This window comes from Silene latifolia, chromosome 7, assembly GCF_048544455.1.
Source record: "Silene latifolia isolate original U9 population chromosome 7, ASM4854445v1, whole genome shotgun sequence".
NCBI lineage: Eukaryota > Viridiplantae > Streptophyta > Magnoliopsida > Caryophyllales > Caryophyllaceae > Silene > Silene latifolia.
In genome coordinates, this window is record NC_133532.1 from 30,541,397 (window position 1) to 30,613,485 (window position 72,089).

A 72,089-nucleotide genomic window follows, 5' to 3' on the forward strand; every position below is an offset into this window, starting at 1 on the left:
ACATATTAGAGTGATATTAGGATTAATAGTTGATTAAGACGTAAACTAATGAATTAAGTCAAGGCAAGAACGGAAGTTCAGAGACAGAGCTCAACCCGGAACAGGCGCAGCAATGCTGTGTCTCTTGGAAGATGCGTAGTGGTCACTGCGTCTGCGTCTGTTCCTGAGGTGAGTTCTGGCTGTGAAGTCAGAACTGCAACTTGTTAACGTTCATTGGTAATTTTTAATGATTGATTATGGTTATTTGACTCAGATGAAGGTGATTTAGCAGGTTATTCACATATGAATTGGTCATAAAAGCGGTAAAAACGAATGAAACGAATTAGAACGAATTATAAGCGAATTGAAGATTAATTACAAATTAAATAGGGTTATTTAGGTTATTAAGACGGAAGAAATGCGGAAGCCGTGATAAACAGATGAAAACATATACAAAAATCGAATTCCAAAGATTTGATATGAACGAATCGAATCTCCAAAATTCGGATTTGATTTGATGACGAAAACCCGCAAATAATGACTATAAGGGATTTAAGTCGGGATTTAAAGGTGATAAATTATTATGAATACGTGTTATAATTATTATATGCGAATGAATAAGAAGAAAAGGACGAAAAAATAAACAAAAGAAGACGAATTAACAGAGAGGCGAGGAAGAAGAAGAAAAGCAGGAACTGCGGCAACCTCTGGAAGAGGCGCAGCAGTTGCTGCGACTCTTCGAAGAGGCGCAGCAGTTGCTGCGTTTCTTCTCGACGTCTGCCTGTAGTTAATCCGTGAAAACAATTTGATAAAAGGGTTTTAGAAATCGTTCTTAAGCATATTTTTGACGTAAACCTTACATTAATTGGTACAATAATAAAATACAATAATAAAAGATGGGATTTACACCCTCAGACTTACATGTTTGACGAAAATAGATTAACTAAGTTAACGTTTAGTGACTGCTCGACTCGAATGTATGATGAAAGTGCCCTCGCAAGAGGATTTAGATTAAATTGATTGATTAATTTAGTGTAGTTGGTCAAATTGGTCGGTCATGCAACGTGACTGGTACTCAGAAGGATCTGAGCTTACGTGGTCGATTGATCAAGCACGTAGACGTCAATAAGCTTAGAGCACGGTCTTAGAATGCAAAGGAGAAGAGAAGGGCGGACACTCGCGTGAGAAATATGAGGAACGAAGGTCCCTATTTATATAATCACACGGAGGAATTATGAAATGACTAAAACTTTGGAAACAAATCTCGAAAAGATCTGAAAATACGCAGAAAAGAGCTGGGGAAGAGGCGCAGCAGCAACTGCGACTCTTGGAAGAGGCGCAGCAGGTGCTGCGTCCTTTCCCCAGAGGTTTCCTCCTGCGGAAGAAAGATTTCCGCGTTTCTGTTATGAAATTGCGGTAGATCTCAACTTCTTTATTCCTTAAAGTAAGATTTTCGGGAAATATTATGCCAAAAGATCATAAAATTAAATTATGGAATAGAAATATCTGGAATATTCTAGAACATTCCGACTCGGCATTTTAAACAGTTTATTAGAAAACGAAGCGGTTTTTTACCCGGGCTCCAAATGAACTCTAATTACTGTCAAAACGACCGTAATGGTGCGTAGATGACAACCAAGGGATAGACACAAGTATTTGAGCTATCACTTGATGATAAACTTACGAACGGTCGTACATCGTTCCATGTACCAAACATGCGGCCCAATCATCACCGGGTGGTTTGCGGGAGGTGCAGAAATGAGGTATCTACAATTTGCTAAGATCCTATGGGTATAGATGCACTGATTAATGAGGCTACTTTATTAATAAAAAATAGATAGGTTAGATAGCAATAAATGCAAACTTTATCCACTTGTTAGTTGGGCGGATTTTTTTGCAAAAATGAGTTTATTTGACCCGTCTTAACATTTCAGACGGATATCTCCGTCTGAAATAGGAATTTGTGGTAGAACATGGATTACAAAATATTCTATTCATACCCATAACATGCTTTACTTATTGTCACAAGACGAGTTCTTCCATGCCTCGTTTAAGCTAACCATATAAAAGATGGAGTACTCTCTAATTTTCATGGCTGACACTATAAGACATCCCCACAGCGTCAAAGACCTTACATCGTCGTCATCAAGTATCGGACTGCCGAAAGCGATTAAGTGCGCAGTATGGCTTTAACCATCTGTCCACGCAGGGTTACTCCTGCGAAAGTGATTCAAAAAAAAAAGAAAAGGGGAACGCCTCGCAGACCTTGGATGAGGGCGAATCTTCGTTTAACATTATGTTAAAGAGGATAACCGCTCGCTGCAAACGATGAAAGCCATGCCGCCTAATCGTTGTTTTTTAATCAACCAGTCAAGATAGGATAAATATGAATAGTAGACATTAACAAGTTAAGCCTGGTCGGCTTACAAGCAAGAGAGTAAAATCGTTATGGCATGATATCGAGAATTGAAGAAAACATGGGAAAATTTCTTACCTCAAATTTCGATTTTAAGCTGGCCGCATAATTCGAGACTATCCCGTACTAAAAAAAAAAAAAAAAGTTGAAGATAGTTTATGACCATTGTGAGGCACTCGTAATGGAGTACACGAGTTTAAACAATCGAACACATAATGAATCAGTGATGCAATAATGAGAGAATAAAGCGAAATCAAACTTTGCTTCTTATTTGAGAATTACTTCTGAACTGTCGATCATCCACAACGCAATAGATGAAAATCATATCGGTGAGTCATATAGAATAATAAGCAAAATAATTATAATTAGTTTAGATTTCGTGTAATATGCACGGTATTTATAAAATTTTATATTTTAGTGTACTTCGTATTATTTATGGACTTTAAATTGATAATTCACTTATTTTTTAGGTTTCTCATCACTTTATTTTAACTTGAGCAATAAAAATTAAAATTGTAAAAAGTCATGAAATGAATATTTTAATGAAAGTTTTCTTTTTACCGAGAAATTAATGATGTTATTTTTAAAATATTTTTACTATTAACGTTTTTTGTGCAACTTCTTATCATTAAAAGGCAATGAATTTTTATGTACAATTATTTTAAAAAAAGTATACAGTTTTTTTTATCATAGAATAATCGAGATAAAGTTATGTATAATGTGAAATAATATAGAATGTTTTAAACATTAAATTTATTAAAAGATTGTGCCATTAAAATATTGTGATATAATATATGCTAAAATACTACACTTTATTTTAGGAAATATTATTTAGGCGGGAAAAATAAGAGTTTTGCCTATTCATTTAGTAAATAGGGAATGTTTTAAATATTAAATTTATTAAAAGATTGTACCATTAAAAGACTGTGACATAATATATGCTAAAATACTACACTTTATTTTAGTAAATATTATTTAGGCTGGAAAAATAAGGTTTCACCTATTCATTTAGTAAATAGGGGATGATATGGCCCCGTTGATTTGTGGATATGAGATATGCAACATAGAGTGAATCAATCTCACCTCCTTGCACAAATTATTCACATTACTATTGTTTAGCTTCGCCCGGGCTACCTCTACTTATTATTAATTTTTTTTTTTCATTAAATAAAATTACTTAAAGTTGCATAACGCATAAATTTATCATTAATATATTTTTTATAACATATCCTAAAATTACGATGAAATAAATTTTGAGACAAATTCACTACTCCCGCTATTAATATTTTACTCCTATTAATGAAACAATAGTAATAACATTTCCAATTAGTCTTGCTTATAACCGTTGTAAATTATAACGAAGGGGTGTATCACCCTATCACCCCGAAAAAAGGTGTTGGTTGGGTTGGATTTATACCTCCGTTGTAAATAATAACGGATGTAAACAAGAATTTGTGTAACATTTCACTACTTGCCCGTAATCATTGTTACTTTCACTACTCCCGCCGTAATTATTGTTACTGTCACTACTGCCGCATTAATATTGATAATTTCACTACTCCTGCCGTAATTATTGTTACTTTCACTATTGTCGCATTAATATTGATTATTTCACTACTCCCGTTGTTGATTACTATCATATAACTATATCCAATGTTACTACAATTATTTTTTCTATTGACGAAATTACTTTAACTACTTAGGCATGCAATTTTAAGAGGATTATATATTTATATAAATATATTACATATACACATTAAATCAAATCGAAAGAATTATGCAATATTATATATTATGGAATCTAACTTGAATTATTTATAACCTGCTTATTATATTTTTGTATGTTAAATAATTAATATCCATATACATCTAATAAACTATAAAGTTTAATAAAATTGCATAGATTTTAAATTTAATATTAATTATTTTATTTTAATGAAATTGACCATCTTCTAGTCTTATATAAATATGTAGGCTTTCTTTTGTCACCTTGAAATTGACTATCTCAATTAATTATTTTATTTTAAGGAAATTAACCATCTTAATTAGTTATTTTATTTTAAGGAAATTGACCATGTTTAGGAAAATTATCAAGTTTCTATAATATTTGCATTGAGATCCTTTAATCGGGTCCATCACACGGTGCTATTGATTTAAAACTATATAGTATAATTAATTTGTATAACTTTCTTTAATTATGTTGGGGTAGCAACCCAAGTCCCACATTGGAAAAGAAGAGAAGTCTTACTTAGTTTATAAGAGACCCACCGCTCCATTAGTATGAGGCCTTTTGGGAAGGAGCTCAAAGACAAATCCGTGCGGGCTTGGTTCAAAGCGGACAATATCATACTAATGTGACAGAGTGGTGGAGGCGGCAGCCTCAACAAGTGCTATCAGAGATGATGGTTCGGCTGGGTCTAGTGTGTGGTGGAGCCTGAGGCAAGTGGACTGCCTTTGCGCAATGTGGATGAGCGCCCTCAGTGTGATCGCTGGAGGGGAGGACAATTATGTGGTCCTTGGTTTGAGGGGAGGTTTGTTGGGTAGCAATCCAAGTCCCACATTGGAAAAGAAGAGGAGTCTTACTTAGTTTATAGGAGACCCACCACTCCATTAGTATGAGCCTTTTGGAAAGAAGCTCAAAGACAAATCCATACGGGCTTGGCCCAAAGCGGATAATATCATACTAGTGACGGAGTGGTGGAGGCGGCAGCCCCAACAAATTACATTGAATCCCTTTGGTTTCTGAATTTAATATAATATAAAGTATTGATAGGGGATGATAGGGCCCCGTTGATTTGTGGATATGAAATATGCAACATAGAGTGAATCAATCTCATCTGCTTGTTGTAATAAGAGATTCAGTCTGACAGCCATCGTTTCAGAACTTTGCTGTTGTTGCACCAACTTGATTAATTGTTGCTTCTTGGCAATAGATGAAAATCATATTGAGAATAAAAGGGAAGCCTTATTTCTCTATGCGAGACAGCAGACGAAAAAGGATGAAAGGATGGCGATATAAGTTCTTATGTCGAAGTGCTCCGGTTGAGAAGATGAGATTCATCATCAAGCTAGCTAGCTGTAAGGGTATATATATATATATATAGCCTAATATGTTGGAAGTAATGGCTCATAATTTGGAGGAAGGGGCTACTGCTGATGCTGCTGCTGGTCTTGATGATGGGAAAGCTGTGGTGCTTACTGCTGTACCTAATGCTATTATTCGTAAGGAAAGAGAATTAGAGGCTGGGTCAGCTTCTGTTAAGCCTTTGCAGGTGCTGTGGTGTGAGCTGACAGGGGAGAAGTTGACTAATTCAGTTGCAGATGTGGGTCAGTGTTCAAGGGGGGCGGCTGTTGAGAAGACCATGATGTTTGAGCTCCCATCTTATGGGAAACCTTCTGCAAGAATTATTGGTAATATTGATACTGGGAAAGGTTCTGGGATTATTTCATACGGCTTTATGGGACTTGCTGATTGCTATCATCGCTTTGATCTGGAGTTGGAACATAGGGAAACTGTTGCTAATGCTAGGAAACGTAAGTGTTGCACTCTTATTGAAGATGGGTTGGTTCCAGAATCTGTTATGGAGTCCATTTCTACTGCTAAGGATTACCTCTGTCAGTTGGCCAAGAGGAGATGTGTTGATGAGGGACTGCCAAGTTCTCAGACTGTGGGTGGTGGGGGTTTCAGGGTTGTTGTGACGGACATGGAAGTTGAGGTCTTTACTGATTCCTCGTCTGTGAGTAATGATGCTGGTTTTGCGGAGGTTGGACCTAGGCAACCTCTTACGCTCCCATGAATGGTCTCACATGGAATTGTAGGGGTCTAAATAATACGCTCGCCCCTACAATTCCAAAAATTAGGGCGTTATTAAGTAATAAGTACTATGATTTTGTTTTTTTAATTGAAACTAAATGTAATGTATGTAGTATTAGTCCCTTTTTTAGGCCTTTTGGGTTTTCTAATAATGTTGGCATAGATGCCAATGGTAGTTCCGGGGGTTTATGGATTGGATGGAGGACGGAGGCTAAGATGGGCCATATTTTGTCATGTACCAACTTTATCGTTTTATTAGTAGAGAAATGTAATGGGTGTTTATGGTACTTGGTTCTTTTTTATGGTGCCCCTTCCGTTCTTTTACGAAGTACGGTGCTTGATAAGTTGGAAGAATGCATCTCAATGTTTCAACATCCCTTTCTAATTATGGGAGACTTTAATCAAGTTGAGTTTGGAAGTGATAAGATAAGTATGAGTACAAGACCTATTTGTGGGGCTATTGATTTCAATATATGGAGAATCCAAAATCAATTGGTAGACATTCCTTTTAATGGTCCACGGTATACATGGTGTAATAATCGTAAAGGTTTGAAGCGTGTATATGAACGAATTGATAGGGCACTAGGTTCAAAGGAATGGCTTAAGATGTTCCCGGATACGGGAATTAAACACTATCCTATTCAAATCTCGGATCATGCTCCTATTGAACTTGACTTGAACCTCACAAAGAACATAAGTAAGAAGCCTTATAAGCTTGATGCATGGGTTTTCTCCTATGAGGAGTGTTTGTGTATCATCAAAGATGCTTGGCAGCTACGGGTATTGGGTTCTCCCGCCTTTCGAGTTGCTCGAAAATTGTCGGGTGTAAGACAATGTGTACGTCGATGGGCGTTAGATAAACGGGTTGAATGGCGAGCTAAATGGGACGATTTTGACGTGCAATTGGAGAAGAGTATTGAGGATACGATATGTGAGGGGGATGATACGCTATATACGAATGTGAATGACAGAGTATGTGAGTTCTCGAAGGCTGCGGCGGTTTTTTGGAGACAGAGGGCCAAAATGAGATGGGCGGTTGATGGGGTTACATGTACTAAATATTTCTTCAATTGGGTAAAGGGGAGAGCGGGACGTAATTTCATTTTAGGCGTCAAAAATGGTAGTGGGGAGTGGATTTATGAGCCGGAATGTGTTGGAAAACAGTTTTATGATTCGTTCTTTACTTTATATAATCCGAGTACTAATGATGAAGATGACGATAGGGTTCAGTTAATGGATGAGGTTTTAAAAGGCTTTTCTAAGACAGTTACTAATGATGATTGTGATGCACTTAATAGGCCTTTTACTGCTCAAGAAGTGCGAACTGCTGTCTTTCAAATGGGTGCACTTAAATCTCCGGGTCCGGACGGAATTCCAGCTATTTTCTATCAAAAGTGTTGGCATTTTATTAAAAAGGATGTGACTACTGCGATTCTATCGATCCTAAACTTGGGGATGGTCCTCAAGGAACATAATAGGACTTTTATCACTTTGGTTCCAAAATGTGATAATCCAGAAAAAGTTGGGGACTATCGTCCGATAAGCCTATGTAATGTCTTCATGCGCATTGTTACTAAGTGTATCACTAATAGGCTGGCGAAAGTTATGGGTTATTTGGTAGGGGACTTCCAAAACGCTTTCATCCCGGGAAGGCATATTTCTGATAATATTCTATTGGCAAATGAAGCTATTCATAAAATTAACTCACACAAGAAAGGGAAATTTGGACGCTTTGCGTTTAAGGCAGATATGAGTAAGGCTTATGATCGTGTGCGTTGGGACTTCTTGAGAGCAGTTCTTTATAAAGTTGGATTTCCTGAACGTCTTATTACTCTTATCATGAACTGTGTTATTACCGTTTCTTATCAAGTGCTGTTTAATGGTGCTCCATTAAAATTATTCCAACCACAATGTGGTTTAAGGCAAGGTGATCCGTTGTCACCTTTTCTTTTCATCTTGTGTATGGAGGCTCTTTCGTGTAACATTTTGCAAGCTCAAGGTGATGGCTCTTTAAAAGGAATTACCTTATGCCGTGGGGAGGATGCATTGTCTCATTTGTTCTTTGTGGATGATGCAATCTTCTTTTTACATGATCGAAATAACTCAGTAAGAACTTTACGTGTCATCTTGAAGAAATATTGTACGGTTTCGGGTCAAGTGATGAATGTTGACAAGTCTGGCATTCTTTTTAGTCCAAGTACCACTCTTGCAAAGGCTCGTGGTGGAATGCGTACCCTTAAAATAAAAGGTACAAAAGGTTTGGGGAAATATCTCAGATTACCAACAGAAGTGCAAGGTTCCAAACGAGAGCTTTTTAAAGGGATCATTGATATTGTCATGAAGCGAACCTCCCCATGGAATGGGGTTTTTTTATCACAAGCGGGAAGGCTCACACTAATTTTATCCGTCTTATCCAACATTTCGAATTTCTTTCTATCGGTATTCAAAATACCGGTAAGTGTGACTAATAAGGTGAATTCCTTGTTGTCACATTTTTGGTGGGCGGGAGGTAAATTAGGGCGACCTATCCATTGGTGTAGCAAAAAATTCCTGAGTTTACCAAAAAGTGATGGAGGGTTTGGTATACGAAATATTGAGTGTCTCAACCAAGCTATGTTGGAAAAGCAGGCGTGGAGGATTGTCTCTGGGGAACGCTCTTACTTTGCACGAGTTTTTCGTAAGAAACTTTTGCCTTATGATGAGTTGGTTGATGCTATGGTGTTCCAGCAGGGAGGCAACCTATCATGGGGGGCACGAAGTGTGCTACATGGTTTACAATTTGTTCGTGAACATATTGGGTGGAAGCCCGGTTGGGAGTCTGAGTTAAACATATGGACTAATAAATGGGTTAATGGGAGGTGTCCGGAGCCAAGTGAGAGGTTGTTAGGTATTGATCATGTTGCTCTTAGAAATCTGAAGGTCAAGGATTTACGGTTACTAGGCCGCCAAAATACTGATTTGAGGTGGGATGAAGATTTCATCAATTATGTGCTCGAGGAGGAAAGTGCTAACGCTGTCTTAGCACAACCAATATGTCGGTCTCAGGTGAATGATGATGTTTATTGGTTGCATAGTAGTGATGGTATTTATAGTGTGAAGAGCGCTTATGGGACTCTCTTAAGTAAGTTTATGGACCGGCAAGGGACACGTAAAGATACGGAAAGGATAAATGATGTAGGACGACGGTTTTGTAAACGCACTCTATGGAGGTTACCGGGGCCGCAATCATGGAAAATTCTCATTTGGCGGATCATTACTGATTCTCTCTCCGTGGGAAGTAGCTTTGCACGACGGAATATTGGGGTGGATACACAATGTAAATTTTGTAGGTGGGGTACGACGGCTATGGAAGCAATGGAACATTTATTTCGTGACTGTCCTGCGTCATGAAAATTGTGGGCTTCATGTGATCTTGGAATTCGAACTGAAAATGATTCTTTTATTAACATTGGAGCATGGGTCATTGATTGGGTGTCTTATTTCGAAAGCTTGGATGGCACGAAGGACCATCTGATTCGGTTTTTATCTATGTTTTGGTGTATTTGGGGTGTTCGTAACCGGATCCTGTTTCATGGCCTTGATTTTCATCCTAGCATGTTCTTCAATCTATGGACACAAGTAGTGAGTATAGCGATAAGCGCTTTTGAGGTGCGAAAAGAAGGGGGGAGACCTTGTACCACATCAGGGAATACAGGCAGGTTTAAGGGTGAGCGAAGTGAATGGGTTCGTGAAAGTAACTCGGTGTGTATTGTAGGAATGATCAGATTTTGTGATGTTGTACGAGTAATGGTTGATGCGGGATGGAAGGGAGTTAATAATGCGGGGATTGCTTGGACTGCTATGTCTGGAAGTGGGGAGAGGTTGTTTTGGATGAGCAAGAGGATAAGAGCTGAGTCGGCTATTGGTGATTAAATGGGCTAGGGAAAGGGGAATTCGGCATTTGGAAGTTTCATCGGATTGCCTTTCGTTGGTTCGCCAAGTGACAAGGATGGAGACACCAAATCATCTACTCAAGGCCATTTTGGACGACATTAATGCTTCTTTTGCTTGTTTCTATTGTTTAGCTTTCAGTTTTATCCCACGAACTTTTAATGCTGTCGCACATAGCCTTGCTTGTAAGGCTATGGTTAGGTAGGTTGAATCTTCTTTACAGCTGCCAAAAAAAAAAAAAAAAAAAAAAAAAAAAGCCAAAAACCTTTTTGCCTCTTCTCCCACATCGGTGGGGAGAAGTAGGTGTATTGTGTTTATATTTCTACTCTCTCCCTAAGTGGATAAGAGTTGGACCAAGGAGGCTTTTGTTGAGAGTGTTGGGCTTGTGAGTCTAATCCAAACACATGCGCGCGCATCGATCCGACCAGGCTCGAGCTCGGGTTTGGGGTTTGGGTAGAGTCCAGGGGCAGGCCAAAGGCCCTCTTTTATTCTTTTTGGCCTATGTCCAGGTTCAGTGTATCTGTGATATTCTGTTACAGTCAGAATGATTTTATGACTGTTAATTGCAGAGATTAAGGGAGCGTAATTAATCCCTTAATTACGTTTGACCGTCCCTTAATTGCTATGATTTTGTCTCTCTAACAGCTCTATTTTTCCTTATAAATAGAGCTGTTCACTTCACAGAATATACACAACAAACACACTTCACGTTCTCTCTTCTCAAATATGCTCTCCTTCTATTGCTTCTGAGTTTTTCCGGGTACAGTATCTGTTCATTCCAAAGTTTTCTTGCTTGAGTGGTCGAGTACGAAAGCAGCAGTGTTAACCTTGGGAAACATACGGCGTATAGGCGATAACCACCGAAGTCGTGCCGATATTGTTTTCAAGTCAGTGGCTTCATTACCACGGCACTGCTATTCTGTTTCGATAAGTCTTCTCCCTGTTTTCTGTTTCAGTTTTACACTGTCTTTCTTCCATTGTTACGATTTTATTCCAACATAATATAGGTATGGCCATAAGGGTAGTCTCCGTCCAAACCCTGTGTTATAAAAGAAAAACTTGCAATTGAAGAAATAATTTAAATAAAAAAAAAGGGAGAAACATGGAAACCCGCAATTGATAAGATTCGAGTTTCCTAAATATAGCTCACATGGATTTTTCTATTCTACGTGTGTTTGGCTTCTAAGAAAGTTTTGGGTATATGATTGCTATCTTGGCCAAATATAATTGTGGTAGTATACACGTCATGCTCCTATATTATTGCAAGAGTAAGACGACAAGCATAAAATAATGGATAAACGTGTTATCGGTCAAGTCAGGTAATAATAGGATGACATTGCAAGAAAAATGAATTTCCTCTATGACAAGTTGAGGTGTCATCGACTTCCAAATCAAGAAAAAAATTCAAATGAGCTCTCTCACAACTGGTCATCCGACAAGTCAGATAATGATAGGATAACGTCAAAAAAAAAATATTACCTTTACGGCAAGTTTAGGTATAATATGACTCGACTTCCAAGTTAAACAAAAATTTACCCGCCAAGTTAAATAATGACAGGGTGACGTTACAAGAAAGATGGGTCATCCTTACGACAAGTTAGGGTGCTCATTATCGACTTCCAAGTCAATCCAAGTGGAGCTACCCTCACGACAAGTTAGGGTGCTCATTATCTACTTCTAAGTCAATTCAAGTGGAGCTACCCTCGGGACAAGTTAGGGCGCTCAACATTGACTTCTAAGTTAAGGCAAAAATGGATCGAGACCCCGCCACGTCAAGACACCAAAAAGTGCACGTGACAAGGTCCCGAGGGGGGCAATTTGTAGGCACGGAAAATTTATTAATGTGCCAAATAAATAAAATAAAATAATTATTTCAAGTTAATACTAAATTTTAACTTAATTTAATTATTTTGTCCCTTTTAAATGAAATGTGGGTCGATTCAGATTACAAAAGGAGCTATTCGGATGACTAAACCCAGAAAGAAAGAAACTTGGGCCAAGTTCACAAATAAACCCACAAATGAGCATGTAACTATCAAAGCCCAAAAGGAGAATCAAAACTCTATAAATAGAGCTCTCTTCCTCATTTGAGGGGTTGAAAATTCATAATTGCAAAGGAGTTAGAGAGAACAAGGTACAAAATTCCTACAAATCCTCTCTATCAAAATCATTGCAAGCAGTCAACAAGCACATCAAATCGTGCCGCCTGCGTTGAAGATTCAATCACAAATTCAAACCTTCAAGAAAGATTCAAGTCATCGTGACCCTCTCAAGAAATCAAATTAACATCGCTCGTAGAGTAATTAAAATTGTCTACAGCACATCCCTCACGTGTACCCCGTACACGTACCCCTTACGGCATATTAGAATCAGAGAATACATTAGAGATTGTACACGTACTTTTTTCATATTTATTAATAAAATTTATTTGTTTCCTGTTTTGTATTTCAGTTATCCCGATACAAAATTTGTTTTTACAAATTTTAATTTGTAAACCATAAAATTTACGAACCTGCAATAGTAATTAAAGAGGCAAGAAACTAATACGGAAAAGATTGAGGGTTACAATTTTCGTATATTTTTTGATTCCATTTTAAGGGCTAGGTTTTGAAAGTTTCTACGAGGGTCTTATCGACTTAATCTCGTAGGGAGATGAGGGAGATGATGAGGTCGTTTTGTGACTTATTCCATCCTACCTACAATTTGGTAGCAGGCAGACGGGGTCATTTGACTTAATCCATCTATGCTCTCCCCTAACTCTAAGCAGGAGATCTATAATTTATAGTAAAGTAGCTTGGAGGGCAAGGCAACATCTTCTAGAATATTCTAAGATATTATCACAATATTTTTGATAATTATCCCTAAATTCAAAAGATATCAAATAAAGAATAGATACCAAAATATAAAATTTTGGTGTCTACAGATGCCCCCTCGAAACTAGTTGTAGAGATTTGATGTCGGTTGCAACTTGATCTCGAACTTCTTTTGCTGAATTTGATCCTTGAGAATGGAGATGAAGAGCAAAAATTGTCCCACCGAGCGTGCCAATTTGTAAACCATAAAAAATTTGAAACCTGCGATAAACAATAAAGAGGAAAGAAAATAATATGGAAATCAAGAACTTATTTTATTATCGAAAGATTGAAGGTTACAATTTTCGTAATTCTCTTGATTCCATCTCTAGGTGATTTAGGGTTTTGATAGTGCGACGAGGGTCTTATCGACTTAATCTCGTAGGGAGAAAAGATGGGATCTTTTTGTGACTTATTCAATCCTACCTATAATTTGGTATTAGGAAGACGGGGTCGTTTGAGACTTAATCCATATGCTCTCCTCAAACCCTAAACTTAAGAGCTGTATTTATAGTCTAATTAGCTTAAAAGACAAGGTAAAAATATCTTTTAGTATCCTAAGATATTATCACAATATTTATTGATAATTATCTCTAAATATTAATTATATTGCATCAAAGAAGTAAATACCAAAAATATAAAATTTTGGTGTCTACAAATGCCCCCTCTTGACTCATTGTAGAGACTTTGATGTCGCCTGCAACTTTGTCTCGAAACTTGAAGTAGAACGACTTGAGACGAAATAATTGCCCCCATGACTTCTACTAAACCTGACCCTTAGAGAATGGAGATGAAGAGCGAAAATCGTCCCACCGGGCGTGCCAATTTGTAAACCATAAAATTTACGAACCTGCAGTAGTAATTAAAGAGGCAAGAAACTAATACGGAAGAGATTGAGGGTTACAATTTTCGTAGATCTCTTGATTCCATTCTAAGGGCTAGGTTTTGATTGTTTCTACGAGGGTTTATCGACTTAATCTCATAGGGAGATGAGGGAGATTATGAGGTCATTTTGTGACTTATTTCATCCTACCTACAATTTGGTAGTAAGCAGACGGGGTCATTTGACTTAATCCATCTATGCTCTCCCATAACTCTAAGTAGGAGATCTATAATTTATAGTAAAGTAGCTTGGAGGGCAAGACAACATCTTCTAGAATATTCTAAGATATTATCACAATATTTTTGATAATTATCCCTAAATACAAAAGATGTCAAATAAAGAATAGATACCAAAATATAAAATTTTGGTGTCTACAATTTCTTTTATAGATTGTATAATTGAGGGGAAAGAACTTACTCCCTCTAGAAAATCTTACTTGATCTTAAAATAAATTTTATTTTATTATCTTTAATGACAGGTTTTGAAGGCTAATTAAACAACAAAGAACTAGCTACAAGGAATAGCAAGTCCTTTAGTGACAATTGCATGAAATGGCTACAAGGAATGAATAGGTGAATAATTATGACAATTGTCTGACATCATTGTTGCTTATTACCTTACACCTACAATTTGAAGAATAAGATTTTTTAATACAAGTATTAGTTTTGGATATATCATAGTTCATGAAGTTACCAAAAATTACTTTGCGCACACAAATATTACCTTTTATATTGTGGAGACACGCTTCATTTCACTTTTATCAATATGTACTATTAAATCAGTTTTTCCCAATACATCGTTTTTTAACTATTCTATCGGGTCATTCGGGTTGATTACGGGTCGGGTCATTTCGGGTTCGGGTTACGTCGGGTCAGTGGCGGGTTCGGGTCAGATCAGTTCAAGTCGGTCGACTTCGAGTCGGTCAACGAGTGGCAAGTCGGGTCGGGTCAGTGTCGGGTCAGGTTATCAGCATATATTTTATCTTATATATTTCGTTTTAGATGGTAATTTTATGTTTAAATAATAGGTAGGTGTATTAATTGTAGTTTTTAAGTGAAAATAATTAAGATGAATGTCAATTTAGTGTTATTTAAATTATTATTAAGCTAGTTCATTATCGGGTTAAGAAAATATCGGGTAACGGATTGGGTCGGTTCAGGTCGGGTTCGGGTTGGAGAAAATAAGGCTATTATCGATTATCGGGTCGGGTCAGGTCGATTTCGGTTCACCCAATTTTAGGGTTGTATCGGGTCGGGTTCCTCAGGTCGGGTCAACTTTTGCCAGCTCTAAATTACACTATGAAAATATCAAATAAAATTATATATGCCCGTGGAATTTGCACCGGTATTAAGCTAGTCACAAATTCTCATTGTAGACGGCCTATATCCGTCACAAGGAAAAGACGAATCTAGTGCATGCATAACAAAATAAGAGATTTATAAGAAAAATAATGTCCCTTATATTATTATTTTCGGATTTATGGGCACAAGTAAGGTCTCCTACCTTCACTTGTTCTTGAGCTATAATGAATATTAGGATGATCCTCCAAAATCCCAATGTAGAGATTTTCCTCTTGATTGCACCCAAGATTTAACTCTTATCACTACTAAATAATATTTCCTAGATATTTGTTTAGTAGTTTACCTTAAAATTGATTACTAATACTCATATATTACACTAATAATATTAATAATCTCATTGAACAATTTAAATCAAAATTTCTCAAGTTTTGATAGAAAAAGATGAACTAAGTGAGAGAGATTGCATGTGATGTTGATGAATGAATGTGTAAGTCAAAATAAGAGAACAATTCTCTTATAATAAGAGGAGGCAACCGGTGGGAGCATTGGCAAATAGGCCAAAAATTGGCATCTTGCTTTTTGCTTTTGGCCTTCTCAAAATTGTAGGTATAAGGCTATGTTTCAATAGGCGTGATTATTATAATTTTAACCATTAAAATAAATCACCCATTATTCTCTACAACCTAAAATATTTCGGTCCATATGTATAAAATGGACTACCATTTTATTTTGTCAATTTGTCATTTGTCACACAATATGTCACATGTAGTATGTTACATGTTATTAATTAATTTAATGTATATTTATCACATAAATATCATTTTATAAATTAATTAAATTACATACAACAAATTGTCTAGTGATACTTGATCACATAAATAAAATGGGTCATATAATTATAATTCACAACATCTTATAATTATAATCAACAATTCATTCTCATCTCTATTGTTTCACAAACAATGATCAATTTTAGTAATAAAGTATTCAATTACTAAAATAAATCTTATTTAATCCCACTACAATAAGATATAAATATTCTCTCTCGCAATAGAATTGTTCGATTTTAAGGAATTGATTAACTTGTATCTTCATATAATTAATCAACTTTACATATAAGAGCATCATCCTTTAGGTGTGACCTTAAGGGATCAACTGACCACCACTGTCCTACGACAGTAACGTCAAACTCTAGCAAGCCAATCGTTACCGATTAATGTTGATCAGTTGACTATAAAATGAATAATCTCTTTTGTATTCTTATTATGAGATTTAATTATGATATTAAATCATGTGATCGCACTATTGTTGAGGACACATAATCCAACAATCTCCCACTTGTCCGAGACAAGTGTGCGTCACCAATTCTCTTGTCCTGTTACAATCTCCCACTCAATGCAAGGTGTCTCTCAGGTCGTACTTGCATTTGATCATATCTTGAGTGGTTTCCTCGATCTGGAGTGTAACTGTCTGACAGGAATTAACTACCATAGATACCTTCCGAGCGTGGCCACGCATTTCTAGTTAACTACTCCTCGAATGGCCTTAAGATTTCAAACAACCCTGACAAGGGGTGGACAATTCCTATCGCACTATTCCCTTCATTCAGCCACAGTTCATCATAACCCAAAATATACCCATTTGACCTCATTTACGACAGTCGTAGAGCATAAATCAAAGCTCATCAGAAATTTGTGCCAACTTGGGGAACAGTCTCTAGTCAAAAGAATTGACTCACAAGAATACTATAGTAGCTCTTGTCACGACCAGGCTTTATGAATTACCAGAACTCTATAAGCGGTCACTGCCCGACAGAGTGTCTCATACAGTCTGCCTATGTGATCGACTAGTCATCCCATATGACTCTATGGCACTTGAACTTGCCATCAATCGCATCACACTCTAGTCACTTCGAGACGTCACCTCATATAAGTAACTAGGGGCGAATACCATGTCAATCTAGTTCACTTTAATGGGGTTCAATTTGTCTCTACAATCCATTTGGATATAACAAGGTAACGGGTGAGTTTAATAAAACTCAAACGATAAATGCGATTATCATTAATGAATAGTCAATACACTATTACTACTTCATATCTTATAATCTTTAGTGTACCTTTTACACTTAGTGAAGACGCAATAAAAGCTTCGCAAGTGGATATACCCTATATCCATATATTCCAACTTTATCAATTGCTATTTCCTTCTATTCAATGTTATTTCTAATAACTTGAATTTATCTCTAAGTATTTGTCTAGTCTTCTTACTAGAATTGGGCTCTTTAACTTAAAAGATGCTCCCACTGTTATCGCTTAACCTGTGATAAAGTCATTTTTAGAGGGATTCACCCTTAATCCCTACATTGACCATTTTATCACAATTTACTTAGATTCCTTTTGTAGAATTTGCAATGCGCGAAACTAAAACACTTTTCTAGTCTCTTACTCCTGAGTCAATAAGACATCCTAGGATTTCAACAAATCCCTTTTGGTTTGGAAAATAAAGTTTGTGCAACCCTTCAACACATAACCTAGTTTATCATCCAAACATATGAACGAATCCTTAATTCTTCTCAAGAACCTCAAGGATGTTCTTTAAGGCTTTCACAAGCCATATCATGGGAATTATCTTGTTATTGACTTATCATGTCCTAGGCATATATCACATCATGGCATGTGCGTCTGTTGGCATACATGATCATTCTAATGGCGGAAACATTAGCAATCAATTTCATGTGATCAACAACTTAATAGGTTCAGTGAACGACTATGACTCCATCATAGTAATTCCACTTCCATCAACATGAATAACCTATTCGACCTTGTTGATGTTAAACAGATACGAAAGATTTTATCCTCATAAGACTCTCAACTCTATGCCAATATTCTCTCTCATAGATTCAAAAATCTAGAATACTTTTCACCCTTTTCCAAGTCTCCAATCACTCTTTCACAGAAGAGAGCATTGGTACATTATTCTCAATAAGTAATATGTTACCAACATATAAGACATGGAGAAATAATTCTAGCTCCCACTTAACTTCATGTATAATCATGATTCTTCAATCATGTGAATGAAACCATTCACTATTATCACATAAACGAAAAGTATAATCCTTTGATACTTGCTTAAGACCATTCTAGGATCACTTAAGAAAGCTACGCAAAATATGTTAGGATTCTTAGATCTTTATCTAATGTTTTGTGTTCCAAACACATCCTTCTCTAAATTCCCATTTTAGAAAAGCGAATTTTTATAATATCATTTGCCATTCTTCATTAAAATGAAATGCGGCAATTCCTAACATAATTTATCTTGATTAACATATTCATGTCAATCTATGCACTTAAGTACTCTAAAGCTCTATTTACTTTTTAGGAGACCCTAGCCTTAAAGTAAATCTACTCTTGAGTAACAATTTTCGGATTGTAATGCTACGGCTCGTATGTAACAAGGCCGTAATACTATCACTTTCTCAAAGCAATATTGTAACAACAAGACATGTGTGCAAAACTCCCACTGAGCTATACTCCCACTCTATCTTTATAGATTATAGTTCCATTACTTTCACAAAGTAACACATTAACTATATATATAGTTCCATTACTTTCACAAAGTAACACATTAACTATAAGACATGTTTGTAACAATCTAATCTACTCTCATTCTATCTCTTAGAAATACATCTATCTTCTTAAGAGATAGCTTTGTGAGTTACAAACATATGTGGTGAAGTAATTGGAAGTTTATCTAGACTGACGTGTTAGAACATAAAAGACCATCCCTATCATGGCAGTTTGATTCATGTAATATGTCAGTCTGATCCATGTCATATGTTAAATAGACTCTCTATTTCAGGTATCACCTGGTTGACCATCCGTTTAGAATTACTTGCACGTTTTGGATTGCAAATTCCCAAAATTGAGTTCAATAACTCAAACTGACTCATTTTAGTTTGAACTTATAGGTAGTGACACTTGGTCATAATCCATATTTTAATAAATCAAATTCATTACTTAGATCTTTGCCACTACGATCGGATCGTAATGCTTTAGTACTTTGTTCAATTGGTTTTCTACATCATTTAGAAATTCCTTAAATTTCTCAAATGCTTCACTTTATATTTGTTTAAGTAAATATGCCCATATCTACTTAAATCATCGGTAAAAGTGACGAAGTAGTCATAAATTCTCCTTGCAGTGATGCTCATTAGAAAACATACATCGGCATGTATTAGCCCCAACAAATCACTTGCTCGTGTCCCTTTACCATTAAAGGAAGTACAAATCATTTTGCAAAGGAGACAAGATTCGCATATTCCATATGACTGAAAATCAAATGGTCCAAAAATTCTAGTCGACACTAGCCTTTAATGCGTTTCTCATTTATGTGACCTAATCGAAAAAGCCAAATGTACAAATCATTTGGATTGTTAGTTATGAGTCTTTTAGATTGTATTATGAAGATATCTTTGCTTGAGTTGGAAGTGTCTAAAACTTGTATATCATAAAGATAAGTGACATGGCTCACAGCCATGTCTATTTTTAACAAAATACAACAATTGTCTTTGATGGCAAATTATAAATCCTTTCATGTCTCACATAGAAATGGAAATAATATTTTAGACAAAATGGGTATATAATCACCATTATGTAGAGCTATTAGCAAAAAAAACAAGTACATAAGTCCCTCTTGAAGTGGTGGCTACCCTAGCTCCATTTCCTTGTCGGAGATATATATCACTCTTGTTTAGCTTTTCCACATTTCCAAGTCCCACTTGGAATAATAAGTCCAACTTTGATATCTCCCAAATACTTGGGGCAATTTCGCTTCCAATGGCCCATGACATTACAATAATGACATTCCTCATATGATTGGGCACGCTTCTTGGTCTTGGTTTTGGTAGTCCCACTATCCATTTCCAATTCATTATCGGGTTTGGGTTTCTCACCCATCTTTGCCTTCCCTTTAATAATACTAATACTCCTTTCATTTGCAAGGACACTCTTGCTAGAACTCCCATTGAATTTAATACTTCTCCTTGTTTCTTCAAACAAGGATGCCTTTGGTTTAGTGAGATTTTCTTCACAAGATTTTCTTACCAAAGTGGTGGGCATTAAAATTGGAGTGGGTGGTGTGGAGGTGGTAAAGAAGCAAAAATTTCCATCCTGACCAATGTCAACGCGTAATTCTCTAATCGTATCATTGTCTGTCATACTCGGAGCATTTTTCATCGAATGATTGGAGCCATGAATCAATGGGGATTGGTGTAGGAGTATTAGATGAATTCATTGCATATAATTAACTACAAAAACGGAAATGAAGGAAATAATTAACATCTATCGTTTTAAAATTACTTGTAAACAAGTATTGCATTTATATAGTGACCTCTACCCAACTATTATAAATGATTCTGAGATTCAAATTCATATTAATACGGGTACGGTGAGCCGAGTCATCCCTTATTAATATAACTCGGTGGATTAACCTCTTAATCGATTCTACTTTTAGAACTCTCGGTCGATAAAAATTACTCTAATTTTCATCTTTAGCCCGAAACACATGCGACTACGGTCACGAATACTTCCGTTGAGCTCAATCCAAATTTCAACGTAATAACATTTTACTACCCACTTACCTAACGTAACAAGTTTAGTACCCCGGCGAGCCGAATCTACTTCCTTATGAAATTGGGATTCATGGTTTCTACTATTTGGTAAGGCTAATTCTCAATTATTAAAAGTGAGAGGTCTTGTCAATTTATTATCTATCACGTTTTAAGTGAACTAAAGCGGTGAACTACGATAATTGTAATTGACACGGTCGATGACTCGATATGATATGCATGTTGTTGTTTATGGCGATTTGGCAATGCATGTAACATATTAAAAGAAATGCAAAGCAATAATAAAAATTCCTAGTATGGCCTTCCTAAAAATAGAAAATCAAATCATCTATTACATATTCGAAAACCAACTCCTTTGGTCCCTTGAATCTTCAAGTGGCACGCCTCCCAAGAACTCCGTCTTTGTCGGAACACCTTTCCGATTGGCACCGTCATGAAGCAATTCCATAATTACAGATAATAATAAAAATACAAAGCTATTCCTATTATACATTTGTAAAATGGAAAAACTAGTAAAAAATAAAAGTGATACGAGATCACATTAAATTACAACCGAATCAATATTCCCTTTCATTACGGGTAATATAGATTAAAACTAAGGCCATACTAAGATAAAATTACATAATTCAAAATTATATAAATAAAAGACATTCAACAATTGAAATATGCAGCATTATAATATGTATCTATCATGCCAAATTATGTGTCAAATCGCCCTATTTAACTTATATCGTATATATAACCCAGTTTTATGGAAATGCGTGATAATAACTTCTTAAAATCACAAATTAACACTTAAATCACATCTAAGCTCAAGTTAATCATCCAAACACTCTTAGGACTCAAAAATTAGTCATCACTATATTTTTGTCAATAATTCAACTTGATTTAATTTTTATGCTCATATTTGACCTTAAAAACATAACATTTATGAAATAAATCAAAATTAAATTACAATAATTTCAAAATTTGAATTTTAAATTTTTGAATATTCTGGAATAATTCCATGACACTCATAATGTCAAAAATCATGGTTAAAATTTTTGAATTAATTTCGAGAAAATATAGTTGTAATTTATCGGTTTTATCTCATAAAACATCTAAAGTATCCAAAAATCAATAAAATCAATTTTACAACTTTAGATCTGATAAGTGGGATATTTATGCAACCTAAAATAATTTTCTCATACCATGCAATTCGTTTTAGCTATTTATGCTAAAATAGTCACTATTTATACCATTTTTACTCTAAAAATTCATAAATCATGCTAAATGAGATCATTTCATCTCAAAATTTACATAAACTCTGTAAATCATGCATGTGACAACATATAAAAATCTTATGGCCTAATTCGAAATTTAACTATTTTTAACCATTTTACCTCTTTTAATCCATTTTTATCTCCTAAAAATCATAAATCATGCAATATTAATCCAATTAATACGAGATTTTACACACAACTTGTAAAGTATTCATGTGAGGTCATATAAAATTTTCAAGGTCAGAGAGTAAGTTTAACCATTTTTAGTCTTTTTAACCTCCATTTATGCCATTTTTACACTAAAAATTCATAAATCATGAAATATTAATCACATTAATATGATATTTTACATGCAATACATAAAATATTCATGTGATGTCATAATAAAATATCACGGCCAGTAGTGAAGGTTAACTTATTTTAATGAATAAAAGTTCATTTTACTCATAAAAATGTAATAAAATCATTAAAATGAGCAATAAATTTCAATAGATCATAAAAATGACCTAAAAATATTTTAGGACCAGAATATATAACATGCAAAAATTTTCGTGGCTTTATCTCCATAAAAATCAAATTTTTAGTTTTATATGTTAACATTTTAACTCGGAAAAACAATAACCGATTATGCATGCAATATCCTATGCTCTGATACCACTTGTTAGGTTTATTTACATCTTATTAGACTCCTCTAATAGTGAACTAATTAACTTCTTAATTATTTGTTCTTTAGATCTAGTGCATGCATAACAAAATAAGAGATTTATAAGAAAAATAATGTCCCTTACATTATTATTTTCGGATTTATGGGTACAAGTAAGGTCTCTTACCTTCACTTGTTCTTGAGCTATAATGAATATTAGGATGATCCTCCAAAATCCCAATGTAGAGATTCTCCTCTTGATTGCACCCAAGATTTAACCCTTATCACTACTAAATAATATTTCCTAGATATTTATTTAGTAGTTTACCTTAAAATTGATTACTAATACTCATATATTACGCTAATAATATTAGTAATCTCATTGAACAATTTGAATCAAAGTTTCTCAAGTTTTGATAGAAAAAGATGAACTAAGTGAAAGAGATTGCATGTGATGTTGATGAATGAATGTGTAAGTCAAAATAAGAGAACAATTCTCTTATAATAAGAGGAGGCTACCGGTGGGAGCATTGGCAAATAGGCCAAAAATTGACATCTTGCTTTTTGCTTTTGGCCTTCTCAAAAATGTAGGTGTAAGGCTATGTTTCAATAAGCATGATTATTATAATTTTAACCATTAAAATAAATCACCCATTATTCTCTACAACCTACAATATTTCGGTCCATATGTATAAAATGGACTACCATTTTATTTTGTCAATTTGTCATTTGTCACACAATATGTCACATGTAGTATGTTACATATTATTAATTAATTTAATGCATATTTATAACATAAATATCATTTTATAAATTAATTAAATTACATACAACAAATTGTCTAGTGATACTTGATCACATAAATAAAATGGGTCATATAATTATAATTCACAACATCTTATAATTATAATCAACCATCCATTCTCATCTCTATTGTTTCACAAACAATGATCAATTTTAGTAATAAATTATTCAATTACTAAAATAAATCTTATTTAATCACATCACAATATGATATAAATATTCTCTCTCACAATAGAATTGTTCAATTTTAAGGAATTGATTAACTTGTATCTTCATACAATTAATCAACTTTACAGATAAGAGCATCATCCTTTAGGTGTGACCTTAAGGGATCAACTGACCACCACCGTCCTACGACAGTAACGTCAAACTCTAGCAAGCCAATCGTTACCGATTAATGTTGATCAGTTGACTATAAAATGAATCATCCCTTCTGTATTCTTATTATGAGATTTAATTATGATATTAAATCATGTGATCGCACTATTGTTGAGGACACATATTCCAACAATATTATTCACTAAAAAAAATGGTCGAGGAAGAACTTTGCTTGGCCTTAGAGACGGTTTTAGAAGATAATATGTGTGTTGTTGATAACGATGATAGTGTGGTTCCAGTCGTTACTGACGATGAATTTGTGACGATGATGATAAATAAAGGTTCGTTTTTCTCCCTTTTTATGATGGTAAATATTTTTGTTGTGTTTGTTGATGATATTTAGAGCATTATAGATCAATTTAGGGCAAGATTTTTTGTGTTTTTCATTATTTTGTGTTCTATTTTTGTTTGTCTTCTACATAATATTCTAAGCTCGTAATTTTTTATGGGGCTGATAAAGTGTTGTTGTTAATGGATATCGAAGGATGATGAATATGGGACGATAATTATAATACTCTTAAAATTGATATTTACTGTATCTTAGTTCAAAATATTTGCATTCCTTCGAAATTAACATGAACTTCGAAATCTTACAAACAAGAACAACTATTTATATATTCTTCTTGTCGTCGTTAATTTACTATTATTTTTCTGTCAATTTTGTTTCCCAATTTTTAATACATTGTATGTTGTTTTGTTGTTTTGAGCAGAGTAGGGTTTTCGACTACTGTTCCAAAAGGCCGTTTTTAATTTGTTATTTCCTGTCACAGGTACTGACCTTTCTGGGTCTCTTCTTGGAATCAAAGCTGCGAAATAGGAGCACATTTACGCTCTCTATATCAAACACTCTAAACAGATTGGATTTAGTGTCAAGAAATCCACATCTCGTAGGGCTGACATTAAAGATCGACCGCTCATTGAGCGATACTTTCGATGCTCTTGCGAACGGAATCACGGGAACAAGAGTAAAGGTGGTTTAAATGGTGGCGTTGAAATTTTCAACAACAACTTGAGGAATGTCTCAATTACTCGCTGTGAGTGCAAGGCTTGTGTCAGGATGCAAGTAAATGAGGAAGGATTATGGGAGGTACTGCAGCATAAGATTGAACACAATCACCCGTTAACCCCCCCTGAGTGGCAGCATCACCATAGGTCTGAGCGTAAAATTTCAGAAGCGGAGGGCGAGTTAATAAAGGCAATGACTGAAGCGCACGTGCCCCCTTCTGTGCAATTCAGAGTTGGTGCGGCTGCTGCTGGTGGTCATGAGTTTCTTGGGCACACAAAGCGAGATCATATTAACTATGTTAATAGACTACGGATGAAAAAAATTGAAGGAGGTGATGCAGCAACATTGGTCAACCTGTTAACAAGTAGGCATGTGGAAGAGCCGAGTTTCTTTTTCCGTGTCCAATTTAATGAAGAATGAAGATTAAGTAACATATTTTGGCGGGACGCGATGATGAGAGAGGACTATTTGTTGTACCGAGACGTTATCATATTTGATACTACCTATCGTACGAATAGGTACAATCTTATTTGTGGCGCCTTTGTTGGTATCAACAATCATTGGTCGAATGTTATGTTTGGTTGTGCCTTCCTGTCCAACGAGAATCAAGAATCATTTGAATGGTTATTCAAAGTCTTCAATGAATCCATGGGCGATGAAATCCGACCAGTCTCTATCTTCATTAACCTAGACCAAGCAATTGCAAACGCCATCAAAGAGGTTTGACATTATCTCAGTAGAGCTGACAACATTAAAATGTTAAAAAGACCATGTCGCCATTTTTGCATATATATGTTATCAAGTTCACCTTACAGTACTGTCTAAGCTATCAACATTTTTACGCTCTAATTACAGTGTCACCACCTGAGCTGGTATATGTTCCTCCTGCTACCAACCTTTAAAGTGGTAACATCTTAACCACTGTGACAGTAACATTTTAACACATTTATCAGATGACACCATTGTCCGACTAAATGTTCTAAGTATAAGATTTTGCCACTTCATATAAATTATTTTTTTTGCTGCTTACATCACTGTCTAAGCAACCAATATTTCTCATTGTATTTACTATGTCACCACCTGAGAGATATATGTCCCTCCTTTTATCAAATTACACCATCTTGCTTTATAAATGTTACCTGTATAAGTTTTTTACACGTTTTATAAATAATCTTTTATACTGCTTACATTACTGTCTAAGCTACCAACATTTGTATTTCTTATTTACATGTTGCTTTTATGAACCGATATATGTTCCTCGTTCAATCAATATGAAAAGTGGTGACATTTAAACCATGTGAAGTAACATTGTAACACATTTATCAGATGACACCATTTTCATATAGAAATGTTACCAACATAAAAAAATTGATACTGCTTACATTGTTGTCTAAGCAACCAACATTTCTTATTGTAATTACCATGTCACCATCTGAGCTCATATATGTGCCTCCTTTTAACAAACTTCACCATTTTCATTTATAAATGTTACCAGTATAAGTTATTGACACTTCATAAAAATATTTGTTTTTACTCCTTACAATACTGACTAAACTACCAACATTTTCTATTTCTCTTAATATGTTGCCATATGACCTGATTTATGTCCCTCATGATATCAATCTAAAGAGTGGTTATATTTTAACGACTTTGACACTAAAATTGTACCAGGTTTATCAAATGTCACCTTCTTCATATATAAATGTTGGCGGTATAAGATCTTGACACATCATATAAATAACTTTGTATACTCTTTACAATTTTGTCTAACCTATCAACATTTATATTTATAATTAACATGTTACCATTTTTTCAATTGTTATATTCTACACACTCGAAAGTGGACACATTACTGACCATTAAAATAGTTACATTTATGCACTAAACCATGAACACGGCAGATGTAACCATCTGAATTGATATTTTGGTGATCACATATAACAACGGTGACATGTCCACAGGTGTATCCCACATCAAGACATAGATTATGCCAATGCCATATTCAACAAAACGCCATATCTCACTTTGGAAAATTAAAGGGTGATCGGCCGTTCCAGAACTTATTCAACAAATGTCTTAACGGTTGTTACAATGTGCCTGAATTTGAAGAAACTTGGCGGAAAATGTTGAAAGACTATGGATTAGAGGGCCATTCATGGTTTAAGAGATTATATAAACATCGAGTGAAATGGAGCACTGCATTGAACAATGAATACTTTTCAGCTGGGATATTATCGTCTCAGAGGAGCGAGAGCACAAACCATCCTATGGGTTTCCAAGCTTCAAAGACCACTTCAGTCACCGCTTTCTTTGGGATATTTGAAACCACGGTGAAAAGATGGAGAAGTGAGGAGGAGCGGAAAGAATTCAACGGTATAAGATCTACCCCAACCTCCGTGTACCCTCTTGCTGATTTGTTGCTGCATGCATCTCAAATTTATACTGTCGATCTCTTTGGCATCTTTGAGAGAGAATTCGCTCTTGCCATGGGGACTCGGGCCACTATCTTACCAGTCGATGATCCTCTATTGGTGTACCGCGTCCAACCTGTTGTTTATGAAGAAGGGCCATATCATGTTACTTATAATTGCTCTGATCAGTTAATTGAATGTACTTGCCGAAAGTTCCAAGTTATGGGAATGTTCTGCAGTCACATCATCCGCGTCCTCCACATGCATTCTGTGGGAGAGATACCGTCTAGGTATATATTGCGCAGATGGACAAAATTTTCAAAAACAGCTGTGTGGGAGAGGCTCCTCCCAAGCGACATTCGAAGAAGCGCTGCTAATGACGCCATCAACTAGCGTCGTTCAATGTTGATAGCTACCAACCACCTTATCACTAAATGCCACAATGTGGTTGAGGCAAGAACTATTTTTGAGAAACTGTGTGTGAAGGCTAATGAAGAAGTGCAGTCGTTACTGTCCAAACTTAGTATGGAAGAAGAACTACGTAACGAACATCCACCCAATGTTCAGCCGACTGGTCCCTCAATTCTAGATCCAGTACGTTGTACGACAAAGGGTCGTAGTGCACGTAAAAAAAGGAATTTCGAACCAAATAAGAAGGCTAAGAAAGCATGTGGAGAAGACAATACCATGTACACCGCTGTTCCGCGCCTCATTTGAATTCCACGGTTTCACATGAAATAGGTGAAACATTTTGGGAAGTTTTTTTGGCTGAAGATGAATTGTTTGTTAGACCAGTTAATTTTGTGTGAACACTGTACTCATATAAGCTGTAACATATATGAAATCAGATTGATATATCTGCGTTCATACATGTTACCATTTTATGACGATACAAACTGGTCACATTTGTATAACAAGGTGGTGACATTATTACTTATACTCCCATGTCACCATTTTTAGTGTAAAGTATGTATTTTGACTTGAAGTTTAGTGTATGGCTGTTTATTTTGGATAATTTACGACCTTCAACATTTGTGTTTCTGTTGAAAACATGGGTTACCCTTATCACATTTGTAAAAGAAGGAGATGACATTATTAGTTATACTCAAATGTCACCATTTTTTTTATAAACTAATTTTATTCAAGTTCCTTTGCCACCTTTCACAAGTGGCTTTCTGTTGATAAATATGAGGGGAATTTAGCTGTGGATGATACCATTGTATAACAAACATTTATTAACATTTCGTTTCATACTAAAGTTAACATTGTGACTTAACTGTTAAGATGGTAACATCAGTGACTAATTATGGTGACATGTATGGAATGGTAAAAAATTTGACCACCCTAGCAGAGAAATGCTTCTATGTAGTTACATGTTAAAAGGCGAGCTTTATAACTTGCTGACATTTATGGTCATGATAACAACTGTGCTTTATAAGTTGCTAACATTTATGGTCAACATCAAAATGTTAATACTTTACTACAACAATGTGACCATGTTTGTTCACACATGTCACTATATTCGCCCATCATAAGGTTGATACAATAGGAGGAGTGTCAGACAACCTCTAAATGTTAGTACAGTACTGGTAATACTAATACCAATTTAGTCTACACATCGGTAGATCATAAGTTGTTAACAAAACGAGGACAATTGAACAATCTCTTCACAGTACGACGGACCAAAAGTGGTGTCCCAAAATACATCATTATCAAAAAATGATAGCTATGTACCCCTTCTTCACTTCTTCTTACCGGCAGGCTTTGTTGCTGGACGGCTCGGGGCACGGGTGACATCAGTAGGGCAATTAAGAACATGACCTCCTGGTGCACGGTCTCTAGCACGAGTGTACCTGAGCTCGTACGAGCGGGTTGGTGCTTGTTTGCCAATGTCATCTATCCCCAAGTCAAACGATGGTGGGAGTACCACGTTTTCCAAAGCCTGGTCCACCTGATCAAGCATGGCAATGAAGTCAGCATAGAATACGGGATCGTTATCCAATTTCTGCGTCAACGACTCTGCTACTTCTCCCGTCTCTCCAACATCTGCTGTCTGCTGTTGCCGCGCCTGCTGAGACAGGGGAGGATCCGCCGTCATATCCGCTACCATTTCACGATGTAAGCGTGATACCAACTGCTGGTTCCTCTTCGACTGGTACCACTTCAGTACACGCTCCTACACATTCACCAATATCTATTATGAGCATATTTAACTAACTTGAATACACTAATATAATGTTAAACACACATACATATAATGTCACATTTAATGAAGAACTACATTGGACCTCTATGAACCTCACCTTTTAATATGAAACAATATTTAGTCAGAATGTCACCACTTTAAGTTCTCAACAAACACCTACATATCATAGCTATGATGGTCACATGTCAACGGTCCATAAGAATGTAACCATCTTTAGTCAATATGTGACCATATAATGACTGTTTTATATACACAGAACATGCTGACACATTTTATACTAAAATAACTGCATATCACAACTACCATTGCCACATTCTAAATTAGATCACAATGTAACCATATTATCTCAGAATGTCACCATTTTAAGTTTTACACACACACCACTTGTTGTCACAATTAATACTACAACACCTACATATCCCATCTATGATGGTCACATGGTAACAGTCCACGAGAATGTATCCATTTTTTTATCAAAATGGTGACATTGACAGTTTTAAACACACAGGGTCACATTTTACACTAAACAAAGGTCAATGTAACCATCTTACGTCCCAATGTCACCATATTAAGTGTTCCACACACCCAAAAGATTGTAACCATCTTTAGAGTAATGTGTTCCCAATGTAACCATCTTAAGTACCTATGTCACCATTTTAACAGTCCATAACATTTTAACCATCTTTAGAGTTGATAACACACATAACATGGTGTCACATTTCATACTAAAACAACTACATATCTTAACAACTATGGTCACATTAAAATAGTAAATCATAATGTAACCACACTAACCCAAAATGTCAACATTTTAAGTTTTTAAATGACACACAACATGTTGTCACATTTCAAACTATGATGGTCAAATTTAAAGATTCAATCAAAATGTAACTAATTTTAGTACAAATGTCACCATTTTCAGTTGTCAACACATTACATGCTGATTAAGGGTCGTCTTCATATATCATACAGTATTAATTGATTTTCAAGGCTAGACAAGTGCTGGTACTTACGTCGTTATATAGACGGCGGAGATCCTCGTTAGTGGGGGTCATCTGCAGCGATAAAGACACAGTCCTACATCCCTTATCACCTGCAGTTGCACTGTTCTCGGCCGAACGAGCTACTTGTTGCACGGTAGCTTCTACTTCAGGAACCACCCTTTCAACCGTCTGTTGGTAGAATGACTTTTCCAGATAAATGGAGACTGGGTATGTCTTCAGATCCAACACCCCTATACCAAACCCCATATGGACTGTGTAAGCTTTGCATTACTCTTTAACTCGCTTCTTCAGTTCGTCATAGGTCCAATGCTGTATCAAGGGTAGTGTACTCAATGCAGGTAATCTCCTCCAAGTCAGTCGGTGAAAGTAGAGTAACTGAAAGAACATTAGGCATCCCCCAATGCTTTTCAAATCGTTGTCCCTCCATGACTCCACTGAATGGTCAAGACGATCCAGAACGTAAGAACACCAGTCCATCTTCGGAATGGCAGCCACATCCTCTACCGCGCCAATTAACCTTGTGTCAACTCGATTGTGAATGGTTGGGGCCAAGAACGATCCCATTGTGAACAACACAAACATTCTCTTAAAATCTGATCCACCTTTTACTAATTGCAGCATCTCACCTCTAACCTTGTCCAATGGTATGTCTTTTTTCGGCAACGCACCGAACCTCTCTCTCCAAGACTGCACTAACTCTTTATCTTCGTTAACCAGCGGTACATCCTCCCCCGCACACGGCAACATGAACACATCGTAGACATCATGTTTGCAGATTGAGAAGTGGACAAACCTCTTAAACAACATCAGCCTAGTATGCGTATCATACCGCTCCAACAACCAATCTACCATGGTATGAATAAACTTAGACGCTTTCAACCCAAGAAGCCCTTCAAAGCCAATATCTTCAACGTCTTTTCTCTGAGCTGTTGATAAATGGTTGATGACATAGTGTAGGGAAGTTGGTGACCCATGTCCCTCCACTCCTTTCAATTTCCTATATTCGAATACAATCAATTAGACGTTAAAGAAAACAGTGCACATGGTTGCATGACCAGGAATAGTCAAAGCAGTCTCAATCAAATGGTAACAGATTTTAAAGGATTGTAAACATACGTTCTTTCCTTTCTCTGTCGTTTTTTTTTTCCAGCCAATGCCCCATCTGTTAACTTTCTCTTTGAGCCTTGGCCAACCTCCACCTCTTTCGAGCTTTGCCCAACAGCTGACACTTTGAGACCCTCTGCTTGCACATAAAAAGGGTTGATGGTCAAAGTATATGTGTACAAGTTACAATCACAGATGTCATTATGTTAGAATCAAAGTATGTCACAGATGTTACCATTTTAGAATCTTAATCTCACAGATGTTACCATCTTAGAATAAAAGTATGTCACGGACATATCAGACGTAAGATGGTCACCTGATAACCCTAAACAGGCATATCACAGATGTTACCATTCTAAGAATAACATTGTAACCATTTTAGAATGACTTTTATAATGCAAGATGGTCACATGTTAACACTAAAGAATATGTCACCATCATTAAGATGATCACATATCCACTACTAAAAAATATGTCACACTGTTAAGCAGATATGTCACCATGTTAAGATTTATGGAAACTCAGACAAAACTACATTTTCTACAAAAAGTGGTCACATAATAAACATTTTATAATATGTCACTATGTGTTATTATATATGTATATATATATATATATATATATATATATATATATATATATATATATATATATATATATATATATATATATATATATATATATATATATATATATATATATATAGAGAGAGAGAGAGAGAGAGAGAGCAAAGTTCTCCTAAGTCCTTCATATGGCTTTGAGTCCATGAGTCCTTTCCACAACCCTTGGATCATGCATGGTGGAAGGTTGAGATTGAAAGCAAGAAACACACTTAACACTAATTAATTCACTTCTCTCTCTAGTTTTAGTAATACATTCACTAATTCATTATCATACACAATTAACACCACCTTTTGTCTTATACTTCAAAGTTTATGAAAATTTTGTTAACATTTTTCCTGTTTCGGTTTTTTTCGTTTTTTTTTTTTTTTCGAGACAAGTTTTGGACATTTTAAGATTTTACAAGTGTAATTCTAACAGAAAAAAGTGTAATTTTAAGGAATGTTTACGAGAATTTTGCGTTTTAGTTTTTGACGAATAATATTTTGAATTTTTGTAATTTTATCACAAGTTATTGTAATTTTAGCATTTTACGAGTGTTATTTTAACGACAAAAAGTGTTATTTTAGTTCAGGTAAGTGTAATTTCAGTCCAATTAGATTGTTATTTTAGTCCAGGAGAATGTAATTTTAATCCAGAAAAGTGTAATTCCAGTCCACTGAGAATATAATTTTAGTCCATTGAGAGTGTAACATTAGTCCAGGTAAGTGTAATTTCAGTCCAATGAGATTGTTATTTTAGTCTAGGAAAGTGTAATTTTAGTCCAGAAAAGTGTAATTTTAGTCCAAAAAAGTATAATTTCAGTCCACTGAGAATGTAATTTTAGTCCATTGAGAGTGTAACATTAGTCCAATGAGAATATAACCATGTCCATTGAGAGTGTAACATTAGTCCAATAGAAGTAAGTGTAATTCTAGAAGAAAAAGTATAATTTCAGCAGAAAAAAGAGTTATTCTAGCAGAAAAAGTGAAATTCTAGCAGAAAAAGTGTAATTTTAGCGGAAAAAAGAGTAATTCTATCAGAAAAAAGAGTAATTCTAGCAGAAAAAAGAGTAATTTCAGCAGGAAAAAGAGTAATTCTAGCAGGAAAAAGACTAATTCTAGCCGCAAAAAAGAGTAATTCTAGCAGAAAAAGTGTAATTGTAGCAAAAAAAGTGTAATTCTAAGATGAAAAAAAGTGTAATTCTAACAGAAAAAAGTGTAATTCTAAGATGAAAAAAAGTGTAACTCTAACAGAAAAAAGAGTAATTTTAGCAGAAAAAAGAGTAATTCTAGGAGAAAAAAATGCACATCTAAGATGAAAATCAACAATTAACCTTGGATCTATTTATTAGATCTAAGACTTAGTAAATGCAAGACTAAAATAAAAAAAATTATAAAATAAAAACAAGATCTAAAATATTTACTCTAGTAAACAAAATAAATATACCTAATGTCAGACAATACTTAACTCTTTCATAACTAGATCTCAAAATTAAATCATAATTTCATTTCAAAAAAAGAATCTAAACAAAAATTACAATTTGTTTTCAAAACCTATATCTAAAATTTAAAAAATATATTCAATGTCATAGTAACACACTAAAAAAAATTCAAGTAACAAGACAAAGAAAATACAAATAAGATCTTATTAAAAAAAATGAAAAAAGAAATAAAAACAAAATCTAGAAAAACGAGATCTAGAACTCGAAATCTGAAAAGAAAAAGCAATAATAAACGAAATTACTAAAATTAAACGCAATAATAAACGAAATCAAAACGAAAATTAACGAGATCAAAACCAAAACAAACGAAATCAAAACTGAAAAAAGAGCAAAAACGAAAAACAAAATCAGATCTGGGCAAGGGACCATGACCCGCCAATAAACCTGGTGGTGGTGACCTTTTTGGGTCGTGGTGGCGCGTAGAAGTGGTGGTGGTGGTGTGTAGCAGTGGCGTGGTAGGGGGCGATTATGGGAGGTGCGGATAGCGGCGGTGGGAGGTGCGGATGGCGGCAAATCTGGGCGAGGGAGAGAGATGAAGAGAGACGAGTTGGTGGGGGTGAGGTGGCAGCGGTGGCCGACGTGGGTGGTGGATAAGAGTGGTTAGAAGGCGGGTGGGGGTGAGGGTGTTGTCGGGCGAGGGTGAGGGTGAGGGTGCGGTGGTTTGGGTGTGGTGGGATAAGGGTGTGGGTCGTGAGCAGTGAGTGAGGCGATGGCAGATCTGGGGTTGGGGTGGCGTGCGGCGGTGGGTTGTGAGAAAGAAAAAAGGAGTGAATTGTTGGGATTTAATTTGTTGGGATTTTTGTAATATTAGGGTTTTAGAGAGATGAGATTATACAATTTGTGTGAGATGAGCGAGAAATTAAATGAATGTAAATGTATATATATTAAATTAGTGGATAATTAGGGTTAGTTAAAGATTAATTAGTGTATGTAGAGAGATAGTGGAAAATTAGCTAATTAAACCCTTTTTTTTGCTTTCAATCTAAGCCCTCCAACTTCCCCATCCAAGGACTCTAAGGAGGACTTATGGACTCACATGTAAGAGGGGGACTCATATGATCCTAATACTATATATATGCTGTTAAGTTCTTGTCACATCTTCACTCTATTATGTAACCATATTAAGATACTAAATGTACCATCAAGTGGTCACATTTCGTCAGCAAATTCATACAACTCAACACATACGTACATTTTCAAACTATGGTGGTCACATTTTAAACAACAACACATATGTCACTATGTGTAAGTATACATGTTATGATGTTAAGCTCATGTCACAATATCTCTACTCTGTTATGTAACCATGCTCAGATATTTAGTCTACACTAAAGTTGTCACATTTCATACTGTATACAGACCACAAGGATATGTTATAGTATTCACTCAATTATGTAACCATGTTGAGATATATTACTATACCATCAAGTGGTCACATTTCATCAGAAAATTCATAAAACTCAACAGATAGGTACATTTTCATACTATGGTGGTCACATTTTAAACAACAACACATATGTCACTATGTGTAAGTATACATGTTATGATGTTAAGCTCATGTCATAATATCTCTACTCTGTTATGTAACCATGCTCAGATATTTAGTCTACACTAAAGTGGTCACATTTCAGACTGTATACAGACCACAAGGATATGTTATAGTATTCACTCAATTATGTAACCATTTTAAGATATTTACTATACAATCAAGTGGTCACATTTCATCAGAAAATTCATAAAACTCAACACATAGGTACATTTTCATACTATGGTGGTCACATTTTAAACAACAACACATATGTCACTATGTGTAAGTATACATGTTATGATGTTAAGCTCATGTCACAATATCTCTACTCTGTTATGTAACCATGCTCAAATATTTAGTCTACACTAAAGTGGTCACATTTCAAACTGTATGCAGACCACAAGGATATGAGTATTCAGTTTTATTCAGCACAATAGATATGGAACATCCACTTGTCAAAGTAGTAACATTTCAAAAGTGACTAATATGTTACCATGTTTTAAGCATATTTGTAACCCTGTCAAAGTTTGGTCAAAAAACTCAAACAGAGGCCTATAACCCTGACTATGTCACATATCTCAGATTAACGAGTGACATTTATCGATAAAATGGTCACATTTCTCAGACAAATGGATGTCAGCTTACCATCTACCGTGCTTGTGTCTTCTTTGGTCATCTTCTTTGCACCAAGAGCAGCTGCCATTTTGACGACTTTACTCAGCATATCTGCCAAACCACCATCTTCAGATTCTGACACCTGCTTCTCCTCCTCACCGCTGTCTTCCCTCACCTCGTCATCGCTGCCTTCCTCCTCAGCACTGGCTTCCCCGTCCTTCTCATCACTGGTTTCAGTTTCCTCTGAAATGTCCTCTGATTCATCACTTTCTTCCCTTTCATCCCTTTCCACGGGCTCTCTAACAGAAATACCACATTTTACCTTCTCTTTACCCTTCTGCATCGGCTGTTTCCCTTTTCTTTTCTTCTCATCTACATATCCATGAATATTGGTATTAATCAATTTCAACAGAATGTGACTTCAACTGGCATTATTTCAAACTAAACACCAGTTACAAAACCAATTCTTTAGTAAATAAAACTGACTCCATTTAACACAATGGTACTTCACCTGACATTATTGCAACCTAAACAATAGTTGTAAAACCAGATCTGCTAATGTCACCATTCTTTAGTAAATAAAAATCAACATGTTCTGATAACTCCATTGATTACATCTACTCATTCATGCATGGTTAATCAACAACATTGAACAATAAAGACCATTTTTTTACCTAATCTGACCTCACACAGCATTGAACAATAAACAACATTCAACAAATGCAATAATATCATACCTTCCATATTTTTCTTCGGGGGTTGTTCTTCTCGCCATCTGTTTCTTGCCCATCGAATGTTCAAATTTTGAAGAGATGAAGATGTCGAAGCTGAAAGAATGCTAAAATGGCGACTGAAATGGGAAAAGGACGATTTTTTGGGATGATAGAGTGAGAGTGATGAGAGAGTGATAAAAAATATAAAATGGATGTGAGAGTGATGAGAGAGGGTGAGGTCTAATAATATGCCTGACACCAGACGAAATATTGGGTACTCCCCAATTGTTTTCTATTTTTTTTCTTTGCTTTCCCAAGACTCCAATAAATTAATAATAGGTAGACATGTCCCACTAATATTCATATTACTCAATATGGTATTGATTTGGCCCGTCTTCACCTTGTGACGGATATACTCCGTCACAAGGGAGACTAATTGTAAGCTAGTATACTATATGTTTAGAAGCTCAAGTGATGATGACCCCAATTCATTTGTCTGTTGTTCTACTGTTGAGCTTGTTGGTTTCGAATTTTCGATGTCGTTCTCTGGAAACACCTTCTCATTTGTTGTGTTTCCTTCTCTCTATTTACTGGATCTCATATCTTCCGCTCCATCATGGATGTATACAATAGCTTACCTCAGGTTAAGTTTAAGATTGTTCTCGTCACCAATTCTGATTCTACCAAGGCTGGTTTCGATAAGTTGTTACTGAACTGATCCCCGTCATTAACCCTATTAAGAAAGGTGGTGACCAGTAGGTCAGGTGGTGAGGAGTCGGTGATAGGTTGTGACATTTGGTGTATGGTGGTGATGATGTGCAATGCAGTGTGATGTGGAAATGGGTGAGAAAGTATATGGGAAGGCAGTAAAGGGGGACTGAGTATCTTGATATAGGGAGTGCCTTAGCCTGTTATAACCTTATAGGAGCTTGAAATTAAGCCAGTATATTTTGAGAAATAATATTCAAAGTTAAGTTTATTCTAGGTTAAACATAGTTTGGTTTATTTTGAGAACATGGGTAATAGTATGGAATTATTCCTATCAATTAACCCTACTAATTACTCCCCTTTCCAGGTAACCCCACGTCATTTACCATTTACCATAAACTCACTTCATCCCATCTGAACAATGCTATTGAGGTGGAGATGAGTAATTAGTTATTTAACCGATAATATTGGGAATTTACATTTTTTTTCGTACTAAATATAGAAAGGGGAGAACATTTTTGGAATAAGTTTAGCAAGGAAAGGGGGAAATAAAAGTGAAATACAGGGAGTACTAATCGCTTCCTCCACATTTCTCATACCTTAAAAATGATCAATAAAAACAAAAAAAAAAAGAGCGAGAACTAAATAAACCATTCATATCAAACGAGTTACACTCATCTTTAATTATTAAAACAATAAATTAACAACCTGATTTTTATCTTTACTACTCCCTCTGGCTCAACAGATTTACTACGTTTTATTAAAATACTCCTCACAAAAGAAAAGTGTAAATAACCCATTGAGTCGGAGGTAGTATTAGCAAAACTTGGTACAAATTTACAATTCCATATGAAAAATATAGTATGCCGAAGATCCCTCAATTTTTAACAGATTTACAAGAGACTATTACACCAAAAATATAACACGGTGAGATTCTCTTAAGCCAGGGCACCTCCACTTCATACCTTAATGTCGAAGATCCCTCAATTTTCACCTTTACTAGCAAACAAAGTGCAAACAAAACGTACACAGAAAAAGTAATGTGTAAAGATGTAGGTTAAAAAGGATGTGATGTTACGAGTTCTTTAGTACTTGTTGTATCAGCCAGCAACAACACACTTCGTGCAAGAACACAAAGACACTTACCAATGTGCAAAAAGAACAAGAGACAATATAATGACCTCTCTACAGCTTGACTAAGACTAACTGCCCATCTTCACAGGAGCTAGAGACCTTAGTTTACATTTCACCTGGATTGCGTACCACTAAATAGCTGACGTGTCGTGTCCAACACTTGCTGCCTATCCGGAGTAACATAACTAAAGACTGTTTTAGAGAACAATTTGCCCTACGCATTAGAACAGCATGATCCACTTACTTTCTGAGTGAGTCTGTTCCGGGCAGCAGTTAAAGTTCAAGAATGTCAAAAGATGACAACGCCATTGTCACTATGGGTGTGCTTGGAAACAAAGATACAAAGAAAAGGGTGGGAATGGGGATACCCTCCAAATCCCTCTGATCAAACAAGCACTATATGTTTGAAGTCTCTTTCTTTTCAAAATATTTTTGGAGTCTTATTCTTTTCAACATATTTTTATTAGAGAGCTTAAGAGAGAACTGAAAACTCCCATTTACGGAACTTTCTGACCGCTTGTCTCACCTTTCTAAACTAAAGTTGATTTCTTTGAGCTAGTTCAGCAGATCATTTGCAAAAATTCTTGATCATTTCAGAGGAGAAAGATACGTCAAGAAGAAAACTCTATGGGTAAGTGTTAAGGCCGTCAAGGTGAACTACAGAGTTGAACTGCAGATTGGGATAGCAAAAGAAACAAACTATGCAGATATTGAGCTGCAACTGCTACAAAAGACACTGTTCTGAGCCTGGATTGTATCAAACTACCAAAAAAAAGTTCAATACTTGTCTCTATTCATTCCCAAAAGGTAGTCATTAATATTCACTCTGATTCTTCGTTTTACATAAAAAACGATTTCTGGTATGTTTCTGGGCAGAAAAGTAGCATACGTCATTATATTGCGGCTGTAGTCACCCAAAAATGTTCCTGCTAAATTAGCCGATTTTCAAGCACATGATTGTCAATCCACCAGCCTATGACTCAGCACATCTCTTCCTCCATTATGGCAACACATTCTCATATGATATAATCTCAAAATGTGAGTATCCTAGACTAATCCATACTATGTGATAGTTATCTATTAATTTCAGAGTTTAGATGTTTGGATACAATTTCCCTCCAAATCTTTCCCCTATTGTGGAGAGATTTTGGTTTGCCTTGGAGGAGGGAAAATGGATCCCTCCCCCCTCCATTTCCCTCCATCCTTATTTGCTATCCAAACAACGAATTTTAGATCCCCTACTCTACCTCCCTTTCCTTTCCCTCCCTCCAAACACACCCAACTCTCATGTCCCTTCATGATTTGGAAAAGATTCTCAGTCCTGAACATCAGTAAGGAAATTTTAGAGGCTCATCCCACACTTTATGGGTAGATCTCCCCTCTGCCTTCCTCCTCCCAATAGTTGAATTAAATTCAGACCATCTCCCTTCCTCCTATACAAACAATTTTCCACAATTTTCCTTTCCAACCATACCTACATTCTTGGCAGCAACATTATAGGGGATGTGTCATGGGTAAATGAAGACAAATTCATAACACAACAATTCCAACATCACAGTATATGCACATAGACCCCATTTCCTTATGCCTGCTAATATTTGTTTTTAACGGAAAATTAACAAGGCCTAAGGGTGTATTTGGATGGGGGGATTTGGAGGGAAAGAGAGGGATTTGGAGGGATGAGAAATCCTTTGTTTAGTTAGCAAATTGTAGATGGAGGGATTTGGAGGGGAGGGAAAATGGATCCCTCCATTTCCTTCCTCCAAGCCAAATTATTTCCCCTCCAACGAAGGAAAGATTTAAAGGGGAAATGACCTCCTCCCTTTCCCTCTTTCCCCCTCCCCTCCCCTCCCTTTCCCTCCTTCCCCCTCCCCTCCCCCTCCCTCCCATTTTGGTGTCCAAACAAGGCCCGAGTCTCTTGGGAGGGAAGGGAAGGAGATGGAAAATGGGGTGTGGATAAAGTTCCCTCCGAAACTTTCCTATGGTGGAGGGATTTTAATTTGCGTTAGAAGAGGGAAAATGGATCCCTCCCCTCCATTTACCTTCACCCTTATTAACTATCCAGACAAGGGATTTTAAATCTCCTACTCTCCCTCCCTTTTCTTTCCCTCCAAATTTGTCCATCCAACAAACCCTAAGGGTGTGTTTGGATTGAGTGATTTGGAGAGAAAAGAAAGGGAGGGAGAGTAGGGGATTTAAAATTCCTTGTTTGGATAGGAAATGAGGGTGGAGGGAAATGGAGGGATCCAATTCCCTCCTCCAAGCCTAATCAAAATCTCTCCACAATAGGCAAGATTTGGAGGGAAATTGTATCCAAACACCCACACCCCATTCCCCCTTCTCTCCCTTTCCCTTACCTCCTTCCCCCTCCCCTCCCCTCCCTTTCCCTCCACTTTTACTATCCACACACCCTAAGAAAAATGTCTTCCAGTTTCATCAATTCTCTTCCAAATCTGCATGGGTTTTCTTTCTTATAGTTTTTTTATTTGTTTTTATTTCTGACTCTTAAATATAGTAATTTAGCAAGGTTGCAACTTACATCAAATGAATATGATGAATCTAAAAAGAAAATAAAGCATTGACAATGGAGATTTCAAGGAAAAAAAAGTGTTAACTTGGAAGAATGAGAAGAAATAAGAGACAATGTATGCTTAAAGAGAGGTAGGCTGAGTGAAAGGTCCTTCAGTCACTATTAAGTTTTTTAGGCGAGAATTGCAATTCGGCAGGGTTCTGGGTTGATATTTAAAATAAAAGTGGTGAACCTTTTTTAAAGAGGCAGAAGTGCTGAAAAGGTAGAAGCTATCAATTTCTCATTCGTTTAAGCAAGTTTAAAGCTCGGCTAAATCTTAAAAGAGTAGAGCATGGAAACAGCTACCATCAATTTGGCAGATCAAAAAAATGGATCAATGGATCAATTCACTATCTTGAAAACTTCTTTAGTCTCTCCTCTACACGATAAAATTTAGTGACCAAGGTATACTAGATCAATTACATAACATAGTCAAGAGAATAAGATGGATACTATAGATTTCTATCCCCCATCTCACTTCAATTAAAGATATAAGCTGCTAGCTAATACACAGACTCGTCTTTAAGAATAAGCTTACGAAGTCCTCTTCATTTAGAGAAGTTCATCGACCATGAATAATTACCTGGAGCAAAATAATTTCACGATACAGGCAGATGAGAAGGCACCAATAGATACTCGTAAGGACAAGGATAGACGGAAAGTACTTCACAAGGTAGCCTCACAATGCCATTAGGAAAGTATGTGTTTCTGGAAACAGCAGCATCTGCCTCTAAAATTTTATCCAAGTGTCAAGGTTTTATAGTAGCTCAAAGGTAAAATATTTGGTACTAAATTCAGGCAGGAAATAAGGCAGTGGACAAAATGAACTTTAAATGGTTGTTACAGTGGCCAAGGTAACCCAAATAGTTGGATAACATAAAGAAAAACGCCTTAAGAGAAATCACGGCAATCTAGCTAAACAGGTTCTGAGGATGATAAGCAGAGAGAGCTTGGTATTTGGTATCACTGACATGGCAAGTTTCATATTGTAGTTCTCCGGATGATTTGGTCTCCTGGGCAAAGCATGAAGGTTGGCCATAGGTTTGTCAAATCCTTTTGATCTGATCTTCTGGTTTAGGCAAAAGGCTTCATCAAAAGAGTCAGAGGCTTCAGGGCTTCAAAGTCTCGGCTGTTTTAATGGGAATGGATAGAAGACATGGAAAAGGTGAGCATCAGATTTCTTCATACAGGGACCCAGCCTAGATTAAACAAACCTTGTATACACTAGACGATATGATGTACCATAGTTAGCTTAGTTTTAAAAGGTGCCTACCGCTCATGCAGGAAAGGTACATTAATTTTGCAAACAAATGTAATATTTTCAAAATAGAGCTGTGTGTGATAATCTCTCTTTTTCGGATTTCAGGAGGATAATATGTAACAAAGTAAATGGGAGGGATAATGGGGAAAAGGATGGTGTAGTAAAAGACCTGGGAGAAAAAAAAATATGTAAAAGGAGCAACTAAGATAGTCGAGGCACTTAGTGAGCCTCCTGCCAGGACGCGTCCGAAGCACACAGTTAAACTAAGGAACAAAGTAGCATTAGATGTTGTAAAAGAAGTCACTGACACAGTCAGTTACCTACCCATGCCTCTCAGATACCTTTAGTAGTAGGGCTTGCGGCGGGATCCCGGATTTGGGCCAGACAATCTACCAGAAAATCTGAAAGTAGAATTAATCAAATTAAGAAGTCACCAAACAATACATTTATAAAAAGTTGTCATCGTCAATGACTACCAGAAAATCTGAAAGTAGAATTAATCAAATTAAGAAGTCACCTAACAATACATTTATAAAAAGTTGTCATCGTCGATGACTGCATACCCTCTTGAATATTTGCATTAACTATTTTTTTTCATGTCCATAGTTTTCTCTCACAAAACACACATTTAGTGTTCCTCACACCTAAATCCCAGTACTTGCTTATTTACAAATAATCCGCTTTCCGAGTAAGTCCTGATGCACTAGCTCTTATTTGGCAAAGTTTCCGTATAACATGAGATTGGAACATGGGGAAGTCGACAGAAGATCTAAAAACGATTAGACGTACATCTTTCAATATTTCATCCTTATTTCCCTTCTTTTAAGATAAAAGGAAAGGCAAAAGATCAGGATTCTTACGCTGAAGAACTAGTGCGTCCTGAAGAATAACCGCCATACGCATCATATCTAGTTCCACCTCCACTGCTCTGAAAGTTGGATGCGAAAAACAAAATTATATTTCAGAGCAAAAATTTCAACATGAGTATATGACAATGAAACATGGTAGATTAACAACAAAAGAGTGCAAAATTACAACCAAATACTGACCCAATCAAAATCAGAATAGCATCCAGTAGCCCAGAAGCTACCAAAGAGATGAAAGGAATATGCACTCTTCACTGACCAGCTAAGAATAAAAAAGTTGTAGAATAATATAATACCTGTAAACCAGCATAGCTACCATAAGGTTCAGGAGGAGGTAAATCGTTAGAGCTATAGCCCGCAGAGTAAGGTACGTCACGACCATATCTTCTACTCTCTCTACCTTCATATGGAAATCTATCAACTTCTGGTGAAACAGGAGGATAAGGATGAACAGGGAGAATCACTTGCCCCTCCTTTTCAAAAAGATTTGCTCGCAGTCTTGATGTTATATTTATGAGCGCAGTTTCAGCAACATCAAGATCGCCAGAGATCTAAGAAAACACAAACAAGACCTTTAAGAAAAGCTACGATAGATGTAAAGACTACAAACCACAATACTTTTTTTGATATATCCATAGTAAACAAAGGGCAAATGTCAATTTCATCCCTTTACCTGAACCATTTCATCATCAGCTGCTGCAACCTTTGGAAGGTCATCCTTTGAAAGTATCCGAATATTAGCTCTGGTCATGTTCCGCATCTCACTAATGATAGCACCACCTTTTCCAATTAAACAACCAATGCACGACGAGTGCACAAGGATACGAGTTGTGAATGAAACAATTCCCGAGTCTCTCTCAGTTTTCTCACTACACCTGGGTTGCAACCGCCTCGCTGCTTCAATAGTAGGAGAAACTTGATCCTCTAGATACTGTTCATAGGTAAAAAAGAGTAAAAAATATGTCGTAAAATTGAATCCTATGTACAAGCCTTCCTCCAAGCCAAAACATTTACCTCCTTCGATGAGATGGTTATCAGACAGTCATCACCCTCGGCAGATGAACTATCAACTTTAATATTAGCCCTCGTCTCCTGCCGGATTTGGGTGATAATTGCACCACCTTTTCCAATCACACCTCCGATATTCACAGTGGGGCACACAAAGCGAACAGAAAATTCTTTGGATGAAGTATCTCCCCTAGAAGAGTACGATGACCGAGATCGATTGGATCGTTCGCTATTGTACCCTCCATAAGGACTTACAATTGGAGTATAGATAGGTGCACCACCAGGTCCACCCATAAGTGAGCCAGGTGATGAGTATAAGCTTGCGGGTACAGCAGAAGCAAGCAAATGTTGGGTTCGTGAAGGATTATCATGAAGACGAGAGGCAATCTGATACAGTGCCTTCCTTACAACTGGTGCTTCTCCAGAGATCTAAAGCCAATTATAGTAACATCAAAAGCGTGAACAGCACGTAGATTGACCCTCAATTACAAAATAACAATAAAGCAAGCCTCGAACCATGTGGATCTACGAAAAAATATAAATCACTTGCAAGGAATGTTTTTTTTTTTACAAAAATTAAAAGAAATTCAGTTTGCACCCACTAGGTTTTCCAGATTTAATCATATACCACTTAACACAGTGACTAGTTCCGAAATCAACTAAAGTACATGATTCATGATTCAGGTTTTCCAAGAATTAAGTTTTATCAAGAAAAGGTGTTTATTATTTTATTGTTGAGTAAGCAGTGATTAGTTTGATGACAATCAATTAAAAGTGCTCAAATAAAACAGATGAAAGAGACGAATCTGAGTATTTAGGTTATCTGAAAAACGTTTTTCATTGAGATTCCGGGTATATTGATAGATTATTAAAAAAATGGCATACATTAGAATTTACAGAAAACACAAAAGTGCAGAGTAAAACACCCGGAAGAAGAAAGATACCTGCAAAAGTTCATCAGTGCTAAGAGCACATCTTGGGAGATGTTCATCTTTAAGAATGCGGATCTGAGCACCAGTCTCAGTACGTATGGTTTGAACAATTTGACCACCTTTACCAATAATGCAACCAATCTGATCATTGGGCACAAGAAAGCGAGCGATAACATTTTGAGTAGCTTCCGGGTCATCATCAGCAGGAGAGTCTTCTGCAATAACTCTATCATGCACCCTAAAGAGTGCATCCTGAGCTGGACAAACTTGAGTATCCATCTCATCAAAGGGGTTCGATTCTTGACTAGTACTATAAATGGTAACAACTCGTTCGTCACTACCTGGAACTGTCTCCCTAATAATAATCTTAGCCTTTGTGTCCAACCTCAATTGTTTAACAATATCCCCTCCTCTACCTATAATACTTCCAATCTTTTGGGCAGGACAAAGGTAACGATAAACGGTATCATCAGGACCAATGGCGTAAGACTCGTCACCTGGATTTCTCCTTTTATGGCCTCCATTCTCAGAATGGTCCGAAGACCGTGCGCGCTTACCTTGACCATACCTATGACCAGCCATTACCTACTAACAATGAAATTAATCATACATAATTCTATCAGCCCTAATAATCGAAATTTAAACAACAAGTATACACAAAATTCTAACTATTCCAGGTAAGATTGAACCTAACAAAAGCGAACTGAATCAAACAAAGACAATTAGGCAGAGAAGCATAGAGATGAAGGTAGAATTACCAGAAGATGTCGGAGATGCAGCAAGCAACGAAGTTGGAAAATCTAGGGTTTGCAAAATCCCGTCGCCTGTCAATATACACGCTCTTTTTATTACTCGGTATATAAGTCCGTATCATTGTTGTTATATACTCCCCAGGGTGTTAACGAGCCGAGTCGGAGTTTGAGCTTAACCTTGTTCGACTTGTGCTTAGGAACTAAAACTCGAGCTCGAGTCATTCTCGAGTTTACGCGAGTTTGAAAAAATGTGCTCGTTATCAGCCTTGCGAGCGTTAACGCAAGCTCGAGCCAAACTCGAGTTTAAATCGAGCCTATATATAATTGTTAATTTTTTGATCTTTTTTCTTCCGATATTTTCAATAACAAGGCTCAAAGATTATATGTAAAAATATTTGCAAATCAGTGAGACATTTGATATGTTTGATGATAGAAAGATATAATCATGATAAAATATTTTTATAAAATATGAGCAATATATTTTCTAATCACACAAGTTCGAGCCGCTCGCGAGCTTTTCGAGTCGAGCCAGCGTTTGTTCGGCTTGACTCATTAATCTCTCGGGTCGAGTCCGAGCTCGAGCGAAGCTCGCACAAGCCAAGCTTTGACCGAGCTTTGACCGAGCGGATCTCAAGTTGCTCGCGAGTTGTCTCGTCTCATTAACACCCCAACATCCCTCTGGCCGAGTCTTTTGTTTACTTTTTGGGGCAAAGATTAAGAAAAAGACGAGGATATTGACCCCTAGGTCTTGATATGTTTTAAAGTTTGTCCAGTATGTTTTATTTCTAAGTTATTGTTTAAGGTTTTATTTATGATTTTATGAGCTTGGTATGTTTCGTAGCATATTTTGTTTAGGTATCAAAGCTCGGATTCAAAAGGAAGCATAAAGACGATGATCAATGTCAAGGGAAGACCCATAACGTCATCACAAAGTTCAAGAACAAAATTAAGGACATAATTTGTAAACTCTTCTATAACCTGAGGTAACGGTAACCTCAGTTAAAGGGACTGTTACCTCAAGTTTGTTGTATTTCGTATTTCTCCTAAGTTTTTTAAAATCTTTTAGTTTTGTTTTTTTAATTGAAAATTATCTTACGAAACTATAATATATACCTCGTCTTACAATTTGGAATTCTAATTAAAATTGGAAATATAAACTTGTACATCTTTTGAGAAAAGATTTCCTCATATCTTGTTTTACAAGATATGAAGTAATCTTTAATTAATAAGATGAATATGTTAATTTTTTTTCAATTACAATCTCTTATCTTTTACGATATCTATAAAATATAATTAAAAGGCTACCCTAAAATGACAAATAAATGCCACCTTGACAAAGTCACATAGGATCCAAAAAGCCACCTAGATTAAAATTTAATGTGACATGACATATTTAAATGTGATGGTGCATATTTTTAATGTGACATGGCGAATTAATGTGACATGGATTATCAATTTATTATTACATGACATTAATTTAAATCATTTATCTATAAATTAACTTAATTCACTTATATCTATAATATGAAAAGATATCATTATTCTTAAATTAATTTTGTATATTAAATATATTGTCTTCCAAAATTTATATAACCCTTACAGATTTACATCAAATTTCATAATTTATAATTAATATTGACATTTTAATTGAATTTTTTGTAATAAAACATGTTAATAAACTTCATAATTTGTAATTAAAATTGAAATTTTAATTGAAATTTTTGTAATAAAACATGTTAAGGAATTAATTAAACCTCTTCATATTACTAGACACTCACCATTATTAACATTTTCCTATTAATTCATTGTTTTTAAAACTTTTGTAATAAAACCTGTTAATAAATTAATCAAACCTCTTCATAATACTGAACACCCACCATTATTAACATTTTCCTATTTAATTTTTTTTTAATTAAACATGGTAATAAATTGATTAAAACTCTTCATAATACTTAACACACACCAAATTAATTAAAATTTTTTTCCTATTTAATTATTTTTTGTAATATAATATGTTAATAATTTTATTAAAACTCCTTATATTACTCAACACCCATAATTTTCATTAACATTTTGTCCTATTAAATTCATCTCTTGGGGTCCTCGGCAATCAATTATCTAATTTAATAATACCACAAAATAAATTAAAATATGGAAATTTATGGTTGTGTAATGACTATAAAACCTACAATACCTATAATAGTTTTTATCCACTTATTTATTTAAAATATGCCCATTTGTCATGAGTTTCTAAGTTGTGGATTGTATTTTATGGTTTAATTTATTTATTTTCATTATATTGAGTATTATTGTTGAGTATTGTTGTTGTTGTTGTTGTTGTTGTTGTTGTTGTTGTTGTTGTTGTTGTTGTTGTTGTTGTTGTTGTTGTTGTTGTTGTTGTTGTTGTTGTTGTTGTTGTTGTTGTTGCTGCGTCCAATAAAGTATAATTTAATGTGTTATGTTGTTGGTTTTATTAATCGTTTGCTTTATATTTGAATTCAAGTTTTCCAGTTGGTTTAATTTAAGTGACTTACGTATGACAATGTTTTGATTCGTTTGTCAAGTTTTTGCCAGGTTGATGTTTTATCTTTTGGTCAATGTGTTTTTTATATATCTTTAAAGCACCATGAAACGTATGTGAATGCAGATAAGACAAACCATCACGTGGGTAATCTGAAGAGGGAAGAAATACAAAAGGCACGAAACTGAGGAAAAATCTATAAATACTATTAAAAGGCTACCCTAAAATGTTCAATTAAGTCCACGTAGACAATGCCACGTAGGATAAAAAAAGCCACGCAGACATTTGAAGCCCACCTCAGCCCCATAACCGAAATGCCACATACACATTCATACCCAATTACCCCGTCTCTTATCATCACTGTTCCTACCGACAACGACAATCCCCCTTTTTCCGCTCATTTTGTTAACCGGCATTAATTTAATTCATTTATCTATAAATTAATTTAGTTCACTTATCTATAATATTAAAAGATATTATCTATATTCTTAAATGATTTTTGTATATTAAATATATTGTTTTCCCAAATTTATGTAAACCTTAGAAATTACATCAAAATTTCATAATTTATAGTTAATATTGACATTTTAATTGAAATTTTTGTGATAAAACATAGAGGTGGCAAACAATGACACGACACGAAAACACGACACGAACCCGACACGAAATTAACGGGTTTGGGTTGAGACTTAATGACCCATTTATGTAAGTGGGTCGACACGAACACGACACGATATTTAATTGGGTTGGGTTAGGGTTGACCTCTCTAAACACGAACCCGACACGAATGACCTGTTTACTAAATTAATCCTAATTTTTCTTGATCCTGCATCATATAAATATACTTAAACTTTCAAAATATGGACGTGACACGAAAACCCGACACGAACCCGACACGAAATTAACGGGTTAGGGTTGAGGCCTTATGGACCATTTATGTAAGTGGGTCGACACGGACACGACACGAGACTTAATTGGGTCGGGTTTGGGTTGGAGAGATTGTGACCCGTTTACATGTGACACCAACACGAACCCGACACGACCCGATCTGTTTGCCAGGTCTAAATTAAAACATGTTAATAAAATTTATAATTTATAATTAAAATTGAAATTTTTATAATAAAATATGTTAATAAATTAATTAAAACTCTTCATATTACTTACCACCCACCATTTTTATTAACATTTTTTCCTATTTAATTCATTTTTTTAATTAAACACGGAAATAAATTGATTAAAACTCTTCATAATACTTAACACCCACCAAATTAATTAAATTTTTTTTCTATTTAATCAATTTTTATAATATAATATGTTAATAAATTGATTAAAACTCTTTATATTACTTAACAGTTAACACCAATAATTTTCATTAACATTCTTTCCTATTTAATTCACCTCTTGAGTTTCTCGGCAATCAATTATCTAATTAAATAATACCACAAAATAAATTAAAAATAAAATTAAAATATTGGATTTTATGGTTGTATAATGGCTATAAAACCTATAAAACCTATAATAGTTTCTATCTATAAAATCTTATTAAAAGGCTAACAAAAAAAAAGGTAAAAAAAGTTAAAAAAATATAAGGGATAAACACACACAAAAAAAAAAAAAAAAAAAAAAATTGTAAACCATTGATCTCCTCTCATAATTTTATTTATTTATTTACCTTATTTATTTAATAACCATTATTTCCTTTATTTAATGAAATGACCTTTTAACTTTCCCTTCATCATTACTATATATATACTCCGTATTTATGTACCATATTTTTTTTATTTTTCTTTTATTCATAAAATTTTGAGAGAATTTGTAATAGAATTTTTCATATATATAACTATTATATTCACCCTAATTTTCAATTTTATTCAAAAAATAGCACCTAAAGTATACATAGAAAAGTAAACTAATTGTTTCATTTTTCATTTTTCTTATGTTTTGTATTAATTTGTTATTTTTTTTGTGTTTGTATTAATATTGCAGGAGAATGAATTTCCAACTTTATTCAAAAAATTGGTAGGTAAGGTATAGCTAAAGAACTAAATTAATTATTTCGCTTTTTATTTTTATTATGTTTTGAATTAATTAGAATCTTATTAGTTACTTTTTTGTGTTTATATTAATATTGCAGGAGAATGAATTTCCAACTTTATTCAAAAAATTGGTAAGTAAGGTCCCCCAGTCGTGTTTATTTATTTACTTTTTTTTTTAATTATTTGTGAGTGGTTTTTTAATTAAAATTAAACAAATGATTGAGAGGGGGACTACTCCATATAAGTTATTCACAAATTAAACACTTAAACACAATCAATTATTAACGATCCCGTGATTTTCACGGGCTCCAAAACTAGTTAAAGATAAAAAACGTAAGGTAGAAACTGATAAGTAATGGATGATTGTTGATCTCAAAATAGAAGTCTTATAATATTTCTTTTAACTTGTTATTAAACGTATATTGTGGTGTAATTTTACTATTATACTTTCCTGATCAACCTATTTGAATTTGTAATTTTGTATTCACGAATATAATCATCTCAAACATATATTTTTCTTTTTCATTTTATATGAACTATTATCAAGGCATGTAATAAAAGGAAGCGAAAGTGAACTTTCGGGTAAATATTAAATAGTATAATTTCTAAATTCTATTTCGTATCGTGTGTTTTTAAGTTTATGTGTTTTTTTGTCAAAATAGGAATAATACATAAAACTTACTTTCATAATATCCAAAAAAAAAAAAACTACTCTCATAGTTAATGGTAAATAAATAAGTACATAAATAATTGAATGAAAAATCTTTAAAATTTCACAATTTACTTTTTCAACCATCATGACAATAATTAATCATTTTAATTATGTCATTTCTTCTTCCAATTTAAGTTTTCTCCAACTCCCACCTTTTGATTGTTTTTCTATAAAAATTTACTTTACTTTTTTCAGTGGTTTACGCTTTTTTAACCACTATAATATGATCGTTGATCTCAAAATGTAGATCTTATAAAATTTCATTAAATTTGTTATTAAGCGTATATTGTTGTGTAATTTTACTATTATGCTTTCCCGATCAACCTATTTGAATTTGTATTTTTGTATTCATGAGTATAATCATCTCTAACATATATTTTTCTTTTTCATTTCATATGAACTATTATCAAGGTATGTACTAAAAGGAAGCGTACTAAACGGAAACGAAAGTGAACCTTCAGATAAATATTAAATGGTATGGTTTCTAAATTCTAATCCGTATATTTTTAAGTTTATGTGTTTTTTTTTCAAAACCGGAATAGATTATTTTGTAGTCTTTAATACTATTTTTATTTTTATATAGGATCGTGGACATAAGTATAACAAGAGATGGATCAAATTCTTGAAATAGTAATAAGGAACTTAAAAAATTTATGAACCTTTTGGAATTCGGATTTAGGGAATATAGTTTTTTAGATTATTGAGCAACTGAAATGAAAATTTAATTTATAATACATGGAGTAGATACCGACCATACCATTGAATGAAATCTAATATTTTTCTAACGATATAATAAATGTTTTTCGGATATAAATAATATTTGAAGCATGCACGTGGTGATAAGACTTCAAAGATATTTCTATAGGAGGGTTGATAAAGAGGTCTGGAAATAATTTGGAGATGATCATACTGAGGTATTGAGTTTACAACCTTATATACGGATGATTTCAACTTTTAATATTTAAAACACTCACTTTGTTATATTGCGGAGTAAAACACACGCATATATAATGAGTCGTCTTTGTCATTGCTCCGTTGTCAAGTTTCTCAAAATTAGTAGCTACCACATTGTCACTTGCAGGATTCGATTTAAAAAAAAAAGCCAAAGTTGTTAAAGAAATAAGGTATCAACTAACTAATTTCTATGTATTTCAAGACTGTATATTTTTAAATGGATCAACAACTTATTGCTCGAACAAATATTAACAATACGATAAAAATATCAAAACTAAAACAGATAAACCCGTGGATTTCACGGGTCACAAACCTAGTAATATGTTAATAATTTTATTAAAACTCCTTATATTACTCAACACCCATAATTTTCATTAACATTTTGTCCTATTAAATTCATCTCTTGAGGTCCTCGACAATCAATTATTTAATAATACCACAAAATAAATTAAAATATGAGAATTTATGGTTGTGTACTGACTATAAAACCCACAATACCTATAATAATTTCTATTCACTTTATTTATTTAAAATATGTCCATTTGTTATGTGTTTCTAAGTTGTGGATTGTATTTTATGGTTTAATTTATTTATTTGATTATATTGAGTATATTGAGTATTATTGTCGAATATTGTTGTTGTTGTTGTTGTTGTTGTTGTTGTTGTTGTTGTTGTTGTTGTTGTTGTTGTTGTTGTTGTTGTTGTTGTTGTTGTTGTTGTTGTTGTTGTTGTTGTTGTTGTTGTTGTTGTTGTTGTTGTTGTTGTTGTTGTTGTTGTTGTTGTTGTTGTTTGTTGTTGTTGTTGTTGTTGTTGTTGTTGTTGTTGTTGTTGTTGTTGTTGTTGTTGTTGTTGTTGTTGTTGTTGTTGTTGTTGTTGTTGTTGTTGTTGTTGTTGTTGTTGTTGTTGTTGTTATCGTTTCTTTTATATTTGAATTCATGTTTTCCAGTTGGTTTAATTTAAGTGATTTACATGTGACAATGTTTTAATTCGTTTGTCAAGTTTTTGCCAGGTTGATGTTTTATCTTTTGGTCAATATATTTTTTATATAACTTTAAGGCACAATGAAACGTATGTGAATGCAGATAAGGCAAACCATCACGTGGGTAATCTGAAGAGGGAAGAAATAAAAAATGCACGAAACTGAGGTAAAATTAAAGGTAAAAAAAACGTAAGGTAGAAACTGATAAGTAATGGACGATTGTTGATCTCAAAATAGAAGTCTTATAATATATTTTTTAATTTGTTATTAAACGTATATTGTGATGTAATTTTACTATTATACTTTCCTGATCAACCTATTTGAATTTGTATTTTTGTATTCACGAGTATAATCATCTCTAACATATATTTTTCTTTTTCATTTTATATGAACTATTATCAAGGCATGTAATAAAAGAAAGCGAAAGTTAACCTTCGGGTAAATATCAAATAGTATAATGTCTAAATTCTACTTCGTATCGTATGTTTTTAAGTTTTAAGTTTTTGTGTTTTTTTTTTTTCAAAACAGGAATAATACATAAAACTTACTCTCATAATTTCTTAAAAAAAAAACTACTCTCATAATTAATGGTAAATAAATAAGTACAAATAATTGAATGAAAAATCTTTAAAATTTCACAATTTACTTTTTGTACAATAATTAATTATTTTAATTATGTCATTTCCTCTTCCAATTTAAGTTTTCTTCAACTCCCACATTTTGATTGTTTTTTCTATAAAATTTAGTTTACTTTTTTTTAGTGGTTCATGCTTTTTTTAACCATTATAAGATGATCGCTGATCTCAAAATGGAGATCTTATAATATTTATTTAAATTTGTTATTAAGCATATATTGTTGTGTAATTTTACTATTAATGTTTCCCGATCAACCTATTTGAATTTGTATTTTTGTATTCTTGAGTATAATCATCTCTAACATATATTTTTCTTTTTCATTGCATATGAACTATTATCAAGGCATGTACTAAAAGGAAACGAAAGTGAACCTCTAGATAAATATTAAATAGTATGGTTTCTAAATTCTAATCTTTATATTTTTAAGTTTATGTGTTTTTTTTTTCAAAATCGGAATAGATTATTTTATAGTCTTTAATACTATTTTTATTTTTATATAGGATCGTGGACATAATTATAACAAGAGATGGATCAAATTCTTGAAACCGTAATAAGGAACTTAAAAAATTTTATGAACCTTTTGGAATTCGAATTTAGGGAATATAGTTTTTTAGATTATTGAGCAATTGAAATGAAAATTTAATTCGTAATACATGGAGTAGATACCAACCATACCGTTGAATCGTATCTAATATTTTTCTATCGATATAATAAATGTTTTTCGGATGTAAATAAAATTTGAAGCATGCACGTGGTGATAAGACTTTAATGATATTTCTATGGGAGGGTTGATGGAGAGGTCTGGAAATAATTTGGAGATGACTATACTAAGGTATTGTGTTTACAACCTTATAAGGCGTCATTGAAGATTTTTCCATACAGAATTTATTATATACGGATGTTTTCAACTTTTAATATTTAAAAAACTCACTTTATTATATTGCGGAGTAAAACACACGTATATATAATGAGTCGTCTTTGTCATTGCTCCGTTGTCAAGTTTCTCAAAATTAGTAGCTACTACATTGTCACTTGCAGGATTTGATTTAAAAAAATAAACCAAAGTTGTCAAAAAAAATAAGGTATTAACTAACTATTTTCTATGTATTTCAAGACTGTATATTTTTAAATGGATCAACAACTAATTGCTCGAACAAATATTAACAATACGATAAAAATATCAGAACTAAAACAGATAAACCCGTGAATTTCACGGGTCACAAACCTAGTTTATACATTTACAAATCTTGGAAACTACTTTAGTTTCCTTATCTTGTTTAACCGAAATATCTGAAATAGAGTTATATCTTTTCGGTTTCCATTTTTATAAAATATAAAATGAATCTTTATCCTTACCAACTTATTTTTTGCCAAGGTATTTAGAAGATATTATCTTATATTATTTTATGAAAACCTAATTGTGACTCGTGTAGCAAGACATTCCTAGCCGTGCAATCCTGGATCGTAAAATCTAATATGTTTGACCTAGTTATGTTCCTCTATATCACTACGCCAAATAATAGGTGCAACAACGGTTAGATAAGGTGATATACCGTTGTAATACAAAACACGGAACCGTTATCACAACGACGTTGTTATTTTGTTACCACAGTTGTTAAAAAGGCGGAACCGTTATGAAATGTAAATAACGGGTTCAAATAACCGTAATACAATATTAAGAACGGTTCAAAAACCGTTGTCTATAATATTGAAACCGTGGTAGTATTAGTTGGAATGCTCCAAGGAAACCTGTGACAACGGTTTTACTGAAACAAAATCGTTGTAAAATAGTAAATATGAGTACGGTTTATGCTTATTAAACTGTTTTAAATGTCATGAATTCGACAACGGTTTTATTTCGTTATATTATGTTTTTTTTTTTGAAGGGAGTTATATTATATTTTTGGCCGTAGCATTATGGATGAATATGTCAACGGATTTCTATTTAAATGCGACCGTTGTCAATATATTTTATTGACCACGGTTTTATTTTTAACCGTAATCGAATTTATAAATATTTTTTAAAAAAATTGTTTTAGCAGGTTTCAGTAGCTGCTGAAATGCTAATTTTTGCAGTAGCAGGTTCCGCTAAAATGCTACTGCAAAATAGTATTTCAGCAGCTGCGCATTGCAAAAATTCAATCCTGTAACATCAGAATATTACACAGATTGATCTATTCAACCCAGCATCAACATATTATAAATAGGGTGAACAAAGCTAAATATACATGGCTTTATATACACACATACATAATGAGCAGACTATTGACCATCCGTTAATGAAAGAAAATAAGTGGCCCACTTATTTCTCATGTCGGCGATGTCTTCCTTCGAATAGGTTGGGTCGTTGTTATTGATTGAAGGTGGGAACTACAAATCAAAATATACTTAATCAAAATAGACAGAATAAGTGGAATATTACATAGAATTAAACCCCAGTTACGTTTGAAATAGTTATTAAAACACACTAACCGGTGACTCCATGTTGATATACTTTCAGGTGATAATCTTCCACATGGACCGACAACAGAAAAAGGCGCATTGTTTGCTGTCTGGTTATAGAGGAGACTATTATATAAATCACATACAACTAAGCTAAATGAGATCAACCTCTCGCATAAACATAAATTAAATGATAGGAGTAATTATTAAGAATACACTTACTTTTATTGTGACAAGTTGGACTTGGTACTCCAATTGCTCGAAACACACTAATTCATAAATATATACAGGAAATTATAATTAGCATTTGGCTCAGTAATATTGATGAGACATTAGAAGGAGCCTAGTCTTCAAAGGTCATACAATAACAAATGACATTATATTATAATGTAAGGTTGTAAACTTTCTCAGTTATCATCTTTACAAATTTCTCAGTTGGACTATGTTCGCAAGAGTCAATCCAGTACATTATGCTTTTTGTCACATTGATTACCGTTAGCAGCCAATGTTTGCTATGAAATATTGAAAATTGAACTGCTAGTTCATATACATGCATGTAAGCGTGTTAATAAATGAATAGAATCGTGATTCATTATAATAAAATACTATACATACAAATTCTCATTGTATGGGGCAAACCATAGGCTTTTGGGCATCCTCACCGTTGAGCAATTTTATCGATGTGTTCTCCGTATGTGTATCCAATCTCCTTTTGAGAGAACAATTCATGTGACAAGAATCCGTAGTCATGAGAAACATAGTTCCCCTCAGCGATGTGTGTACACAGGTACCTATTATGTCAAATGGAACGAAGAATATTATTTTCATTGATGATTTAAATAAACATCACTATTCGTAAAACCAAATGACACGTTTTATTAATGAACTTACTTCATCCAAATTACAATGTGCATAGCATCTAACTAGTCAAGGTCGAGAAACTGACACAGTGATTCCCCATCCATCATAACAATTATACCTTCGCCCACAACATCCGCTTCGATCTCAATCATGAGTACTTCCCCGGTAGCTAATACCTCCTCAAAAAGCCGGATTTGGAGATGATAAGAACGTGCCTTCGGCTCCCACCTCCACCTCCTCTCTCACGGCCTTCATGTTTCCTCTTCAACTACCCGATCTTGATCCTTTGACATGTCTTCGACTCCCACCTCATTCTCCTTTGCCATGTCATCATCAGTTCGCATGCCCGCTTTTTCCTTCTCCTCCCCTACTTCCTTTATGACTTGCCGAACCATAACCAACTCTTCTTCAGATGTCTTATCCCCCATTTCCACCATTCTGAGTATCAACCTTGCCATTGTTTGTAGTTGTGTAGTAGAAATGATTATGATTAAAATAAGTAGTATAATTTCAAAGATATATATATATATATATATATATATATATATATATATATATATATATATATATATATATATATATATATATATATATATATATATATATATATATATATAGAGTCCGGATCAGTGAGGCCGTTAATTATGGCGAGGCGGCCGGCCTCACCAAATTCCTTCATTAGACTTAGAGCGGACTGTTAGCGCGGAGTCCTTCAAATTGGGCTGAAATTTTGGCCCAAATATTTTATAAATCTGAAAATTTATTCTATTCTTCATCGATAAGCTATTCTTCATAGACAAGCTACATCATTCATGAAATTGCAGCCATCATACCAAATCTGCTCCATAAACTAATCAATTGCAACCATTCTTCGTAGATTACAATTGCAGCGATTTGCCGATCAACAAGCTACATCAATATTATCGACATTTGATCAATTTCAGACGACTTCATTTGATTAATTTGAAGGTAATTTCATGATTTTGATGAAAAATTGAATATATTCATGTTGGGTTCCTTATGTTGATGATAACATGCCCATTTGATTTGTGTCATCTTAGTTTACCTTTTCAGGATATATGATCATATCAAGCATGGATTAAGAAGTGTTGAAGTTGTTATTAATCCCTTTGTAATAAGTCATGTGTCATCTAATGTACAAGTGAGAAAGTAGAGTATATTAGAGTAATAGAAACAGTCCAGACGATCGTTGCTTTTACAAGTAAACAATTTGCTTGGATTGTTGCCACAACTCGAGAAACTTGAAGTCCCTTTTTATCTTTCAAAAGCCTTTCACGTGACTCATATTTTTCAAAGATAAAAATCAGATTTTTATTAAGGAGGTGGTCTTCAATAAAGAGTGGTTTGAATTATTATTTTCAAAATGTTTCCTCTTTATGCAAATTCAACCCTTTGGCTCTTTAAGAAAACAAAGAATGCTTTTTGCCATTTTAGTGTTAACTTGTCATCATGTGACTTGTCTTTTCTCTCTTTGTTTTCTGAATTTGCATGAGCTTTTAAGGATATCTTTCAAACCATCTTTCCCTATTCTTACCTTTGCAAAAGAGCCCTCTTTGGTGAAAGTTTTGGGTGGTTGCTATTACCCTTCACATGTGAGGTCTTTGACCCTTCAAAACCCTAGCAACCTCCTCACCCATTTCCTCTATAAAAGGCGAGCCCCTCCTTCATAAATCCTTAAGACTTTTCTGAAATAATTCTTTCAACTTTGCAAATTGTTTTTACAGCTTAAAAATTGTGTTTATTTGCAAAAACCTTTAAAAGTCTTCAAGTGTCTTCAAGTTGCTACAGTCGTGGCTACTGTTGCTTTATAATACTAAACTCTCTTGCTTAAGAATTGTTGATCTTGTAAAAGTTGTCCACCTCTATTCTTTGTTAAGAATGTGTTAGTGGAAACTTGATCCTAAAACATTCTAAGTGTGTTAGTAGAGTTTAGGACGGAGTAGTCTTTAACTCTTGACAACCGGAGTAGGTTGTGAGTTGTTGAGTTCTAGGACGGAGTAGTTCTTTAACTCTTGGCAATCGGAGTAGATTGCGAGTTAGCTTGTCATAAGAACGGAGTAGTTCTTGTACTAGCTTTGCAACCGGAGTAGGTTGGCGTCTTTTATTACAAGGGTCTTTTAGTTGTCGGAGTAGATCACTAAAGGAAAGTAATAAAAAGGTAGATTGGACGTAGGCACTTGAGTTTCTTGCCGAACCAATTCAAAAATCTCGTGTTCAAGTGTTTACTTTATTTCCGTTGCTTTTTACTTTGTTTGTTTGTTTGTTTTGTTTTGCTTAACCTTAGAAGTAACAGTTCATCATACTGTCGTATTTGGTCTGCAGTAATATTCCACAAACTGAGACAAATAGATACAGTCAGAACGATTGTTGCTTTCACACTTCAGCAAACATTCATCGTGATACTTGTTCAATCTTTCAATATTATTCAAAGTATCCTCTAATCTCTTTTGTTCACTTAACTTACTTTAATCCAATAAAATTGAAGTTAAAATTTTTTAAAAGAGTACCTAATTCACCCCCTCCCCCTCTTAGGTACTTGAATCCATAAACTCAACAATTGGTATCAGAGCCTCGTGCTCTTGATCGAGGCTAATCGCCTTAGAGTTTGATTCGTGGGTAATGGATTCCGAGAAACACTCCAAGATCCCGGTCTTTACCGGTTCGAATTTTGGATGGTGGAAACTCAAAATGGAACATTACATCAAAAGTATCGATTATCAATGTTGGAACATCATCCAAAATGGACCTCTTGTTATTGAGGAAACCGATATGCTAACCGGTTTCACCAAAACTAAAGAGGAAAGAAATTACAATGAAAATGATTTCAAACTTGCCGAAAAAAACTCCAAAGCAATGTCGATTCTTCAACGTTGTGTTGGTGAGGGGGAAGTTAGTCGAATCTCCGGATGTCCTACGGCAAAATCTATTTGGGATTCCCTTGTACTTGCTCATGAAGGGACGTCCCAAGTAAGAAAACACCGTATTGACCTTCTCATGCAACAATATGAGATGTTTAGAATGTCAAAGGACGAGTCCATAAATAGTTTCTCTTCACGTTTTTCTTGTATTATTAATGAGCTTAAAAGTCTAGGAAGGAATTTCGAGTCCGAGGACATCATTCGAAAAATCCTTCGTAGTCTAACCTCTAAGTGGCAACCCAAAGTTACCGCTATAGAGGAAGCCAAAGATTTGTCAACCCTATCTCCTCATGAACTAATGGGATCACTAATGGCTCACGAGTTCAATCTCGATAAGCATTCTAGTGAGTCTTCAAAGGGAAGGAGTCTCGCTCTCACGTCCTCTCCAAGCAATGGAGAAGACGAGGAGGAAGACGAGTTTGCTATGTTCTCAAGGAATCTAGTTGGGTTGGTCAATGATCTAGAAAATAGAAAGTTCAATAATAATTACTTGAAAAAACGTTTTCCTAGGAAACGACCTAGTTCCACCGTGGGATGCTTTAAGTGTGGTGATAAAACTCACCAAGTTAAAGAATGTCCCAAGTGGGATGAAATCGAATCAAAGGAAAAACGAGATAAAGTTAAAAGGGACTACAAACATAGAGTCATGACCGTAATTTGGGGAATGTCCGACTCCGAGGAAGATGAGGAACTCATCGAGGAGCAACTCGAGTCTAAAATGTGTCTTACAAGTCATCTCAAGGACAAAGTCTCAAAAACTTCCAAAATTAAACATCTTAGATGTCTCATGGCTCACCCCGATGATTCCGACTCGGCCTCCGACAATGAGGTAAAACATCTAAAAGCCAAGGTTAGATCTTACTCCAAAGAAAAGGTATGTAAGCTTCTTGACAAACTCTTTGATAAGTGTCGTTCACAAAATGATAAGCTTGATGTCATGCAAGACGAAATTGAAGAAATTGCTCAAGAAAACTTTAACCTTAAAAATGAACTGAAAGCAACAGACAGTGTCACTGTCACCTCTGAGGCTTATGATGAAGTAAAAAGAGTCAACAAATTGAACAAACAATTGACTAAAGAACTTGAGTGTCTTAAAATGATTCCCACGGATGTCTCTGATCTTGAAAATGTCAACACCACTTTGGTGATGCAAGTTTCCTTGCTAACCAAGGAACGTGATGACCTTTTGAAGGACAAAGATGCTCTCAAAAATGAATTGGATGACCTAGTGGTTGAGATAATTGACTTAAAAGAAACAGTGTCTAAGACTGTTGCTTCTGACAAAGATTTAGACAAGTCAAATGAGAAGATTAAATGTTTGGAAAACGAAAACAAATGTCTAAAAGGTGAGGTTGTTTGTCTCAAGAATAAAATAGAAGCTCTTCATGATAGGCTTACTTTCTTTCAAAAAGGTATGCCCGAATGTAGCACTTCTAGGTCTTCTCCTCATCATAGATCCGATGAATTCGTTGATCTAAACAAACGTCTTGATGAGATGACGTCTAAATATGAAGAGTCTAAAGAACGAATCATGTATCTTGTGTCTAAACTCAACAACCACACCCATGACTTTATAGTTGAGAAAAGATTGTCCATTGAAAGTGTCAATAATGATGAACTCAAGAGGGAAAAAGAAAAGAATTTGCATCTCCTCTCACGTGTCAATGACTTGACCAATGAACTTGTTAGTGCTAAGAACATCACTGAAAAATGGGAAGGAAGTCAAACCGTGTTAAACTTCCTCACGAATCAAACCGAGAGATGTAACAAGACTGCTGGTTTGGGGTTCAAATGGACAGTCAGGATCGATTTTGTTGCTTCCAGAAGCCTAAAACTGATTTTAGAAGGAGAAAATACGTGGGTCTTCCCGAATACATCATTTGCAATTATTGTGGTAAGAATGGTCATGTCCTCAATACTAGTGAGAAAAGATTTCATGACATTAACAAGAACATCAAAATAATTAAGCAAAAATGGATTAGGAAAGATACCATAAGATATGTTGATCACAAAAGGGGACCCAAGTTTGTTTGGGTTCCTAAACTCAAAGTTTAATCTTGTGTAGGGCTTGGTGAGAGGCGGCCGCAATTGGTACTTGGATAGTGAATGCTCTCGTCACATGACGGGTGATAGAAGCCAATTCCTCTCACTTAAAGCATATGATGGTGGCACGGTAAGGTTTGGTGACAACAAGAAAGGTGAAGTAATTGGCATTGGAAAAGTTGGTAAGTCATCCTTACTTTGTGTCGACAATGTGCGGCTTGTCAAAGGTTTGAAACATAATCTCCTTAGCATCTCTCAACTTTGTGATAAGGGTAATTTTGTTGAATTTCGTGCCAATATGTGTCGAATTTTTGATGCCACTACTAATGAACTAATACTCGAAGGAAGACGTGTCAAAGATGTCTACCTAACTAATTTGAACTCTCTATCCGGTCACACTATGTCTTGCATGAGTGTAATGAACAATGATCCTTGGTTATGGCATAAAAGGTTTGGTCATGTTAGTACAAAAACTCTTAATACTCTTAAAAGACTTGATTTAGTTGAAGGTATCCCTAACATGAAATTCGATATTGATAAAGTATGTGATGAATGTGCTAGAGGCAAACATGTTAGAAGTTCCTTTAAATCCAAAAGAATTATGAGTACATCTCAACCTTTGCAACTTTTACATATCGACTTATGTGGACCAATGAGAACTAGAAGTAGAGGTGGTAGTCGTTATGTGTGTGTCATTGTTGATGATTACTCTAGGTTCGTTTGGGCACTCTTCCTAAGCTCTAAGGATGAGACATTTGATGAGTTTCTAATTTGGTTAAGAAAGATTCAAAATAAACTTGGTTTAAAACTTGTTTCAATGAGAACCGATCACGGAACCGAATTCGAAAACTCATCATTTGGTGCTTATTGTGATGACAATGGTGTAGACCATAACTTCTCGGCTCCTAGAACCCCACAACAAAATGGTGTGGTTGAAAGGATGAATAGAACCCTTGAAGGAATGGCTAGAACAATGTTATTATCTAGTAAGTTGCCTAAGAACTTTTGGGCCGAAGCGGTAAATACCGCTTGCTACATTCATAATCGTGTCATGATAAGGAGTATATTAAATAAAACTCCCTATGAATCGTTACGTGGAAGAAAACCCAACATTTCATATTTTAGATGTTTTGGAAGCAAATGTTTTGTTCATAACAATGGTAAAAACAACTTGGGTAAGTTCGATCCACGTAGTGATGAAGGAGTATTTATTGGGTACTCCGATCATAGCAAGGCCTATAAAGTTTACAATAAACGAACCTTGTTAATTGAAGAAAGCATTCATGTCATTTTTGATGAATCTAGTGTGCTTGGACAGGTACAAAACATGGATGAGGATGATGAGGATGAGGATGATGAGTTTGAGATTGGTCTTGTTCGAAAGGACTTCGTGTTCACGGATGAAGAAGCTCCCAAAGATCGAATTGCAACAGAACATACGTAGACTGTCACTTTCAAAGGAGATCAAGAACTCGGGGGAACACGTAGCACCTCGCTATCGATTCCTCTCTGGAAGCAACAGACCCAACGACTATTGCATCCACCTCCGTAATGAAGTAACCCAAAAAAAGTGAGGATGAAGAACCTTCCAGGCCAATAGAAAAATCCATCGTGGATCGATTGTTGAGGGGGAACAAGAAACTATTGTTCCAAAGAAGTGGAAACATCAAAGCTCTCATCCACTCACTAATCTCACAAGTGATCTCAACTCGGGAATTCGAACAAGATCATCCCTCAACAATCTCGCTCATCTCAATGAGTATTGTGCCCACAATGCGTTCCTTTCTCAAATTGAACCTTCAAATGTAACAGATCGCCTTGATCGATGCAGATTGGTTGCTTGCCATGCAAGAAGAGCTCAATCAATTCAAAAGGAATGAGGTATGGCACTTAGTCCCTAGACCGCCTAATCGTACTGTCATTGGTACTAGGTGGGTCTTTCGCAACAAGCTTGATGACTCGGGAGAAATTGTAAGGAACAAGGCTAGACTAGTGGTGCAAGGTTATAACCAACAAGAGGGTATTGATTACGATGAAACCTATGCACCGGTAGCTAGACTTGAGGCCATACGATTGCTTATAGCTTTTGCGGCTCACAAAGGTATTAAACTCTTCCAAATGGATGTCAAAACCGCTTTCTTAAATGGATATTTGGAAGAAGATGTCTTTGTAGAGCAACCACCGGGTTTTGAGAACAATGACTTGCCTAACCATGTTTTCAAATTAGACAAAGCTCTTTATGGTTTAAAACAAGCACCAAGATGTTGGTATGATAGATTGTCTAAATTTCTTATTGAAAACGGTTTTAAAAGAGGCTCCGTTGACAAAACATTGTTCTTAAAGCAACAGTCCAGTGAACTGTTGGTTGTACAAGTATATGTTGATGACATTATATTTGGTGCAACAAATGAACTCCTTTACTTATATTTTTCGGAACTAATGAAATCGGAGTTTGAAATGAGCATGATGGGTGAGCTAGGATTCTTCCTTGGGCTCCAAATTAAGCAATCAAATGATGGAATCATGATCCATCAACAAAAGTATATTAAGGAAATGCTTAAGAAATTTGGGATGACTAATGGTAAGCCTCATGATACACCTATGGTAGCCGGGTCCAAATTGGACAAAGATGAACTCGGTAAGAATGTTAGTGATAAGGTGTATAGAGGTATGATAGGCTCACTTCTTTACTTGACCGCAAGTCGTCCCGACATTCTCTTTAGTGTTTGTTTATGTGCTAGGTTCCAAGCAAATCCGAAAGAATCACATTTCAAAGCCGTTAAACGAATTCTTCGGTATTTGATTGGAACACAAAATCTTTACTTATGGTACCCTTTACATTGTCCTTTTGATTTTATAGGCTTTTCGGATGCGGACTATGCGGGGTGCACGGTGGATAGAAAGAGTACCTCCGGAATTGCAACGTTCTTGGGTCCTTGCTTGACTTCTTGGGCCTCAAAGAAACAAAACACGGTAGCTCTTTCTACGGCCGAAAGTGAGTACGTTAGTGCGGCACATTGTTGTTCTCAACTCCTTTGGGTAAAACAACAACTCTTGGATTTTGGTATTATTTTTGACTCCATTCCTTTAATGTGTGATAATACGAGTGCAATAAATATCTCCAAAAATCCCATTCAACACTCTAAAACCAAACATATTGATATTCGTCACCATTTTATTCGTGATCATGTGGAAAAAGGACATATTAAACTTATCTTTTGCAAGACCGAAAATCAAATTGCCGATATTTTTACTAAGCCGCTTGCAAGAGAACATTTTGAGAAATTTAGATTAGAAATTGGGTTAATTAATAGCTTGTGATTTTTAGTGTGAGCTCTACAAAATTCCCTAATTGATTAAATTAAATTTGGATATATGTTATTAAGTGTTCTAAGTGCATTGACATCATGTTTGGACCAAAAATTGACACCGTATTTGTGAGTCGGTAATCACTCAACCTCATATCTAAATTTACGTTTATTATATGCTACCTTGTGTTTTTATTTCGAGTGATTAAATTTTGTCTAGTCGGGCCAACCACCTCACTTCCCTCATTTATTGGGCCATTTACTACCTCAACCCACCATCTATTCCTACCCGTCCAAACTTACTAACCCACAAACCATCCATCTCTTCATCTCCCCAAATCCTACCCATTTACCTACCCTTTACCCACCATGGTCAAAACGTCCTTCAATACGAATACCAACCCTTTCAACCACCTTCAAATGGATGTCTCTTATACTCTTCAAATTGCTCAAAATCCTTCATTTTTCAATACCCAAAGACATCACCCCTTCACATTCAATCCACTTATGTTGCAAAGGTCTATGTGAAACAAAGAACCAAACAACTACATGTTCTACATATGCATCAAGAGATGATTGGGAAGTTGGTTAGAAAAACGGAGATAGATGACATTGAAAATTGAAGTTGGTTGAAAAAAAAAAAAAAAAAAAAAAAACCGGGAAGGCAATATGCGAAATGTCAAAGTGATTATTGGAAACGAGATAGATGAATTTGAAAACTGCGACGGTCTTGAGAAAAGAAGTAAAGCAAAAATTTTGGAAGAAATTGAAAGGAAGCCACAGTGTATGCGACTGTTGCTATGCTTAAAGGTCAAAGTAGAAAGGAAAGCAACAGTGTATGCAATTGTTGCTACGCTCAGAGGTCAAGATCAAATTTGTCAAAAATTTCATGATATGAAAGCAAAATACAAGAAGTTGATGTTCCTTCATCACATGTTGAGAACTTATATCGGTGCATACCTTGGTGGTTTCAATATACAAAGTCTAATGCAACAAGAGAGATGATCGTGACTCGGACCTTCATTGTCAAACCTTAACCATTTTGCTATCTTCTTCTTTATCCTCAACACGATGACCAAACTTCCGCACCCTGAATTTGCCCATAATCAAACTTGTCTTTTGCCTTACACCTTTTGTTCCACCTTGTTGTGCCCTCCTAAGACTATTTTCTTTACTTGTTATCTTAATGCTTGGTGGTATATGTTAAACTCTATTTAGCCATGGTGAACTATGGTAAACTTATGTTTAAACCATATGTTTATGTTGACTTTGTTACCTTGTCACGATTACATGTGTCTTTTTGTGTTTTCTTGTGAAATATCTGCACTCTAATGCTTTTGACATCCCTATCCGTTTGATGATGTCAAGAGGGGGAAAAGGTAAACTCATGCTTTTAATCTCTTTGCTTATTGATTAAACTAATGGCTTGTCTAACCTTCTTAGCTTGATTCTTGTTTTGGGGCAATGTAAAATTGTCATGGTAATTTGATTCTAGCTTTTGCCTTAGGTAAGGTAATATTGTCCCTTCTCTCATTTGATCTTGCTTGCTTAAAATCTTGAATCAAGGTGTTTACATTGCTTATACATTCGTTTGGGGCTTGTCATCATCAAAGGGGGAATTTGTTGGGTTCCTTATGTTGATGATAACATGCCCATTTGATTTGTGTCATCTTAGTTTACCTTTTCAGGATATATGATCATATCAAGCATGGATTAAGAAGTGTTGAAGTTGTTATTAATCCCTTTGTAATAAGTCATGTGTCATCTAATGTACAAGTGAGAAAGTAGAGTATATTAGAGTAATAGAAACAGTCCAGACGACTGTTGCTTTTACAAGTAAACAGCTGCTTGGATTGTTGCCACAACTCGAGAAACTTGAAGTCCCTTTTTATCTTTCAAAAGCCTTTCACGTGACTCATATTTTTCAAAGATAAAAATCAGATTTTTATTAAGGAGGTGGTCTTCAATAAAGAGTGGTTTGAATTATTATTTTCAAAATGTTTCCTCTTTATGCAAATTCAACCCTTTGGCTCTTTAAGAAAATAAAGAATGCTTTTTGCCATTTTAGTGTTAACTTGTCCATGTGACTTGTCTTTTCTCTCTTTGTTTTCTGAATTTGCATGAGCTTTTAAGGATATCTTTCAAACCATCTTTCCCTATTCTTACCTTTGCAAAAGAGCCCTCTTTGGTGCAAGTTTTGGGTGGTTGCTATTACCCTTCACATGTGAGGTCTTTGACCCTTCAAAACCCTAGCAACCTCCTCACCCATTTCCTCTATAAAAGGCGAGCCCCTCCTTCATAAATCCTTAAGACTTTTCTGAAATAATTCTTTCAATTTTGCAAATTGTTTTTACAGCTTAAAAATTGTGTTTATTTGCAAAAACCTTTAAAAGTCTTCAAGTGTCTTCAAGTTGCTACAGTCGTGGCTACTGTTGCTTTATAATACTAAACTCTCTTGCTTAAGAATTGTTGATCTTGTAAAAGTTGTCCACCTCTATTCTTTGTTAAGAATGTGTTAGTGGAAACTTGATCCTAAAACATTCTAAGTGTGTTAGTAGAGTTTAGGACGGAGTAGTCTTTAACTCTTGACAACCGGAGTAGGTTGTGAGTTGTTGAGTTCTAGGACGGAGTAGTTCTTTAACTCTTGGCAATCGGAGTAGATTGCGAGTTAGCTTGTCATAAGAACGGAGTAGTTCTTGTACTAGCTTTGCAACCGGAGTAGGTTGGCGTCTTTTATTACAAGGGTCTTTTAGTTGTCGGAGTAGATCACTAAAGGAAAGTAATAAAAAGGTAGATTGGACGTAGGCACTTGAGTTTCTTGCCGAACCAATTCAAAAATCTCGTGTTCAAGTGTTTACTTTATTTCCGTTGCTTTTTACTTTGTTTGTTTGTTTTGTTTTGCTTAACCTTAGAAGTAACAGTTCATCATACTGTCGTATTTGGTCTGCAGTAATATTCCACAAACTGAGACAAATAGATACAGTCAGAACGATTGTTGCTTTCACACTTCAGCAAACATTCATCGTGATACTTGTTCAATCTTTCAATATTATTCAAAGTATCCTCTAATCTCTTTTGTTCACTTAACTTACTTTAATCCAATAAAGTTGAAGTTAAAATTTTTTAAAAGAGTACCTAATTCACCCCCTCCCCCTCTTAGGTACTTGAATCCATAAACTCAACAATTCATATATTATCACTTTGTCTACCGGAATTATTTATGTAGCTGATGATATTTTTATTACTTTGTCCAGCGATTTCATCTCTTGTTCATTATTTGCCATTTTTTTTTTCGGTTTGTTAAATTTTGGGTTTTGTTAAGAATGGTGACCTTCATTATTATTGCACAATCATAGCTGAGCTTGCGTTTAGTGTAAACTTTTGAGCCCTGTGCTGATCAGGAAGCCGTTGTACTCTGTATCCGTAGGCAGAACAAAGGGAAACATATTATGTGCGTCTGTTAAGTTTTGTATTGAAATTTAGCCAATTAAAAGGTCCTTTGTTTTTTCATCTTCTTGTCGTTTAGGCGCCACCGGAATTATGCTCGTTAGATTGCTTTTATAATCCACCTGGATTAATGCTTATTCACATGTAGTGTATGTTAGAAATCATATTTTAAATATCACATATTTTGGTTTAAAGTTTTAGTCATAAAAATTTAAAGATCTTATGCATGCAAAACTAGAATAAGAGTAAGGAAAAATGGTTTCATACCATATGAATATTTAGGCCAAATGGGCACAAATGAAGTCTCCTACCTCACTTGTTCTTGAGCTTTCCATATTTTAGGATGATCCTCCAAAGACCTCAAGTATAGAAGTCACTCCTATTGGTTGCACCCAAGATTATCCCTTATCCCCACTAAATAATATTAGCTAGATATTAGTTTAGTAGTTTACCTTAAAATTGATTACTAATACTCATATATTACATTAATAATATTAATAATGTGATTGAACAATTTTAAATCAAGATTTCTCAAGTTTTAGAGAAAGATGAAGGAGTAGAGAGAATGATGCATGTGAATTTCTTGAACATGCATAAAGAGAATCATTAGAGAAGAAAAACAAAAGTCCCCTTAGTAAGTGGGAGGGGGTCACGGTTTTTGGGAAGTATATGGACCAATATATGGTCCTTCCCTTTTCTCTTTTGTTCTTATCTAAATGTGTAGGTATGCTAGCTAGTAGGACTAGGTATGATTACAAGTATTTTATCTCATAAAATAAATCAACCACAATCCACTACTATTACCTTCATTTCGGTCCATATATAAAATGGACTACCATTTTATTTTGTCAATTTGTTACTTGTCACACAATATGTCACATGTAGTATGATACATGTTATTAATTAATTTAATGCATATTTATCACATAATTATCATTTTATAAATTAATTAAATTACATACAACAAATTGACTAGTGATACTTGATCACATAAATAAAATGGGTCATTTAATTATAATTCACAACATCTTGTAATTATAAATAACCATTCATTCTCATCTCTATTGTTTCACAAACAATAAATAATTTTAGTAATAAAATATTTCAATTACTAAAATAAATCTTATTTAATTCCATTATAATAAGATATCAATATTCTCTCTCACACAAATTGAATTGTTCAATTTTAAGGAATTGATTAACTTGTATCGTTATACAATTAATCAACTTTACAGATTAGGGCATCATCCTTTAGGTGTGACCTTAAGGGATCAACTGACCACCACCGTCCCACGACAGTAACGTCAAACTCTAACAAGCCAATCGTTACCGATTAATGTTGATCAGTTGACTATAAAATGAATCATCCCTTACGTATTCTTTAAAAAAATGAGATTTAAACATGTGATCATCATGATCGACAATTGTGATCGCATTATTGTCGGGGACACTCCAACAGTGTATATGTCAAAACCGAAGAAGATTGCATCTTTGCCTTCAGCTAATGATAGGAGGATCAGTTTAATAGTTTATCACCTATCTTGCTAATGTGAAGCAGATTGTTACCATAAATAAATCTCTGCGATCAACGAAACTTCTGTATCTAATTTGATGAAGGATTGTGGAGGATGGATTTGAATCCCTCGCATTAGGTATACTACAGGGTCTTCTGTCATTAGAACTTCAGAAGTGTGTTAGCTTGACAACTTGGCTATGAGTGCTAAGAAGCTACTCCGTAGCTGAAACGTCACTGTTTATAAAGTGAAATATTTTATTGGTTTGATATGCCGATAACTTCCAGAGCAAATTGTCAAAGAGGATGCAGAGCCCATAGAATAATGTAATCAGCTGTAGCATAAGGTATCACTGTTTGAATGCACGTATTACATAAGGTATAAGTCCTTCCATATTATTATGTGTATTGAGTAAATTTGTTGTTTTTGAATAAAACTTGGTTTAGAGAATTGGAGGTGTTTTGAATGGTATGTAAGTTTTGATGTGTTGTGGTCTATGTGAGTTAATGTCTATTTATAATAATGGAGCATAGAACTAGTAGAATTAGTGGATATGGATAGCACAAGTTGAAGGAAGTTTCATAATTAGTACGAGAAGGCGTCTTTCAAATAGCTGGCTTATTTATAATAATGGAGCATAGAACTAGTAGAATTAGTAGAACTAGTAGACCTTGTTTTGTGAATCTTAGAACTAGTTTTGTGAATTTAGATTGTAATTATGTGAAACTTGATCACAAGTGCTTGAAATCACCTATTTTGCTCTTTTTCTTATTTTGTGAATCTCAGACCTTATTTTGTGGATCTTAAAGTTTGTTTTGTGAACTTAGATGGTAATATTGTGAAACGTGTTCATAAGTGGTTCAAATCACCTATTTTGCTCTTTTTCTTATTTTGTGAATCATAGAATTTATATTGTGAAACCATAAGGTAATATTGTGAAACTTGGTTATTTTGTGAATCAAGAGCTTATATTGTGAAACCTAGACCTCATTATGTGAAACGTGGCCCTCAAATTTGTGAAATCATTTAGTTATTTGTTTGGTGAATCTAAGGACTTATTTTGTGAATTTAAGGACTGGTTTGATGTTTTCTGACTTAGTTTCTATCGAATGAGGGCATTCTATGTTTGATGTTTTCTGACTTAGTTTCTATTTCAGAACTTTATAGTAGAATTTTTTGCTGTTACTTTTTAGCTTTTTTCCTTATTTTGTGAATCTCAGACCTTATTTTGTGAATCTCAGACCTTATTCAGTGAATCTGAGAGCTTGTTTTGTGAAACTTGGTCATCATAAGTGGTTAAAATCACCTTTTTTGCTCTTTTCCTTATTTGGTGAATCTCAGACCTTATTTTGTGAATCTCATACCTTATTCAGTGAATCTTAAGGCTTGTTTTGTGAAACTTGATCATCATAAGTGGTTAAAATCACCTATTTTGCTCTTTTCTTTATTTGGTGAATATCAGACCTTATTTTGTGAATCTCAGACCTTGTTCAGTGAATCTTGAGCTTGTTTTGTGAAACTTGGTCATCATAAGTGGTTAAAATCACATTTTTTGCTCTTTTCCTTATTTGGTGAATCTCAAACCTTATTTTGTGATTCTCATACCTTATTCAGTGAATCTTAAGGCTTATTTTGTGAAACTTGATCATCATAAGTGGTTAAAATCATTTATTTTGCTCTTTTCTTTATTAGGTGAATCTCAGACTTTGTTTTGTGAATCTCAGACTTTGTTAAGTGAATCTTAGAGCTTGTTTTGTGAAACTTGGTCATCATAAGTGGTTAAAATCACGTTTTTTGCTCTTTTCCTTATTTGGTGAATCTCAAACCTTATTTTGTGAAACTTGGTCATCATAAGTGGTTAAAATAAATGGGGGTATGATTTTCTTTC

General features: G+C 34.9%; 3 protein-coding genes across 6 annotated transcripts; 1 reads left to right on the forward strand and 2 right to left on the reverse strand.

The window, feature by feature from the left end:
* Window positions 1-24,039: 24,039 nt before the first annotated feature.
* LOC141589920 (protein FAR1-RELATED SEQUENCE 5-like) lies at window positions 24,040-27,698 on the forward strand. The gene is made up of 5 exons (XM_074410541.1): window positions 24,040-24,195; window positions 24,599-24,658; window positions 24,745-25,258; window positions 25,750-25,766; window positions 26,856-27,698. Exons 1-5 carry the CDS (start codon window positions 24,040-24,042, stop codon window positions 27,696-27,698), a joined length of 1,590 nt encoding a protein of 529 aa, XP_074266642.1.
* A 1,060-nt stretch (window positions 27,699-28,758) lies between these two features.
* LOC141592012 (uncharacterized) lies at window positions 28,759-41,327 on the reverse strand. Its single transcript, XM_074412551.1, has 5 exons — window positions 36,604-41,327; window positions 35,897-36,238; window positions 31,632-31,755; window positions 30,525-31,512; window positions 28,759-29,481 (listed from the first exon to the last, which is right to left on the reverse strand). Exons 1-4 carry the CDS (start codon window positions 36,608-36,610, stop codon window positions 30,783-30,785), a joined length of 1,203 nt encoding a protein of 400 aa, XP_074268652.1. The 5' UTR covers window positions 36,611-41,327; the 3' UTR covers window positions 28,759-29,481; window positions 30,525-30,782.
* A 456-nt stretch (window positions 41,328-41,783) lies between these two features.
* LOC141592011 (RNA-binding KH domain-containing protein RCF3) lies at window positions 41,784-45,924 on the reverse strand. 4 transcript variants are annotated; one of them, XM_074412550.1, is made up of 8 exons: window positions 45,816-45,924; window positions 45,070-45,645; window positions 44,132-44,554; window positions 43,791-44,048; window positions 43,414-43,668; window positions 43,112-43,179; window positions 42,593-42,652; window positions 41,784-42,119 (listed from the first exon to the last, which is right to left on the reverse strand). In XM_074412550.1, the coding sequence occupies exons 2-7, from the start codon at window positions 45,637-45,639 to the stop codon at window positions 42,595-42,597; spliced, it is 1,632 nt and encodes a 543-aa protein (XP_074268651.1). In that variant the 5' UTR covers window positions 45,640-45,645; window positions 45,816-45,924; the 3' UTR covers window positions 41,784-42,119; window positions 42,593-42,594. The 4 variants fall into 4 exon arrangements, with proteins under 4 accessions (XP_074268651.1, XP_074268649.1, XP_074268648.1 ...); XM_074412548.1 differs by having other exon boundaries at window positions 42,576-42,652; XM_074412547.1 differs by having other exon boundaries at window positions 45,070-45,642; window positions 45,816-45,922.
* Window positions 45,925-72,089: the final 26,165 nt, after the last annotated feature.

Excerpts from the sequence above, each read along its gene's own strand:
- LOC141589920 (XM_074410541.1), top strand. The coding sequence starts at position 24,040 with ATGGTCGAGGAAGAACTTTGCTTGGCCTTAGAGACGGTTTTAGAAGAT. Across the intron at positions 24,196-24,598 it reads TTTTCTCCCTTTTTATGATG|AGTAGGGTTTTCGACTACTG; the intron begins GTAAATATTTTT and ends TGTTTTGAGCAG. Across the intron at positions 24,659-24,744 it reads TTTGTTATTTCCTGTCACAG|ATTGGATTTAGTGTCAAGAA; the intron begins GTACTGACCTTT and ends CACTCTAAACAG.
- LOC141592012 (XM_074412551.1), bottom strand. Across the intron at positions 31,756-35,896 it reads AGACACAAGCACGGTAGATG|AGGGTCTCAAAGTGTCAGCT; the intron begins GTAAGCTGACAT and ends ATGTGCAAGCAG. Across the intron at positions 31,513-31,631 it reads CGACAGAGAAAGGAAAGAAC|GAAATTGAAAGGAGTGGAGG; the intron begins GTATGTTTACAA and ends ATTCGAATATAG.
- LOC141592011 (XM_074412550.1), bottom strand. The coding sequence starts at position 45,639 with ATGGCTGGTCATAGGTATGGTCAAGGTAAGCGCGCACGGTCTTCGGAC. Across the intron at positions 44,555-45,069 it reads GCACTGATGAACTTTTGCAG|ATCTCTGGAGAAGCACCAGT; the intron begins GTATCTTTCTTC and ends AATTGGCTTTAG. Across the intron at positions 44,049-44,131 it reads TAACCATCTCATCGAAGGAG|TATCTAGAGGATCAAGTTTC; the intron begins GTAAATGTTTTG and ends ACCTATGAACAG.